The 72,089-nt window shown below is 34.4% G+C and overlaps 2 protein-coding genes and 1 pseudogene across 2 annotated transcripts in view; 1 reads left to right on the plus strand and 2 right to left on the minus strand.

Annotated features, from left to right (window-relative positions):
* Positions 1 to 1,327: 1,327 nt before the first annotated feature.
* Positions 1,328 to 30,823, minus strand: LOC136040055 (uncharacterized). The gene is given in 5 exon segments (XM_065724120.1): positions 1,328 to 1,746; positions 1,749 to 1,805; positions 1,808 to 2,564; positions 8,347 to 9,176; positions 29,409 to 30,823. Coding segments are annotated over 5 exon segments (3,183 nt in total). The 5' UTR covers positions 30,694 to 30,823; the 3' UTR covers positions 1,328 to 1,492.
* Positions 30,824 to 34,742: 3,919 nt separating this feature from the next.
* On the minus strand, positions 34,743 to 36,928 carry LOC136040056 (protein disulfide-isomerase A6 homolog; annotated as a pseudogene).
* Positions 36,929 to 71,470: 34,542 nt separating this feature from the next.
* The window catches only part of LOC136040057 (craniofacial development protein 2-like), a 726-nt gene continuing 107 nt past the window's right edge, over positions 71,471 to 72,089 (plus strand). The window contains exon 1 of the mRNA XM_065724122.1: positions 71,471 to 72,089. This exon is cut by the window's right edge and continues 107 nt beyond it. Within this exon, the coding sequence (XP_065580194.1) occupies positions 71,471 to 72,089 (619 nt within the window).

Consider the following 72,089-nt stretch of genomic DNA (forward strand, 5'->3'; position numbering starts at 1 on the left):
CTAGATGTTTTCCAGAGAAATTGCCTACGGATTGTTCTGGGTACCCGGCTGACTGACCGTATTTCAAACAGTAGGTTGTACGAAAAGTGTGGTTCAATCCCGCTTTCTGGGGCTATAATGAAAGAAAGGTTGAGATGGCTAGGCCACGTTCTACGGATGAAGGATGACAGATTACCGAAGATTTTCCTTTTTGGCCAACCGTCTGGGGCTACACGGAAAGCAGGTCGTCCTTGTCTGGGTTGGGAGGATGTCATAAATAAGGATTTAAAGGAAATGGGAACTTCCTGGGAGGGTGTAAAGAGGGAGGCTTTAAATAGATTAGGTTGGAGGAGGAGCGTGCGTAGCTGTGTTGGCCTCAGGCGGCTTGGTGCTGCAGTGAGTTAGTAGTAGTAGTAGTATATATATATATATATATATATATATATATATATATATATATATATATATATATATATATATATATATATATATATATATATACATATATATACATATATATATATATATCTATATTCACAGGTGGGACATAGGGACACAACTACAATGGCGCGTAACTAATATGGCGCGTAACGACTTACGCGCGCGGGGGGGCTTTGGGGGGGGGCGCGAACTTCCTGGGAGGGTGTAAAGAGGGAGGCTTTAAATAGATTAGGTTGGAGGAGGAGCGTGCGTAGCTGTGTTGGCCTCAGGCGGCTTGGTGCTGCAGTGAGTTAGTAGTAGTAGTAGTAGTAGTAGTATATATATATATATATATATATATATATATATATATATATATATATATATGTATATATATATATATATATATATATATATATATCTATATATATATATATATATATATATATATATATATATATATATATATATATATATATATATATATATCACAGGTGGGACGTAGGGACACAACTACAATGGCGCGTAACTAATATGGCGCGTAACGACTTACGCGCGCGGGGGGGCTTGGGGGGGGGCGCGAAGCGCCCCCACCAACTAGGTGTTGGGGTGGCGCGAAGCGCCACTCCAACAGCTAGTATATATATATATATATATATATATATATATATATATATATATATATATATATATATATATATATATATATACGACAATAATTCCAAATAGAAAAAGGAATTTTTCCCATGACAAAATTTTTTTTTCAAATTTGTAAATTAAGATATTTCCAATACTTGTTGTTTTTGCATTTTTTTGTTTTTTTTTCTGCATTTACGAGAGAGAGTGTACAGCTACCTATTATATGCCAAAATAAATGATCATTTGTTTTAAATGTGGCTAGGCTTTTATCCTAAAACATTGTATACGAAATTTATTTCTTAGCAAGAGTTACAAAAACTGACTAAACACAAGCAAACAACTTGTAAAATATTTCTAATTGGAAAAATAAATTTCCAAGAAAAAAAGGAATATCAGATATTTAAACAGTGAATTAACACAACTATAAAAAGACTATTTGATTTAAAGCGGCGAATTATAATTCATCTTTCGGCAGTTCATCCAATTCGACATCGGAGAGATCTATGTCTTCTTCGACTTCTAAAATAGCATCTTTTCCATCCCAAGGTTCAACGTCCCGAATTTTGGGCAATTCGGCACCTCGAATGGGAGCTGTCGATCCTTTGCCATACGAGAGATCCCTTAAAAATGCATTGATTCCATCACTAGAGAAGGGGTCCCGCCACGTCAAATACTTCATCTTCTTATGACTTATAACAGCCATAGCTGATATCCAAAACCACAAAATTCTAGAGCTTCTTCTAATTCTGGCTGACTGCTTGCTTCAGCCAAAGCCATCCCCACATTTTCTTTTTGTATTTTTCTCCCATGGTTCTGAGAATTTCCAAGTAGTTATTGCGGCATTCAGAATGACAGTCCTATATGTTTGGCAGAATTGAAATAACGCAAAGTGGATGATCGACAAAGGCAGACTTGAAGATTGACTCAGATGTTATCTGTTCTATTTCCGGAGCCGGTACACTTTCTGCTGCTTTCTCAAGAGCCCAGGAGACAATATCTTGTGAAACTCTGCCACCATCATAATCTTGTGCTGAATGTTTATCCTTCTTACCAGATGGAAAATACTTGATTGTTGGGTAGCCTTGAACACCATACTCTTGCGCCTTGATTGAGTGAACTGTCGCACCAAGAGCTCCCAGTTTGACTTTGCCTTTAAGTTCAGTGGCTGCTTGAGCCCAATGAGGTGCCAGGTTCTTACAGTGGCCACACCATGGTGCATAAAATTCGACAAGCCACAAATCCTCGGATCCAAGAACAAGTTTGTCAAAGTTGTCGTCAGTCAGTTCAATAACATCGCTACTGCCCGAAGAACTACTCTTCTTTCCACCCATTTGATTATTGACTTTGGCTTTTAAAGCTTTGAAAGCAGCATCAATGAGCCCATCAGCAGTTCTTGCTCCATTGTAATCTTCTGGCTTCTTTTTATTTGCTCCAAAAATTGTAATAGTTGGGAAACCACGCACACTGAACTCACCACCAAGTAAATTATGCTCGTCAGCACTTACTGCACCAACTTTCACAACACCCTTCAAACCCGGTCGTCATTTATATCTCCCAGTCGTTATTTGTGTCCCAGTGTCCCAGTCTGTAATTTCTCTTTGAGTGTCCCGGTCGTCATTTATATTCCCTGTGTCCCGGCTTTCAGTTTTCTTTTTCTCCTTTATTTTTCAGTTTTTTTCCTTTTTTTAGTTTTTAGTTTTTTTAGTTTTTTTTATTAGTTTTTAGTTTTTTTCTTTTTAGTTTTTTTGTAGTTTTTACCTTTTTTTTAGTTTTTTTAGTTTTTTTTCTTTTTTAGTTTTTTACCTGTTTTTGTTTTTTTTTTTTTATTTTTTAGCTTTTTTAGTTTTTTTAGTATTTTCTTTTTAGTTTTTTTGTAGTTTTTACCTTTTTGATTTTTTTTCTTCTTTTGTATTAATGCTAAAGCCAAGGTTACAACCTGGAGCCTCTTGGACCTAGAACCTGAAACATAACGCTTAACCAACTCAGTTACTTATTACAGTTCGAAATTTCTCTTTCAACGATCTTCTTACAATTAAAAATTTTTCTTTGAACGATATTCTTAAATACCTGTGTCCTGGTCGTCATTTATATTCCCTGTGTCCCGGTCGTCATTTGTGTCCAGGTATCCCAGTCTGTAATTTCTCTTTGAGTGTCCCGGTCGTCATTTATACTCCCTCTGTCCCGGTCGTCATTTGTGTCCCGGTCTGTAATTTCTCTTTGAGTGTTTTTTCTGTTTAGTTTTTTTTAGTTTTTTCCCTTTTTCTTTTTTCAGTTTTCTTTTTCTTCTTTATTTTTCAGCGTCACTATGAAATACATATCGCCGAACCTTTGTTTTTTTAACTAAAATCTGGTAGGCATTGATGATTTTATCCAAGTCAAAATCCCAAACCCAATCATCATCGCTATCATTTTCAGTTTTGATATGTTTTGACTCTCGCTGTCCAGGTGGATTTTCATCTAACTGCGCAGTTTTGAGTTCTTTAGCTGCAAGCCTGTTTTCTTGCTGTTCTTGTGATTCCTCGGCACGCGATCTTTTCTTACTTTCTCTATCATCCGCAAGTTTTTTGGCATAGACTCTTTGAGCAGCTTCCTCGGCTGTTGCAATTGTAGGTTCTTCAGTCATTTACAATTAAACATTTTTCCGTCCACGATCTTCTTACAATTAAAAATTTGTCTTTTAACGATTTTCTTAAATACTTTTAATGACGTCAATGTCATAACAAACATGACGACAACTAACTTCATGACGACATGATGACATGACGTCACTCGACAGACCCACAGACAAACAGCTTATTTTTATATATATAGAAGATAGATATCTACATATATATATATATATATATATATATATATATATATATATATATATATATATATATATATATATATATATATATATATATATATATATATATATATATATACTAGCTGTTGGGGTGGCGCTTCGCGCCACCCCAACACCTAGTTGGTGGGGGCGCTTCGCGCCCCCCCAAGCCCCCCCGCGCGCGTAAGTCGTTACGCGCCATATTAGTTACGCGCCATTGTAGTTGTGTCCCTATGTCCCACCTGTGAATATAGATAGATATATATATATATATATATATATATATATATATATATATATATATATATATATATATATATATATATATATATATACTAGCTGTTGGGGTGGCGCTTCGCGCCACCCCAACACCTAGTTGGTGGGGGCGCTTCGCGCCCCCCCCAAGCCCCCCCGCGCGCGTAAGTCGTTACGCGCCATAATAGTTACGCGCCATTGTAGTTGTGTCCCTATGTCCCACCTGTGAATATAGATATATATATATATATATATATATATATATATATATATATATATATATATATATATATATATATATATATATATATATATATATATATATATATATATATATATATATATATATATATATATATATATATATATATATATATATGGTTTTAACTACGTAAAACTTGCGAATATACAACATTCTTTGCTGTCCCATTGTCTTTGCATATAAATAGATTGTCAGGTTTACCGACTCTTGAACATGCAACATATAATGGTCCATGGGAAAACAATCTGTATTCAGATCTATACCTCATGATTCTAATGATTGCCCTTGAGCTTTGTTGATGGTGATTGCTAATCGACCATTCCCTGTCCCGGTGTCCCGGTCGTCATTTACATCCCCCTGTTTCCCCCGGTGTCCCCGTTGTAGTTGTGTCCCTGTGTCCCGGTCGTCATTTATATTCCCTGTGTCCCGGTCGTCATTTGTATCCCGGTGTCCCGGTCTGTATATACATTCGTTTTTTAGTTTTGTTTTTCTCCTTTATTTTTTTCCTTTTTTTTTCTTTTTTAGCTTATTTAGATTTTTAGATTTTTTAGTTTTTTTATTAGTTTTTAGTTTTGTTTTCTTTTTAGTTTTTTTGTCCCGGTCGTCATTTATATCCCCCTGTTTCCCCCGGTGTCCCCGTTGTAGTTGTGTCCCTGTGTCCCGGTCGTCATTTATATTCCCTGTGTCCCGGTCGTCATTTGTATCCCGGTGTACCGGCCTGTATATACATTCGTTTTTTAGTTTTGTTTTTCTCCTTTATTTTTTTCCTTTTTTTTTCTTTTTTAGTTTATTTAGATTTTTAGATTTTTTAGTTTTTTTAGTTTTTTTAGTTTTTTTAGTTTTTTAGCTTTTTTACTTTTTTTATTAGTTTTTAGTTTTTTTGTAGTTTTTGCCTTTTTTTAGTTTTTTCAGTTTTTTTTTAGTTTTTTATTGGTTTTTACCTTTATTTTAGCTTATTTTTCAGTTTTTTCCTTTTTTTTAGTTTTTTTTAGTTTTTAGTTTTTTTAGTTTTTTACTTTTTTTAGTTTTTTTAGTTTTTTTAGTTTTTTAGCTTTTTTATTTTTTTTATTAGTTTTTAGTTTTTTTGTAGTTTTTGCCTTTTTTTTAGTTTTTTTAGTTTTTTAGCTTTTTTATTAGTTTTTAGTTTTTTTTGTAGTTTTTGCCTTTTTTTAGTTCTTTTAGTTTTTTAGCTTTTTTATTTTTTTTATTAGTTTTTAGTTTTTTTTGTAGTTTTTGCCTTTTTTTAGTTTTTTCAGTTTTGACGTCACCTGATCCAGTTTTTTCAGGTGACGTCACCTGATCCACGATCCACAGATCCACAGACAACTTATTTTTATATATATAGATAGTTTTTTTTTTTACTTATGTCCTGGTCTTCTTTTAGTTTTTACCTTTTTTAGTTTTTTTTAGTTTTTTAGATGAAAATTTTTTTTGGTTTTTTCCTTTTTTTCTTTTTAGTTTTTTATTGGTTTTTACCTTTATTTTAGCTTATTTTTCAGTTTTTTCCTTTTTTTTATTTTTTTTTTATTTTTTATTTTTTTTAGTTTTTTACCTTTTTTTAGTTTTTTTAGTTTTTTTAGTTTTTTAGCTTTTTTACTTTTTTTATTAGTTTTTAGTTTTTTTTTGTAGTTTTTGCCTTTTTTTAGTTTTTTCAGTTTTTTTTTTAGTTTTTTATTGGTTTTTACCTTTATTTTAGCTTATTTTTCAGTTTTTTCCTTTTTTTTTAGTTTTTTTTAGTTTTTAGTTTTTTTAGTTTTTTATCTTTTTTTAGTTTTTTTAGTTTTTTTAGTTTTTTAGCTTTTTTATTTTTTTTATTAGTTTTTAGTTTTTTTTGTAGTTTTTGCCTTTTTTTAGTTTTTTTAGTTTTTTAGCTTTTTTATTAGTTTTTAGTTTTTTTTGTAGTTTTTGCCTTTTTTTAGTTTTTTTAGTTTTTTAGCTTTTTTATTTTTTTTATTAGTTTTTAGTTTTTTTTGTAGTTTTTGCCTTTTTTTAGTTTTTTCAGTTTTGACGTCACCTGATCCAGTTTTTTCAGGTGACGTCACCTGATCCATCCACAGACAGACAACTTATTTTTATATATATAGATATATATGTTTTTAACTACGTAAAACTTGCGAATATACAACATTCTTTGCTGTCCCATTGTCTGTGCATATAAATAGATTTTCAGGTTTACCGACTCTTGAACATGCAACATATAATGGTCCATGGGAAAACAATCCGTATTCAGATCTATACCTCATGATTCTAATGATTGCCCTTGAGCTTTGTTGATGGTGATTGCTAATCGACCATTCCCTGAGTCGCCATCGTCATTTATATATCCCCCTGTGCACCCCGGCGTCCCCTTTGTAGTTATGTCCCTGTGTCCCGGTCGTCATTTATATTCAACTAACCCACATAACAAAATATATATATTTTATATATATATATATATATATATATATATATATATATATATATATATATATATATATATATATATATATATATATATATATATATATATATATATATATATATATATATATATATATATATATATATATATATATATATATATATATATATATATACGCCGGGGAACGGCGGCAAAGCCCAGAGGCTTTGCCGCAATTCGAGCCTTTCTTGATGTCATGACGTCACCAGAGGCGACGGCCACCCTGTGAAAAATACAGTGGCCCCTTGTGAAAAATATGAATTAAATCTTAAAATCCTGACCTATTTAGACTGTTTTTGTGGTCAGTCATCCCGTACCTTGTTTTCCAACTGTAGATCCCACTATTCATTGTTACTGTTTGTTCGTCGTTACCTCAAAAAGTTTTTTCCCTGTCTTTTGCTTTAGCTTTTTCGATTCATACATCATCTCTTTTAAATTTTTAATGGTGTTACAGATAACAAATACATCCTTTTCCAGTTTCTAACCAAGGATCACTATTCAAAATTTCGTTTACAACTCAATGTGATTATCTCGGTCGTTTGTTCCATGCCATTTTCTTTATCTATTGTGATTCTACCTTTTACTAGTTTTCCAATTGCATTTAACTTTGCTTCATTTCAATAAGTCAAACCCTTAAACATTTTAAATTACCTTAAATTATAATAGCGCCTTTATAAAATTACGTTTTTTTTTATTGGACCTTTGATTTTTACCCTGGCTTGTCTTTTGTGATTATGAAAAAAACAAACAAAAAAAACACCGAACCTTTGTTTTTTAACCGAGGCTGATACAGTATCAGGTGCTTGACTAGCAACCTAATAAACCCCAATGTCGTTATTTATAACTATTTCAGTGCTTGGAGAGCTTTTATATGAATGTCAACTTTTGCCTCAATTTGTTTTTTTTTTGTCATTGCAGAAGCTTAATTTTCTTTGAAAAAGGCATAGTAATCATTGATGATTCCATATAAGAATCCCCAACCCAATTATCATAACTATAATTTTCAATTTTGGCATGCGTTGACTCCACTGTCGCTTATCTTCTAACCCTATTTTTCTTTCTTCATCATTATGGATTTCTGTTACTTCAGACAATCTGCCAATACCCTTCACTTTAACGGCCCTTATTGGTCAAGTTTTAAATGACGTTCTAGGTTGTAGATTTGTTATTTTTTCAGATGGTGGAACAAAAATTTCTTTTTCTTCCACCGACGTATCATTTATGACTATAGTAAATTCTCGTTTTTTTTGGTCTTGTTTCATTTGATAGTCCAGGCTGTTAATTCTCACTCGTTTAAATTTAATTTGTTCGGGCGTTTTCTTCGTCTTGTCACATTTGATAGTTCAAGTGGTTCCACAGAATCATCATTTCAATTCTTTATTAGATTTAATTCTCATTTATTCTAAACAAATTTTCCTTTTGAAATTTATTTTTCAATAAATTTTCAATTTAATTCTCAATTCGTTTTCCAACATCACTAATGCACACCCAGACACCTTCCACATTCCATTTCCAAAGACTAACCTTGTTATCACCACAAGAGACAGCAAGAATGTCGCCAGTGATCGACCAGCTTACATGCCAAACTACATCATTGAATCGGTTTAAGACCTGTGAGTTCCAATTTGCAGAGGAGCCATCATTGGTCCAAATCATAACACTTTGGTCTTGCGAACAGCTAGCAATCAAAGATTTTTCAATGCCAAAAGATGGTGCCCAAGCAACGTCCCTGACCCAATCAAGATGGCCCTCTAACTTTGTCTCAGGAATCCATTGATCATTTTCTTCTCTCCAAATAATAATGACATTATCACAACCTCCAGTGACAAAGCGCTTTGGGGCGACGACAACGTCTTTAGCTGACATTAAGCCACTGATATTGCTCGTTGGGACAGACGGGGCCCAACTAATCGCATTGCATCCAATATCATGAGCATTATCAATTTTCTTCGCCAACCACTCTCCAGTGTTAGTTGCAGTAAGGATTGAGACACAGCCATCGGAACTGGCACATGCCAGAATCAGACCATAATCAACAGGTGCCCAACATACAGAATTAACAGAGCCACTATGATTTCTATATTCATATGTTTTATTCCACTGATTTCCAGACTCATTCCAAATGATGACACGTCTATCATAAGAACAGCTAGCTATCTGACTGTTGTACATAGGATGAGCCCAAGCGACTTGCCACACAGGACCCTCATGACCCTTCAGGTCAGCTATGAATGTTTGGTTACCATCCTTCACATCAAAAATTTTTACACTGCCATCTGAAGAGCAAGTAGCTAATCTTGAATCATAAAAGTCCAATTGAGCATCATGAATCATGTCTTCATGGCCTGTGTCAACTGTTGAAAGGATTGAGACCATTTTATCCTGATTTTTAGATTGTTTAAAGACTAGCCCAGTAGATTTGTAGCATACAAATGGATTTGTTTTTTTTTTATATTTTCTATTTTTTTTTATAAGGTTTTTGAATTGTCGAAATCTCTTGTCAAAATACATAAAAATACTTTTGCAATTACTAGCTTTTTGCTATTTAAGCAACTTAATGTTAACTTTTTCATGCATGAAAATCCTCAGTTTTTTCGCTAAGAGTGATAACGTCATTGCAGTACTGCAATGATGTATGGAAAAATGACGTCAATGACATGAATCTTATTCCAAAGTTAAGGCTGTTAACGAATTTTCTCGAACTTCTGACCCCTCAAAATCGTCTTTTAAGCGAGAATATCCCAGGAAACCAGTTTTTCCGAAAAAAAATATTGAGCCATTTTTGAGAAAAATATACAATATACAATATGGAATTATTGACCGTTTATAAAGATAGTATATGTTCGTTTTTTTCCAACTATTTTTTTTGCTTGCTTGGATATATTCAATTAATAAATAGTTTAACCTTACTATGTCTTTTAGAAAATTTTGGTAAACAGCCTCTTTGTGGAAAGTATCTATTTCAATATCAAAATGTAATACAACAAACTTCCTAGGCTGACTAATGTTTTACAAAATGGTCAGAAAAAAGAAATGTCTGCATGGGTCTGTATTTCCACAGATACAAGAAAAATGGCAATAGCAAGATAGAAACAAAAAATGTATTAACGCCTCTTAGAAACAATGTAGAGGTGCACCATGTGGCGTGTAACTTCCCTGAAAATGCAATAAGAAAAATCCTTATAAGAGCACCGTGCAGAGAGAGAGCCCCTGTGAAAAGAGGCCTCTGATGCAATATTGTTCATATTTCTCTTATCTTTTTGCTATAGCTAAGACGGCTCATATATTCCTAGCCAAAACAGGCCATGATGTAATCTTGCTCATATTTTCCATATTTATCTTCCAATAGTCAAAATGAATCACTTGTCCCTAATCAAAGCAGTCCGGAAAAACAACGAGAGTACCTATTATAGGTGTCAGTGCCTTCACTAAGGTATAAACAGGGTCATCTTAGAAATACTCCAAGATGTATCCATGTGTATCAGCAATTTTCAACTTTTTTAAGAGATGATCAACACATCCTGTGTGATCAAATAGTAAACACAAGGAATCAAGTTATAGCAAATAGCACTACTAGCAATAGCACTACTAGCTTTCTGTGATTATTTGTGATTTCCATAGCATTAATAAATCCTCATATGATAAGCTGAATTCTTTTGACCCCCTGGACTGAATGCAGGCTCCCACTAAGAATTGAAACAACTTATTTTAACATGAAAGTTGAAGTGAACTAAAAGCAAAGTAACGATATTATTATAAGACTGGCAGTACATCCAGGAAAGCCATAAGAAAATGGAGCAAACACTCTTTTGGAAGATCATAAGCCTAAAGAATCTGAATATATAATAAAAAATAGGCTACTCCCATCAGGTTCCTATTGTAAAATGCCACAATTGTTCTCAGAGCAGAAGATAAATGTTTGGCAGCTACCAACATAACCAATTATGTTGGAAAAATTAGTATTTTGGCCAAAATATTTTTTCCTTTCCTATTTTTAGAAACACTATTCATTTATCCTCAGAAAAGAAAAACTTAGAGTACAACAAGTTAGGGCTCAAGCACTAGTGGCAAAAATGTAAGCAAGGAGGGCCTTGCATCCTCTCAAATTATGCATTTTAATGAAATTTCAGATAATTCTTATTGAAAACCTTAGATTCATTTTATATTTCCCCTGGAAAAAATAGCTACGTATGTGGCTGACCACTGGGTGTTACATTTAAAGATATCTCCATAGAAAAGACCATGGAAACTAATCAACGGAATTTTTTGGCGTCAACGTGGTTTCCTAATAGATAAAAGATTATTAGAATCACTGAAAGTGTAATGTTGCTCAACAGAGCCATACAAATAAAAAAAGTCAAATTTTATCGTTAACGTTTACAATCAATTAAGGGTCTGACACCCCTGGCACCCCTCAGATCTCGTCTGCAATTTTCTGAGAGCAGCTATATTCTTTGGGTTTAAACTATTTTTGAAGATTTCAAAATATTCTGGGCTAGAAGAGTATATAATTCAGAATGTAGGTTATTTAAAAAAAGAAAAAACAATCTGGCCTATTGCACCCCTTTAGCAAAGTGGTTGGCCCAATCTGAAGTAGAGGCGGTACAAACATGTAACAATAAACACAACTAATATTTGTAGCTAAATTGTTATAGCCAAATTTATGATTTCCTGTACACCGCAAGATGATGTTGTCTGTGTTTTTTCCCAGAAACGTACAGGAGTTCCCCTAAGTTTCCCTGCTCTTAGATACCATGGCAAAACTGACCAATATAATGAATTATTACTGATGTTCTGCGACGTAATGACACTTCACATGCTATTGATCTCCTGTTCTTATGCAGTTTTCTGTTTCAAACAGATCGTGGTAAGGAACTGTAAGAAAGGAGGGATCCGGCTCATAGTAACCGAAACACTAAGAAACGGAATTTTGACACACATAGATATGTCAACAGAATCGGCTTGTTATGCTGACTTCAAATACAAGAATTTCATTAAGTTTAGTCTTACCAATTAAAGGCTACAAGCCTAAGGAAATTTGCTTGCTTTTTGAAAAAAGGGAAAAAGGCCTCCTAAAAGTCCTCGAATCTTAATGAAAATCCCCAGATTCGACGTATCAGAAAACCCTACTGTAGAATTTTGAAGCTCCTATCTGAAAAAATGTGGAATTTTATATTTTTTTGCCAGAAAAAAAAATCACGGATGCTTTTTTAATTGTTAGTTAGTTTTTTTCCAGGGATGATCGTGTCAACCCACTGGTCTTAGAATACCATGAGGGGGCTCATTCAAACGGAAATTATAAATTGTAGCATCCTTTTTAAGTGAACAAAAATATTTGAGGGGCATCTAGGCCGTCTCTCTTGCCCCCTTTTCCCAAAACCGTCCGATCCAAATTTTGATATAATAATTTTGTTCATCATACTTGAAAGGCTAAATAACCAAGCCTGTGGGTATAACATAAAACCGCCCCCCACAGCCCCAGGGGAAAAGTCTTTAAGTTATAAAATCTGCCCATTGTACACGCATAGTATTTGTTATTGGGAAGTATGTGTACATTTTTGGGTTTGGGAGACGAATTTTCTGCCGGTGTTTTTTCAGGACAAAATTTTCCATGGGGAGGGAAGTTTTCAGGGGGTAAACTTGTCAGTAAAAATTACACATTGGAGTAATTTACTAGAATTCCTATACAAATTTATTTTTATGCGTCTTGCTGTCTCTTTTCCGTCTCAATTTTACGCGTGGAGTTGTTCGGAATAGTTTTCCGGGGTAAATTTTCACTCAGATTGAATTGCCTAGAGTATATACCCATGGGGATGGGGATTTATCTGGGGAGGTGGGACCGTTTTAAATAAAAAAAGGTTTTTCAACTTAAAGTAAGAAGCAACATTTAAACTTAAAACGAACGGAAATTATGACATATACAAAGGGGATTGCCCACTCCTCAACACCTCGTTCTTTACGCTATACTTTGTATTTTGCCTCAATTCTTGAAGAACAACTCCTGAAACACAAAGGACGTTTAATAAGAAGAATAAGAAGCTTTTCTAAAATTACTTTTAAAAGTTTGACGTAAAGAGCAAGGTGTTGAGGAAGGGGCAATCACCTTCATATACTTAATAATTTATGCTCGTTTTAAGTTTTAATGTTGCTCCTAACTTTCAGCTGAAAAAAACTTGTTTCTTATTTAATTTATCAAAGAGACAGAGCTTAATCTTTTACAACAGCTAAATTATTGTACTTGACCATAAACTGTGTCACCTGACAGTCGTTTGCTTCCATGTGCATGAGAAAATAAATCATTACCCTCATCCCTTATGCTAGCAAACTCAACTCAAAATGCAGTAAATCAAAGAATACTTGAGTGGTTTCCTTTGAATTATTAAGCTTTGTGGTACCAATATTGTTCCATTGGATGGTATATTGCTACGTTTCAGTAATTTGAAAAGTATGAGGATTCAAACGCCTGAAAGATACACTTCATGAATTAAATTTTTCACGTTCCGGATATAATTCTATGAACAGCCGAAGATTTACACATTTTGTATTAATTAAGGGGGATGAGTGGGTAAATTCCCTATGGATTCCCCTCCCCCTAATTTTGAAAAATACCATGTATTGACGTCACTGAATTTATGGAAAAAGTGCATCATAGCCAAAAAAAAGTTTTTTCCACCTAGGAAATGAAAATACAGTTCAGAGGTGCTTACGAAAAACTGAACAAAACTGAACATTCACTCGTATTATCACAAGCTATTGTTCGTTGCATTAGCTTATTTATATTTTATACAACCCGGCTGGGAAAAGTGATTCCCTCATTATCCTTCCAGTAGATTTGTTACATTTTCTATGGAAATATTTACTCCAATAAGTATTTGTGTAGAACTTTTATTCTGAATCCATCGGTTAAACTATTCAATCAACGGTTTATTATCAATTTATTATGTTGTCGTTGAGTAAAAAGACACTGATATATGAGATTTAATTAATAAATGAATTGAAACGCTCGTGTATGGTGATTAATTTCGTTGCGATTCATTGCAAGCCGTGTTAGTTGTCTTAGAGTGGACTCATTATATTTTGGAGTGTAGCAGTTTTTTCGTTTAGTAAGTAAAGCTTTTTTTGCAAATGGTATATACCGTTCTACTACTACAAGCCTAGGGCTGTTCTTAGGTAAAATTAAAATTCAGAAAAATACGTTGAATTTAGTCCTTGTCGTCCAAGAAAATAAGGTTGTTTCTGAACAATTTACGTCTTGACTCCCTCGGCCCTTACATCCATAGCAACTTATATAGAATATCTTTAATGAGTAGCCTAATCAATTGTCAAATGAAACGGACAATTTATATTGGTTCATTGTACGCCTTAAAATGGCGATTAAAACTCTTCACAGAAAAATTTTACATTCTGTTAACCAAGAATGTAAGGCCTAATTCAGAACTAGGCCTTTTATTGTTTTCCCATGGTCTCTGCCCAGGACCTGATTGGGTTTTGCAACAATATTCAGGATGTGTAGACCTACACGACATATAAAAAGAAGTTACTTTAATCCTGAGAACGGTTAGCTGCCATTTTTAGCATCAAGCAAGCTTTAGGTGATTTGTTATGGAATGTAGCACTTTTTTTCGGAGGGGGGGGGGGTATGAGAATTTAAAGAAAAATCAAATTTTACAAACAAGAATGGGCAAAATAATAAATTTTGAGTTCATTAGGGAAATTGAAGGGCTCAAAAGCCAACCCTTTTTATGTTTATACCTGAAAAGTAAATCGTTATTGGAGTAGAAAATAAACAATATTTGGCAAATACTAATTTAGGCAACAGAAGACCACTCTCTCTAGTAAGACAGGCCATCTCTTTGCCAATAGTGTAAAAGATCAGTTTTCTCACGCTTTCCGGGGTAAAATAACAAAGTCTACAGATCATTACTAAACGTTCGGAAATGAGCCCATGTTAGTTTAGCTTGCATGAGACTAGGCCAGGAAATGTTTGATGACCCAAAACAGCTGATAAAATAAGAGGGTGAAAGAAGGAGGTTAACAAGCTAATATAATTTTTTTTTTCTTTCAGGAAATGCCTAATCATAGCGAGCCTAATCAGTTGGAGCGTAATAGGACTGCCTAAGTAAAGTGTGAATTGGGCAATACTATTTTTTTGAATACCCGACCACTGGGTATAGAAGGAGTAGTCGTAGAAAATTTGGAGGACACCTATTCAATAAGAAATTGAAAGTTCTAACACTTTTTCTAAGAATCAAAAGGGAATGAAGGACAACAAGCCAATTTTGAGATAACAGTTTTATTCAAATGTCGAAAGGCCCAATAACTGTGCCTCGGGGAATGACAGGACCCTCTAGAGCCCGGGTGCAAGGTTCGTAAACTATAGAATTTGATCATTATTTAAATATCATATTTACTGTTGGAAAAAGGGAGGATGTTTAATCCAGCGTGTCTCTAAAAAGCCTAAGGGTATTAAAGTGAAATATAAGGGATGTTAAGGAGATTGTCAAGTTACATCAAGAGATACTATGTACATTCAGGTTATCAAAAGGGCATATCTGAAAGATCATAAGGAACCGTAAGGATATTAAGTTAACATTTTCATTGCTACTAGTACTAATACTGCTACTACCAAAGGCGTAATTTAAGCCCCTCAAATAGGGGGGAGGGGGTATGAAAGGGTCCATATCTTGGAGGTCTGGAGTACATGCCATATCCTTCAGGAGAAAGAGGGGCTTCCAGGGACACCTCTACCGAAAAATCTGTGAAAAACTTAGCGTATTTTTAAGCTGTCTGAAAACTTATTTTGAGAAATTACTTTATAATGGATGCTGAAAACCAAATGCTAAAAATGTGAAGTCTGCACATAGTCTTCATTAGTACATTTTTCTTCAAGCAGTAACAAAGAAAAGTTACTATTTAGCAAAGATGCTACACAGTTAATTAAAAACGAGGAAGGCATTACACAATGCATAACAAATAACTAAGACACATCAAACAAACATAAGGTTAGGATAGCAGTCCGGCTTCAGCACGCGTTCCCTGGTGGAAACTTACTGTTAGTAGTGATCTCTCAATACTTTTAAAGGGACCCATAGCCACTACTCTTTTCTTCCTCAATGGTTAAGATTACGAAGAGGTTTAACGGCGATTCACTCAAGACAGGTGTTATTAATTTTCTTCAAGATACAGGTGTTTGTAACATAATAGGGAATGTTTTCTAAAAGATATAAGTATTTGTGACATAACAGAAAATTATTTTTTTCAAGTTGTGGGTGTATGTTATGTTTGAAGAAACTACTAGGGCCAGGAAAAAACCCTCGGGGTCTGGAAAATCATATTTTCTTTGGTTGTTACTTAATAAGGCATGTTTTCGTCAAGATTTCTTTGGTTCATATTTTTTAAAAACCTACGAGGGCCAAGAAAAACCTTCAAGACAAGCCAAACCATGTTTTCTTTGGTTGTTACCTAATAGAGCTTGTTAAAGTTTGTTAGTCAAGATTCAAACGTACGTGTTAAATAAAAGTTTCTTTGATTGTTTAAAAACCCAAAAGGACCCAAAAAACTTCAGGGCCTTGCCACATCATGATTTCTTTGGTTGTTACATCACAGGGAGTGTTTTCTTCAAGACATTCTTGAAGCCAATTTTTAAGGATTTCAAGACATTTTTTAAGACAAGTTTTTCAAAACTTTTTCAAGACGTTTCGAGAATTTCATGCCGTTTTAAGACAATTTTCTTCGAGACGTTTTCTTCAAGATTTCTGTGGTTCTTACGTAATAGAGAATGATTATCTGCGTTAAGGATAACGCATTTTCACTTGATTCGATTCATGCCCCACGAGAACCCCCACCTGTAAATAAGGAGGCCATACACGTGGGGTGTTACGTAATGACGGTGCACACGTGGGTATTACGTAATGCCTCAATAGATTTTTTTCTTCAAGATTTCATTTTCTTCAAGATTTTTTCCTCAGGGAACTTTTATAATCCAAAGATTTGTCTCTACTTGAGGAATTGAAAGAGATTGCTCCTCAGTGGAATGGAGCATAAGGCAGCTGGACCACGAAGGTCTTCCTAACATTTTGAATAAGAAAAAAATTTCTCGTTGAAAATTTCCAAATAAAACTTATGGATCGCACGTTTCCTATGTCTAGAATAATTGACATGCGAGGGAGAAAATCGATTACTGAAATTTGGATAAACTTGACATCCATCTACCTTTTACAAAGTTATTAATTTTCTAAAGTGACCTAGACAGGTTAAGTTAGGTATTGCATCAGTGAGGTGTTACATGGCATTGGCTTTAGATATTTCATTGCGTAAATGATTTCGTATTGGAGATTAATCCTGGAACAAGAAATGTAAAAGACACGGATTTATATTGTACACATAAGTTTTATTGATAAATTTTTTGATAAAATTGCAAAATCATAGAAAAGGCAGTAAAAACTCAACGAAAGGAAAAACAAAACTTTAAAAAGCTTATAAAGGATAAAATATAAGCAAAAACCCATGAATTAAAGAAAGGCGGGAATCCTAGAAGAAAATCTAGGGAGGAAGGGGGCAGTTGTTATTAGAGGTAAATTTAAGCCATATTAAGAGATATTTCTGAGAGGTTTTAATGAAAATAACTCGTTTCTATTGCTCTATTAGACGCACCTGCATGCTATATTGTATTAATTTAAATCTTGGTATTAGCAAAATCACATTTTGAATGAGCCTTAAGTATTAAGCTTTACACAGCAGAACTATCATTACCTACAATAGTAATAACAAGAAAAATGTCTACTTCACTATATATTTTTTACTAGTAAATGAAACACAAATACGAAGGAAAAAGAGACACTTTTTTGCAGTCGGTTATTTAAGAAGTTTTAATGAAAATTCCAAGTTTCTCGAAGCCAAGACTATACATGTTCACGCCACCGTGAGGTGGCGTGAACATATTTGACAGGTCGGTAACGTCCCTGTGATACATATTATCATTCGTGAGGCATTTTTCAGATAATTTCATGATAAAATCGTTCTTTAAAACCCTTGGTCCCCGTTTTCTGAAGCCTCCCCTTGTAATAAACCATGTCAATTTATACCATAGTGGAAATATGTGGCTGGCCCATGACATCCTTATGATAGATATGATCATTCCTAGGATATTTTCAGAAATTTTCTTGATAAAAATTATGATTTAAATCCATTGATTTGTGTTTTAGCAACCCTCCCCAACTTGTTACCCTCAATAGCAATTCAAGACATCGTGGCAAACTCTGGATGATCCACAGCACCCTCTGGCACCCTCATCATTCCTCTGAAAGTATGTTGCTGGTCCGTGAAATCCCTGTGATGCATGTTATTATTCCGAAGGCATTTTTCAGATGTTTTTTATGTTAAAAATATGCTTTAAATTTATCAGTTCATTTCACGGCACCGTGTCACAATATGACTAACCCTCTGGCAGCCCTCATAATTTTAATGGCATTTTCAGATATTTTTAATAAAGTGATATCCAATTCTGTTGCCCCGCTTCTGAATCCCGGTTACACTGCTTTAACCTCCAATTCTGCTGGCTTCCACGTCGGTTAAACCGATTCCAGTTCCCACTATGCCCGCTCCGATTCCAGTTTCACATCTAGCTCTGGTTTTGTCTGTTACAAATCCTCCGCTTCAGCCCCTCTTTGCGATTCCACAGCTCCTATTCCATCAACTCTGCTCTCGGTGCCGTTGTATTGTAGATTTCGTATGTGGCTGCCTCGGAAGTAATCTTTGACTGGCCTATGGTATCCAAATGGTGCAAAATATCCCACATAAAACATTTTCAGCCTTTTTTTTCCGGTAAAAAATATCCAGTTACACTAGAATTGTTCTTCAAATTAAAAGGAAATTCCCAATAGTGTTTCTTCTGATGTGATGTGGCAGGTGATACCAGAATGACCCAATATAACTACCCGGTGGAACCCTCTGGCCCGCAATATCACACTGAAGGCATCTTCAACCTTTGTCCCAAAAAGTAAGCTTATAAAATAAAATTGACCATTGTTTTGTTAGAAATGTGGAAACTTGCCACTTCATTGTTAGATTGTGATGTTCCATTTCACTCCTTCTCCTTATTTCAGTGACGAAAAATTGGTTTATTTTTAAAAAGAGCATGGAATTTGAAATATTTTCTTGAATAAGCCCTTTGCTTATTCCTACAGCATGGATAAATCCAGAAAGTCCTTGAAATCAAGATCAAAACATATAATCCAGTAGTGAGGGGCTTATGGACATGACAACGCCCATTGGGGGTATTTTATTGGAGCTACTAGTTCTCAAGATCGTACTATGGTCACCTGGGTCTTATGGAATACTATGCTGCAAAAAAATTTCAAACATAATCTAAAATAATCCTTACAAAACAGAAATAATTCTTATGAAATACAAAAATACTCCGCACAATTCTAATATAGAACAATAATTTATTACAATAAATAAGCTAAAATAAAGGTAAAAACCAATAAAAAACTAAAAAAAAAACTGAAAAAACTAAAAAAAGGCAAAAACTACAAAAAAAAACTAAAAACTAATAAAAAAAGTAAAAAAGCTAAAAAACTAAAAAAACTAAAAAAACTAAAAAAAGGTAAAAAATTAAAAAAAATAAAAAAAAAAAAAACTAAAAAAAAGGAAAAAACAGAAAAATAAGCTAAAATAAAGGTAAAAACCAATAAAAAACTAAAAAGAAAAAAAGGAAAAAACTAAAAAAAATTTTCATCTAAAAAACTAAAAAAAACTAAAAAAGGTAAAAACTAAAAGAAGACCAGGACATAAGTAAAAAAAAAAAACTATCTATATATATAAAAATAAGTTGTCTGTGGATCTGTGGATCGTGGATCAGGTGACGTCACCTGAAAAAACTGGATCAGGTGACGTCAAAACTGAAAAAACTAAAAAAAGGCAAAAACTACAAAAAAAACTAAAAACTAATAAAAAAAATAAAAAAGCTAAAAAACTAAAAAAACTATAAAGGTAAAAACCAATAAAAAACTAAAAAAAAAACTGAAAAAACTAAAAAAAGGCAAAAACTACAAAAAAAAACTAAAAACTAATAAAAAAAGTAAAAAAGCTAAAAAACTAAAAAAACTAAAAAAACTAAAAAAAGGTAAAAAACTAAAAAAATAAAAAATAAAAAAAAACTAAAAAAAAGGAAAAAACTGAAAAATAAGCTAAAATAAAGGTAAAAACCAATAAAAAACTAAAAAAAAAAGGAAAAAACTAATAAATGACGACACTCAAAGAGAAAGCGACCAGGACAAAAGGAATGTTCGATTAGCAATCAACAAAGCACCGGGACACAGGGAGTATAAATGACGACCAGGACATAAGTAAAAAAAAAAACTATCTATATATATAAAAATAAGTTGTCTGTGGATCTGTGGATCGTGGATCAGGTGACGTCACCTGAAAAAACTGGATCAGGTGACGTCAAAACTGAAAAAACTAAAAAAAGGCAAAAACTACAAAAAAAACTAAAAACTAATAAAAAAAATAAAAAAGCTAAAAAACTAAAAAAACTAAAAAAAGGCAAAAACTACAAAAAAAAACTAAAAACTAATAAAAAAGCTAAAAAACTAAAAAAACTAAAAAAAAGGCAAAAACTACAAAAAAACTAAAAACTAATAAAAAAAATAAAAAAGCTAAAAAACTAAAAAAACTAAAAAAACAAAACTAAAAAACTATAAAGGTAAAAACCAATAAAAAACTAAAAAAAAAACTGAAAAAACTAAAAAAAGGCAAAAACTACAAAAAAAAACTAAAAACTAATAAAAAAAGTAAAAAAGCTAAAAAACTAAAAAAACTAAAAAAACTAAAAAAAGGTAAAAAACTAAAAAAAATAAAAAATAAAAAAAAACTAAAAAAAAGGAAAAAACTGAAAAATAAGCTAAAATAAAGGTAAAAACCAATAAAAAACTAAAAAAAAAAGGAAAAAACTAATAAATGACGACACTCAAAGAGAAAGCGACCAGGACAAAAGGAATGTTCGATTAGCAATCAACAAAGCACCGGGACACAGGGAGTATAAATGACGACCAGGACATAAGTAAAAAAAAAAAACTATCTATATATATAAAAATAAGTTGTCTGTGGATCTGTGGATCGTGGATCAGGTGACGTCACCTGAAAAAACTGGATCAGGTGACGTCAAAACTGAAAAAACTAAAAAAAGGCAAAAACTACAAAAAAAACTAAAAACTAATAAAAAAAATAAAAAAGCTAAAAAACTAAAAAAACTAAAAAAAGGCAAAAACTACAAAAAAAAACTAAAAACTAATAAAAAAGCTAAAAAACTAAAAAAACTAAAAAAAAGGCAAAAACTACAAAAAAACTAAAAACTAATAAAAAAAATAAAAAAGCTAAAAAACTAAAAAAACTAAAAAAACAAAACTAAAAAACGAATGTATATACAGACCGGTACACCGGGATACAAATGACGACCGGGACACAGGGAATATAAATGACGACCGGGACACAGGGACACAACTACAACGGGGACACCGGGGGAAACAGGGGGATATAAATGACGACCGGGACAAAAAAACTAAAAAGAAAAAAAAACTAAAAACTAATAAAAAAAACTAAAAAATCTAAAAATCTAAATAAGCTAAAAAAGAAAAAAAAAGGAAAAAAATAAAGGAGAAAAAATAAACTAAAAAACGAATGTATATACAGACCGGGACACCGGGATACAAATGACGACCGGGACCCGGGACACAGGGAATATAAATGACGACCGGGACACAGGGACACAACTACAACGGGGACACCGGGGGAAACAGGGGGATGTAAATGACGACCGGGACACCGGGACAGGGAATGGTCGATTAGCAATCACCATCAACAAAGCTCAAGGGCAATCATTAGAATCATGAGGTATAGATCTGAATACAGATTGTTTTCCCATGGACCATTATATGTTGCATGTTCAAGAGTCGGTAAACCTGACAATCTATTTATATGCAAAGACAATGGGACAGCAAAGAATGTTGTATATTCGCAAGTTTTACGTAGTTAAAACCATATATATATATCTATCTATATTCACAGGTGGGACATAGGGACACAACTACAATGGCGCGTAACTATTATGGCGCGTAACGACTTACGCGCGCGGGGGGGCTTGGGGGGGGCGCGAAGCGCCCCCACCAACTAGGTGTTGGGGTGGCGCGAAGCGCCACCCCAACAGCTAGTATATATATATATATAAGTTGTCTGTGGATGTGTCTGTCTGTCTGTCTGTCGAGTGACGTCATGTTTGTTATGACGATGACGTCATTAAAAGTATTTAAGAAAATCGTTCAAAGACAAATTTTTAATTGTAAGAAGATCGTGGACAGATCAATTTATGTCTTCTTTCAAAGTAAAAGGGCAAATTTATCATAGATCAGGGTCCCTTCTACCATTCTCAGGCGAGAATCACAAATTTTTACAATTGTAATTCATCAGTGATAGAAATTCTTTATTGAATGCACCTTGCGAAATTTCTCCCAAAGTTGAAAGGACAATCGTTTCCCAATTGCAACATCTTTTCCACAAAAATAATAATTTAGTGCGTCTGTTCAAAACAGCCATCGATTTGATGCCTACTGATACGCATAAAATTGTTATTTCCGCTGACAAAACGCCTCCTGGCCAACATGTGCGTAGATACAATGCTCCAACTATCGACGAAGTGGCAATCGTTATGGTCGGTGATCAGTTTTTACCTCGAGATATTATTCTTCATAAGCGAAACGCTCAGTTTTTAAGAATTGCTGAAACTCATCGATGCTACGATGCCCTACAATATCCTATCATTTTTTGGGATGGAGCCGACGGCTATCACTTTAATATTAAATTGATGAATCCAGCCACTAAAAAAGAAATGAATAAGAAATGCAGTGCAATGCATTATTATTCCTATAGACTAATGATTCGGCAGGATGAAGAAAATTATATTTAAAATTCCATGAATTGTTTCACCAATACGTCGTTGATATGTATGCTAAAATTGAATCAGAACGTTTGGTATATATCCGCCTGAATCAGACCAAGCTCCGCTCTGAACAATACATTCATTTGCGAGATGCAGTTGTAAATGACGGTAATACCACAAACATGGGAAGATTAACAATTTTACCTTCGTCATATGCTGGCAGTACCCGTCATATGCATGAATATGCTCAAGATGCTATTGCGTATGTTCGTCTCTATGGTCGTCCAGATTTATTTATTACATTTACATGTAATCAATCTTGGGACGAGATACAGCAGCTTTTACTTCAAGGAAAATCGGCGGTTCATAGACATGACATTACGGCCCGTGTCTTCCGGCAAAAGTTGAAATCACTGATAAACTACATAGTAAAACTTGAAGTGTTTGGGTCAGTGCGATGCTGGATGTACTCAGTGAAATGGCAAAAACGAGGTTTGCCACACGCACATATACTAATCTGGCTACATAAAAAAATTACTTCGAACGAAATTGATGATTTGATTTCCGCTGAAATACCTGATGAAAATGTCGATAAGGGGTTACATGATATTATTGTAAAAAATATGATACATGGACCTTGCGGTGCACTGAACGAAAATTCACCATGCATGGCCAAAGGAAGGTGCACAAAGCAATATCCTCGACTTTTAGTATCAAACACAATTACTGGCAATGATGGTTACCCACAATATAGAAGAAGATCTACTGAAGATGGCGGTAAAACAGCAATAATAAAGAAGCGTAACGGTACCACCATCGAGGTATATAACCAGTGGGTTGTTCCATATTCCCCGTTATTATCAAAAACATTTAATGCACACATAAACGTTGAATACTGTAACTCCGTAAAGACAATCAAATACATATGTAAATACGTCAACAAAGGCAGTGACATGGCAGTTTTTGGCTTGCAGCCCGAAATCAAAGATATCGACGAAATCGTACAATATCAGGCTGGAAGATACATAAGCAGTAATGAAGCTGTTTGGCGAATTCTTTCATTTCCGATACATGAACGTAGTCCAGCTGTTGTTCACTTAGCGGTACATTTACAGAATGGTCAACGTGTTTATTTCTCCGAAACCAACGTGCAACAAAGAGCCCTGAATCCACCGGATACAAAGTTAACCGCTTTCTTTTCGCTTTGCAAAAATGATTCTTTTGCAAAAAAACTGCTGTATACTGAAGTGCCTTCATATTACACGTGGAATACTAAAAATAAAGTATTTGAACGTCGAAAACAGGGTAAGTCAGTCGACGGCCAACCTACCATCTTCAAAGATACCACGATAGGAAGACTCTACACCGTTCACCCCAATCAACATGAATGCTTCTTTCTACGCCAGCTTTTGGTGAATGTACCCGGTCCGACATCCTTTGAGTATTTGAGAACTGTAAACGGTACTATACATGACACTTACCGTAGTGCATGCCAAGCTCTGAATTTTTTGGAGAATGACCAACACTGGGATAACTGCATCAATGACGCATGCGAAACTTCAACTCCAAGTCAAATTCGCGCATTGTTTGGCATCATTTTAACAACTTGCTCTCATTCAGCTCCTACAGAGTTATGGGAAAAATATAAGTCAAAAATGTCCGAAGATATAGTCCATCGAAAACAGTTAGAGACGTCAGATATGACTTTTGATTTTACATCAGAAATTTATAACTAAATTTTATTTATTATAGAAGATTTGTGCGTACGTATGGCAAACAAACCTCTTTAGGATTTGGGAATGCCTTCACCTAACCGTATCGCTGCTGTTTCGACATGTGTAGAATTGGATCGTGAACAAAGTTACAGTACGAGTGATCTATTGTCGTATGTACAAAATAACATTTCCAAGTTAACGTCGGAACAAAAAGACATTTATGATACGATAATGCATTGTGTTGATAACAACGTTGGAGAAATTTTCTTTTTGGATGCGCCAGGAGGTACTGGTAAAACGTTTGTGAAAAAACTGATTCTGGCATCAATTCGATCAAAAAATGATATAGCGTTGGCAATTGCGTCGTCCGAAATAGCCGTATTATTGCTGCCTGGTGGAAGAACTGCTCATTCCGCTTTGAAATTGCCTCTGAATTTGCATTCTACAGAAACTCCCACGTGCAATATTTCCAAATCATCTGGGATGGGTAAAGTATTGCAACAATGCAAACTTATTATTTGGGATGAGTTTACAATGGCACACAAAAAATCACTCGAGGCTCTGGATCAATGCTTGAAAGATTTGCGAGGGAAGTCGAAACCCTTTGGCAGCACATTAATATTGCTTGCGGGAGATTTCAGGCAAACATTACCTATAATACCGAGATCAACCCCTGCAGACGAAATGAATGCTTGCCTGAAAAATTCTAATTTATGGGCACACGTAAAAACATTAAAATTAACTACAAATATGCGTATCCGATTGCAAAACGATGACTCTGGTCAAACATTTTCAGATCAATTGCTGGCAATTGGAAACGGAAAGCTCCCAGTAGACTCAATTTCAGGACGTATACAACTACCTGCTGATTTCTGTAATTCAGTGACGTCCAAAAATAAATTGATTGAAAAAGTATTTCCGAACATTCTAAACAATTATAAAAATAATAAATGGCTAAGTGAAAGAGCGATTCTTGCACCAAAAAATATAGACGTCCACGAAATCAACAATATTGTTTTGACCAAGATTCGAGACCAGGCAGTCCTTTACAAGTCAGTCGACACAGTTTTGGAACCAAATGAAGCGGTTAATTATCCATCTGAATTTTTAAATTCCGTGGATCTTTCAGGGTTTCCACCACACGTGCTACAACTAAAAATAGGCGTACCAATAATACTTTTAAGAAATATCAACCCACCAAAGCTTTGCAATGGCGCGCGACTTGCCGTAAAAAAAACAATGGAAAACCTAATAGAGGCCACAATCTTGACAGGGCCTTTTGAGGGTGAGGCTGTTCTTATTCCTCGCATTCCCATGATTCCAACAGATCTGCCTTTTCAATTTAAAAGATTGCAATTCCCAATTCGATTAGCATTTGCAATCACCATTAACAAAGCTCAAGGTCAATCATTAGAAAAATGTGGTATAGATCTTAATACTGATTGTTTTTCCCATGGACAATTGTACGTTGCATGTTCGAGGGTCGGTAAACCTGACAATCTATTTATATGCAGCGACAATTTGACAGCGAAGAATGTTGTATATTCGCAAGTTTTACGCAGTTAATTTGTATTGTATCTATCTATCTATCTATCTATATAAAAACAAGTTGTGTGTATGCATGGTTGTTTGTTTGTAAAAAGAGCGTTTGTATATGACGTCATTATTAGTACATAAGGCTTCGTATATGCACAGACAATGGGAAAGCCAAGAATGTTGTATATTCGCAAGTTTTACGTAGTTTGAAACACATATATAAATCTATCTATATTCACAGGTGGGACACAGGGACACAACTACAATGGCGCGTAACTAATATGGCGCGTAACGACTTACGTGCGTGGGGGGGCTCGGGGGGCGCGAAGCACTCCACAAACTAGGTGTTGGGGTGGCGCTTCGCGCCATCCCAACAGCTAGTAATTATATATATATATATATATATATATATATATATATATATATATATATATATATATATATATATATATATATATATATATATATATATATATACTAGCTGTTGGGGTGGCGCTTCGCGCCCCCCAAGCCCCCTCGCGCGCGTAAGTCGTTACGCGCTATATTAGTTATGCGCCATTGTAGTTTTGTCCCTGTGTCCCACCTGTGAATATAGATATATATATATATATATATATATATATATATATATATATATATATATATATATATATATATATATATATATATATACTAGCTGTTGGGGTGGCGCTTCGCGCCACCCCAACACCTAGTTGGTGGGGGCGCTTCGCGCCCCCCCCCCCCAAGCCCCCCCGCGCGCGTAAGTCGTTACGCGCCATAATAGTTACGCGCCATTGTAGTTGTGTCCCTATGTCCCACCTGTGAATATAGATAGATATATATATATATATATATGGTTTTAACTACGTAAAACTTGCGAATATACAACATTCTTTGCTGTCCCATTGTCTTTGCATATAAATAGATTGTCAGGTTTACCGACTCTTGAACATGCAACATATAATGGTCCATGGGAAAACAATCTGTATTCAGATCTATACCTCATGATTCTAATGATTGCCCTTGAGCTTTGTTGATGGTGATTGCTAATCGACCATTCCCTGTCCCGGTGTCCCGGTCGTCATTTACATCCCCCTGTTTCCTCCGGTGTCCCCGTTGTAGTTGTGTCCCTGTGTCCCGGTCGTCATTTATATTCCCTGTGTCCCGGTCGTCATTTGTATCCCGGTGTCCCGGTCTGTATATACATTCGTTTTTTAGTTTTGTTTTTCTCCTTTATTTTTTTCCTTTTTTTTTCTTTTTTAGCTTATTTAGATTTTTAGATTTTTTAGTTTTTTTATTAGTTTTTAGTTTTTTTTTCTTTTTAGTTTTTTTGTCCCGGTCGTCATTTATATCCCCCTGTTTCCCCCGGTGTCCCCGTTGTAGTTGTGTCCCTGTGTCCCGGTCGTCATTTGTATCCCGGTGTACCGGTCTGTATATACATTCGTTTTTTAGTTTTGTTTTTCTCCTTTATTTTTTTCCTTTTTTTTTCTTTTTTAGTTTATTTAGATTTTTAGATTTTTTAGTTTTTTTATTAGTTTTTAGTTTTTTTTTCTTTTTAGTTTTTTGTAGTTTTTACCTTCTTTTTAGTTTTGTTAATTTTTTTTTTACTTATGTCCTGGTCGTCATTTATACTCCCTATGTCCCGGTGCTTTGTTGATTGCTAATCGAACATTCCTTTTGTCCTGGTCGCTTTCTCTTTGAGTGTCGTCATTTATTTTTTTCTTTTTTAGTTCTTTTAGTTTTTACCTTTTTAGTTTTTTTTAGTTTTTTAGATGAAAATTTTTTTTAGTTTTTTCCTTTTTTTCTTTTTAGTTTTTATTGGTTTTTACCTTTATGTTAGCTTATTTTTCAGTTTTTTTCCTTTTTTTTAGTTTTTTTTTATTTTTTATTTTTTTTAGTTTTTTACCTTTTTTAGTTTTTTTAGTTTTTTTAGTTTTTTTAGTTTTTTAGCTTTTTTACTTTTTTTATTAGTTTTTAGTTTTTTTGTAGTTTTTGCCTTTTTTTAGTTTTTTCAGTTTTTTTTTAGTTTTTTTATTGGTTTTTACCTTTATTTTAGCTTATTTTTCAGTTTTTTCCTTTTTTTTAGTTTTTTTTAGTTTTTAGCTTTTTTAGTTTTTTACCTTTTTTTAGTTTTTTTAGTTTTTTTAGTTTTTTAGCTTTTTTATTTTTTTTTATTAGTTTTTAGTTTTTTTTGTAGTTTTTGCCTTTTTTTTAGTTTTTTTAGTTTTTTAGCTTTTTTATTAGTTTTTAGTTTTTTTTGTAGTTTTTGCCTTTTTTTAGTTTGACAACTTATTTTTATATATATAGATAGTTTTTTTTTTATACTTATGTCCTGGTCGTCATTTATACTCCCTGTGTCCCGGTGCTTTGTTGATTGCTAATCGAACATTCCTTTTGTCCTGGTCGCTTTCTCTTTGAGTGTCGTCATTTATTAGTTTTTTCCTTTTTTTCTTTTTAGTTTTTTATTGGTTTTTACCTTTATTTTAGCTTATTTTTCAGTTTTTTCCTTTTTTTTAGTTTTTTTTTATTTTTTATTTTTTTTAGTTTTTTACCTTTTTTTAGTTTTTTTAGTTTTTTTAGTTTTTTAGCTTTTTTACTTTTTTTATTAGTTTTTAGTTTTTTTTTGTAGTTTTTGCCTTTTTTTAGTTTTTTCAGTTTTTTTTTTAGTTTTTTATTGGTTTTTACCTTTATAGTTTTTTTAGTTTTTTAGCTTTTTTATTTTTTTATTAGTTTTTAGTTTTTTTTGTAGTTTTTGCCTTTTTTTAGTTTTTTCAGTTTTGACGTCACCTGATCCAGTTTTTTCAGGTGACGTCACCTGACCCATCCACACATCCACAGACAGACAACTTATTTTTATATAGATAGATATATATATATATATATATATATATATATATATATATATATATATATATATATATATATATATATATATATATATATATATATATATATATATATATATATATATATATATATATTAACTACGTAAAACTTGCGAATATACAACATTTTTGGCTGTTCCATTGTCTGTGCATATAAATAGATTGTCAGGTTTACCGACTCTTGAACATGCAGCATATAATTGTCCATGGGAAAAACAATCTGTAGTCAGATCTATACCACTTTATTCTAATTATTGCCCTTGAAGTTTGTTGATGGTGATTGCTAATCGAACATTCATCCCCCTGTGCCCCCCGGCGCCCCCGTTGTTGTTATTTCCCTGTGTCCCGGTCGATTTCTTAGCAAGAGTTACAAAAACTGACTAAACACAAGCAAAAAACTTGTAAAATATTTCTAATTGGAAAAATAAATTTCCAAGAAAAAAGGAATATCAGATATTTAAACAGTGAATTAAGACAACTATAAAAAAAATATTTGATTTAATGCGGCGAATTATAATTCATCTTTCGGCAGTTCATCCAATTCGACATCGGAGAGATCTATGTCTTCTTCGACTTCTAAAATAACATCTTTTCCATCCCAAGGTTCAACATCCCGAATTTTGGACAATTCGGCACCTCGAATGGGAGCTGTCGATCCTTTGCCATACGAGGGATCCCTTAAAAATGCATTGATTCCATCACTAGAGAAGGGGCCACGCAACGTCAAATACTTCATCTTCTTATGACTTATAACAGCCATAGCTGGATATCCAAAACCACCAAGTTCTAGAGCTTCTTCTAATTCTGGCTGACTGCTTGCTTCAGCCCAAAGCCACCCCCACATTTTCTTTCTGTATTTTTCTCCCATGGTTCTGAGAATTTCCAAGTAGTTATTGCGACATTCAGATTGACAGTCGTATATGTTTGGCAGAATTGAAATTACGCAAAGTGGATGATCGACACAGGCAGACTTGAAGACTGACTCAGATGTTATCTGTTCTATTTTTGGAGCCGGTACACTTTCCACTGCTTTCTCAAGAGCCCAGGAGACAATATCTTGTGAAACTCTACCACCATCATAAACTTGTGCTGAATGTTTTTCCTTCTTACCAGATGGGAAATACTTGATTGTTGGGTAGCCTTGAATACCATACTCTTTCGCCTTGATTGAGTGAACTGTCGCATCAAGAGCTCCCAGTTTGACTTTTCCTTTAAGTTCAGTGGCTGCTTGAGCCCAATTAGGTGCCAGGTTCTTACAGTGGCCACACCATGGTGCATAAAATTCGACAAGCCACAAATCCTCGGATCCAAGAACAAGTTTGTCAAAGTTGTCATCAGTCAGTTCAATAACATCGCTACTACCCGAAGAACTACTCTTCTTTCCACCCATTTGATTATTGACTTTGGCTTTTAAAGCTTTGAAAGCAGCATCAATGAGCCCATCAGCAGTTCTTGCTCCATTGTAATCTTCTGGCTTCTTTTTATTTGCTCCAAAAATTGTAATAGTTGGGAAACCACGCACACCAAACTCACCACCAAGTGAATTATGCTCGTCAGCATTTACTGCACCAACTTTCACAACACCCTTCAAACCTTTTGCAGCTTTAGCATATTCTGGAGCTAAACTTTTACAGTTTCCACACCAAGGAGCAAAAAATTCTACAATCCAAATGTCATCACTTTTTCTCACTAGAGAATCAAAATTTGAAGGGGTCAATTCAACCACATCACCATTGGAAGGATACAAACATGATCCATAGTGGAGCACAAACAAAATACCTAAGAATTTTAAGTTCATTCTTCGACAGCCTTTTGATGAAGATTCAGAAAATGTTCTTTAAATTATAAATATATTCAAGTCAACTTGTTCATATGTTATCTTGTTAAGAAGTCAAACAGATTTCAAAACAAGGAAGATCAAGTTTTAAATTTTACCAATTTTACTGAAATGCTTAGTAAATAATTCTGCGATATTCTTTTTTTCAGTTGATTCATTAGCGTCATTTCAGTTATTAAGAAAAGACGGTATAGCTCTTTGTTTATTTTTATTTAATTTATGACGCAAGATTTCCCACATTTTCTGCTGGGACGCAGCTGAAGATATTTCCTTCTCATAATAATTTCTTTCAGTTTCTCTCAAAGTTCTAGTCAGAGCATTTTTGTACAATTTGAATTTCTGGATGTTTTCATCAGACGGATAGTTGCATTTAATTTTGTATAGTCTATTTTCTTCATTAATACATTTTAACAGTCTCGGGGATATCCATGTTTTTGTGGCATTGACTTGAGTGTTTTCCTTTTAACTTTCGGACATATATCATTAAAACCATCATTAAATGATTTAAAAAAACATTTCCAATGCCTTGTTTGTATCCTCAGTACTGACAACTTCCTTCCAATCTATATCTCCTAGCTTAATAATTAAACGCGCAATTGATTCGCATTTATTATACGACCTGTTTTTTCATTACGTTTATTTTTTTTTAGATCTGTCCAAATTAAATTCAGAAATTTATCACACCGTGATGTGAAATATCGTTTAATATGACAAAAGTTGAAAAACAAATACTATTAGAAAAAATATTATCAATTAATGTTGCTCCATTATCATCTATTCGAGTTGGAATCGGACATGATGGGAGCAGTCCTTGACAAAGCATTAGTTCTAAAAATTATCTTATCTTCGAATCATTTTGCTTTGCTTGAATTTTTATTAGGTCTAGGTTGAAATCATCAAAATAAACATTTGCTTATTCATTTGTGATATTTTATTGAATAAAATTTCAAATTGCATCAAAAATTGATCTATGCTTCCGGAAGGTGGACGATATAAAGATATCATAATTGTTGATATTTTATTAACTTCACATTCCAGAATACACGTTTCAAAAATCATTTCTACATTCCAAATCATTAGGTCTCGTCTTATTTTCGATTTTAACTCTTTTCTTGTGATAAATCCTAATCCACCATGCTGATGGTGTTTTCTACCCTCATGAACAAAATCATAATCAAGAAACATTACATCATTAATATTCCTATCATTTAAGAAAGATTCGCTTAAAGCTAAAGCTTCAATTTTATTTTTATTAATTATGTCATCTTTGAACTCAATGCTACTAAGTAAACCTCTGCAGTTAAAACTAGAAAAACCTACATTACTGCATGTGAAGATAGAATAATCCATAAATGAATATTGTTATTCGGGCTATCTTCCAAAATTACTGCTTCATCATCCTTAACATCCCTAATGCATTCCAGTATATCAAAAGGATTTTCCTCTAACAGTTTAGTTCTGCTTGCAAGATCAGGTAAATTATGTAAACTCAATATAATAAATCAACAAAAAAGCCTCGATTCAGTTAATCAACAATTTAACAAAAGACCACTCAAAAAAGAGAAAAAAGAAAACATAAAAACCGCAGACGTCGGAGAATTCCATTGCATTCCGGTGGAAGTATGTTCATTCTATTCAACAGAGAACACGCACATTTTGACTACAATGTGCGCACACCAACACATTTGCGCATTTATGTAGTGACTATTATGAACAAATCCCTTATAATGACAAAAAAAATAACACAATTTATTCGACTGGTCGGACATTATACCACTTCTTTTTTTGTTTCCTTCGTCCTGGTCTATGTAGCATAATCTGGGTGGTACCGTGGGTGGGATCCATGCAACAAAACCTTTATCTTTCATTTCTTTCTTTTTTTGATTCAGCGTAGTGCGAATCTCCCTGCTGGTTTGACTAACATCATCACTGAAGAAAACTCCATTGTAATCAAATTTTGTCGCTTTATCAAGTTTTTTTTTCCAGGGGTGGGCACGTAATTGTTTATTCGCTTGAAGTACCGAGAATTTGTCATCCGAGTTCATGAGTCGTATTGTAACAAATTTGTCATGTACTTCTTTAACTTCAAAATTAATTTTTAGTTGTAAGAAGTTTTCCAGCAAATGTTCCATTTTCGTCGAGGCCTCCGGCACTGAGGCAGCCTTTAAATTCCAAGCAATAATGTTATCTTTCTTTTCCAAATTCTCCAATATGAGGACCCTATCAGTGAGAGGGCCTAATCCATGGGCTTCTTTCTTTCGTATATCTTTTAATTCTGCCTGAATCTTTGTTATTGTATCCGAGTGGGTCGCAGTTATGATTTCAATATCATCTACTTTGGAAGTTAGACCACTAATGTCAGAACAGATTTTGGATAATTCAAATCTCAAACCTTGTTTCTCTTCCCGCGTTGCTTTAACTGTTTCTAAAATCTGATGGACCAAACTGGTCAGCGCGTCAATCGAATCACGTATTGTCACTTGGGCTGTTGAATCTTCCACAGATAATCGTTTGGATTCCATATCATTACGTCTCTTTTTACTGGACATAATAACTATTCACAGTTGTTCACAAGATTAGCATAAAATAAGTCAAAATGCGCGCTCTCCGATACTGAGATGTTAACTCGAGGAGAGCATTGAATGAACATTGAGCATTGAAATGTTTAGTTTATACATTTCTGCCACTCCCCCAGTAAACTCCTCTATGGCTTCAGAGGTGGTGCCGCTTTTAAGGGCTTCATAGCTACCATATAATTTTGCATAAGCCCTCTCTAACAATGCAATCGAAAATTCATTTTTCTCTTTGGATTGAAGGTGGACTAATCTATCACATCATCCACCCATTGGCCATACTGCCAAAACCTGAAGTGAAAAATTCCAGCATACTTGCCATCGTCTAAGGACTGATCATCAGGTAAAATTCGTTTAAAAAGAACTGTATTGATTGTAAGATTTGTCATAGCAGCCAATTACCAACAATCACCAAGCTCTCCTTGTTGATTATCAAATCTTGATGCATCGTTCACCATAAACTGTGGATCTGAACATATTTTATGGGGTCTTAGCCAACGAACTCTTCTAAATGGTCGTTTGCTGTAGAATAAAGAGCAGTCTTCAGCTGGGAAGGACGAATCTTCGAAAGGCTTCAGCCAAGCAGTATTCTTTGGTTTTTTCGTAGTCTTGGGGACTGGATCTGCTTTTTCCAGGTATGGGTCTTTTATGTTCATCAATCAACATAACCGGACAAGCTTTATGGTTGTGTCCAAGGTAGCAAACATCCACTTTACCACGGTTGTAGTTGAACGACGGGGTAGCACTGGTGGACCGGCTTTTTCAACAACGAGTTTTGTGAGGCTATCAAGCAGTCCACTTTCACTTCCCTCTCCTCCTCCAGCCCTTATAGATTCAGGGACAACGGTAAATGTGATAAATGCATCCGTGTTTAACAAATTTGCCAATTATATTTAACGACTAATGAGTAATATATGCCCCAATGTAACCGGACGTGATCTAGACGTTATAGGATCTGTGTATCTAACTATACACAAGGATAATAGGAACTTTCCTAGTAAATTTATAATTTGCAAAAACCATATGAGGCAATAATAGGAGCAAATTTTAAAAAAGGAAATAAAGTATTATTTGATGTAGCAAATACAAAATTGGTCTACCCGACGGATAAAAAACAATCATAAATAACATCCAAACTAATTTGGTAAAAGCGAACATATATATATACGACAATAATTCCAAATAGAAAAAGGAATTTTTTCCATGACAAAATTTTTGTTTCAAATTTATAAATTAAGATATTTCTAATACTTGGATATTGTTCTTTTGCATTTTTTTGTTTTTTTTTCTGAATTTACGAGAGAGAGTGCACATCTACCTATTATATGCCGAAGTAAATGATCATTTGTTTTAAATGTGGCTAGGCTTTTATCCTAAAACATTGTATACGAAATTTATTTCTTAGCAAGAGTTACAAAAACTGACTAAACAAAGCAAACAACTTGTAAAATATTTCTAATTGGAAAAATAAATTTCCAAGAAAAAAAGGAATATCAGATATTTAAACAGTGAATTAATACAACTATAAAAAAAAGTATTTGATTTAAAGTGGCGAATTATAATTCATCTTTCGGTAGTTCATCCAATTCGACATCGGAGAGATCTATGTCTTCTTCGACTTCTAAAATAGCTTCTTTTCCATCCCAAGGCTCAACATCCCGAATTTTGGGCAATTCAGTACCTCGAATGGGAGCTGTCGATCCTTTGCCATACGAGAGATCCCTTAAAAATGCATTGATTCCATCACTAGAGAAGGGGCCACGCAACGTCAAATACTTCATCTTCTTATGACTTATAACAGCCATAGCTGGATATCCAAAACCGGCAAATTCTAGAGCTTCTTCTAATTCTGGCTGACTGCTTGCTTCAGCCCAAAGCCATCTCCACATTTTCTTTTTGTATTTTTCTCCCATGGTTCTGAGAATTTCCAAGTAGTTATTGCGACATTCAGATTGACAGTCGTATATGTTTGGCAGAATTGAAATAACGCAAAGTGGATGATCGACACAGGCTGACTTGAAGACCGACTCAGATGTTATCTGTTAAATGTTTGGAGCCGGTACACTTTCTGCTGCTTTCTCAAGAGCCCAGGAGACAATATCTTGTGAAACTCTGCCACCATCATAATCTTGTGCTGAATGTTTATCCTTCTTACCAGATGGGAAATACTTGATTGTTGGGTAGCCTTGAAAACCATACTCTTGCGCCTTGATTGAGTGAACTGTCGCATCAAGAGCTCCCAGTTTGACTTTGCCTTTAAGTTCAGTGGCTGCTTGAGCCCAATGAGGTGCCAGGTTCTTACAGTGGCCACACCATAGTGCATAAAGTTCGACAAGCCACAAATCATCGGATCCAAGAATAAGTTTGTCAAAGTTGTCATCAGTCAGTTCAATAACATCGCTAATACCCGAAGAACTACTCTTGATTCCACCCATTTGATTATTGACTTTCGCTTTTAAAGCCTTTAAAGCAGCAACAATGAGCCCATCAGCAGTTCTTGCTCCATTGTAAGCTTCTGGCTTCTTTTTGTTTTGCTCCTTTTATTTGCTTCGCTTATATATATATATATATATATATATATATATATATATATATATATATATATATATATATATATATATATATATATATATATATGTATATATATATATATATATATATATATATATATATATATATATATATATATATATATATATATATATACATATATATATATATATATATACATATATATATATATATTTATATATATTTATATATAAATATATATATATATATATATATATATATATATATATATATATATATATATATATATATATATATATATATATATATATATATATATATATATATATATATATATATATATATATATATATTTATATACACACGAAACCCCAATTGGGCCATTTGGCCCAAACAAATGAAAAAAATACAGTAACAAACTTAGACTGAAAATTCATTAAATAAATTATTTAAGAAAACATCACGATACTTCATACCTACCCGGACGAACTTTAAAATATTACTTATTCTTAAGTAACACCTCATTCTCAAGATTTCCGAAATCCAATTCCTCCCCCCAACCTCCCTACCAAATATTTCCAAGCACGACTCCCTCAACTCCCTACAATCCCCTAAAAATGGTGCATTGTCTCATCCATCTCTCCACACAAAGGGCAACTGTAAAGACCATACCTCAATCTATTTCTCCCTAAATATTTCCTTCGTTCTCCAAGAGGTATAAAAATCCCCCTTACATATATTACCCCTTTCAAATCATCTGGAGCCAATCCCATTTTTAGGTAAATTTCTTCGCCCAAATTCTCCTTGACATCCGCATATATCCCAAGGGACGGCGAGGTGGCCTTCTCAGCTTGCCAAACCTGAACTTCCTGAGATTCTAGCCTAGTAGCAACTAACCTAGATACTGTCCCTACCATCTCTCCTATCCCCTTTCCCTCATTCCAGCAATTCCCTAGCCCTGCACGGTCTAATATATTCTTCACCTGATATGGCCCCGAATCATTCCTCCTATCTTGAAGCATAATTAAAAATGCTTGTTTAACTAGCCTATTATCTTCTATCGATGACACCCTTTCCCAATATTTAATCATTCTAATTAACCTACTCTGTCTCATGTACTTTATTCCTTTATCCCCTCTCATTAACAGCCCATTAAACTTATTATCAAGGCCTAACATACGCTTAAAAAAAACCTCAACTGCATTCTTTCTAAATTTAATTCCTTATTAAACCCCCAAAGCTCCGCCCCGTAATGCAAAGCCGATCTAACCCTAGCATTAAAAACATACTTTAGCAGTCCTACATCCCTAATTTCCTTAATACTACTTTTACTTAACAATCCTAGTAGTCTATTTCCCTTACTTTCTACCATCTTGAGATGTTTCTTCCATTTCCCATCTGACGAAAGCCTACACCCTAAGTACTGAAATTCATCTACATAGTCTAGTGTCCTACCTTCATGCTTAAACTGACACTGTGGATCTATCTAATCTCCACTTTTCTTAAAAAACATTACCAATGAATTCTTTATGTTTAAAACTAGTTTCTTATTCCTAAAATAAGAAGAAGCTAGATCTAGCAGTTGTTGCAAATGTTATTTACTTTCCGATACGAATGCTATGTCATCCGCAATAAGTAATGCCATAACGCTTGCACTTGAAAGCTTAATATTTCGGGCGCCCCTGCCTATCAAATACTCTTTTAAATCATTAATATACAATGAAAATAGCCTTGAGGAAATTGTACATCCCTGCTTAACACCAATTCTACTCCTAATAACCCTAGAGAAATCCTTGCTTACTCGTACTACAATCTTAACTATATTGTACATAGAGGCTATAATCTTAACAAATGCGCTAACAAGGGCTAACAAAGACTCGACTCTATCATTAATGTTAAGGTGCCTGAAACCACCAAAATAGATGCATCACCTTTGGAGCCTCTTATTTCTACAGCTCCAAATAAACTCAAATTTTAGGACCATTTTTGTGTGTTCTCATCAAAACAAAATTTGGGGCGCCAAGCTATTCTCCTTTCCCATTGTGAAATATTTAGTAAATCTATTGAAAGCATTTGGTCTTTATAGATCTAATAAATATCTTCAAGCCATCTTAAATATTTTATATATATATAAATGCTGGGGTATATTTTGGGAGGGGGGGGGGGGGAACAAGTTTGAACCAACGCCCCCCAAATTTTTGTCTGACTCGTAATAAAGCAACAAATGGATATAAAGACATTTTTCGTGTTTTGTACCCATTCCCCCTGCAAAAATTAAAACCTTTCTCCAGCCAAAAATACACCTTCCTCCCCCCCCCCAAATCCAAAAAATACGTGATACGGCCTTGCATGTGCTTAGTTTTTACATGTGTAGCATAATTTTTTACAGTGTCAATTACGACCATCAGTTAGTATATTGTGATGTTCAATAGGCTACTAGGCGTGTTTTAAATTGTTTCCTTGTTCTCATTTTTGGGAATTCTTAAAAACAAGATTTGGTAATAGAAAAAAAAATAGTCAGAACCTTGATCTTGGTTTTTGAATTTATACAATTCTTTTCATTGAACTAGTTCTTAAAAAAAGTGAGAAGTCCGTTTTAAAAACAGTAAAATAGTACCTACCAAATAAGGAATGATTATTTTTTTAGACTCTTCACTGCTCATCCAGAATACCAGCAGATGTTCCGCTTCTTCCAAGGTATGCCATTGGCTAATCTAGTAGAGTGTCCTAAGTTTGTTGCCCACCCAGCGTGTCGTGTCAGTTCTTGACCAAACTCTCTTGGCTTTGAACAGACCATCAGACTTCGTATACATGATCAAAGGTAAACAATCATTTCTTTTGCTGAAAATCCTTAGTATTTTCCTTAGTGAAAAATGAAAACTACCTATAATCAATGTATTTGGTGCATGTTATGTTTCAGGGCAAGATATGTTTGGGTACATATATTCGGTGCAAGATATTTTCTATCCATTTATCAATAATCTAATTTAAGAAACGACAATAATTCCAAATAGAAAAAGGAATTTTTCCCATGACAAAATTTTTGTTTCAAATTTATAAATTAAGATATTTTTAATACTTGGATATCGTTGTTTTGCATTTTTTTTTCTGAATTTATGAGAGTGTACAGCTACCTATTATATGCAAAAATAAATGTTCGTTTGTTTTAAATGTGGCTAGGCTTTTATCCTAAAATATTGTATATTCTTCTAACTTAAAAACATATGAGAAAAACAAAATAATATACAATGGTTAAACGGTATAACTGAAATTTTTCGTGACTTTTTTTTTGTCAATTTTAGCACACAAAACATTAAGGTAAGTAAATAAATGTAAAAATAAACTCATATTACTCTCAATACCTAAGGTTAAGGCCGGACGCTCCTCCAAAAATTATACTGTCTGTTAGTTCTTTTTCAATCGCGGCATATCACACAAATACTCAAGGTTATCAGATTTCACTGCCGTCATTAAACTCAAGGGGTTTCTCACTGAAAATTACGACTAATGTATATTCATTCTTCGTAATTCGACAAGTAAATAGGAATATTTATTTGGAAAAGAACTATTATTCGAGGAGAAAATTAGAGAAATTATTATTCGAGATTTTTTTTGGAGGAGGGGGGTTCAGCTCTTACGAAAGAAATACCAAGAGAACACAGGAAAATTAAACATTTCGCTGACAAATTAAGCATTATACAAATTTAAGGTGGGTGAATCCCTCGCCTGCGTGTGTGCCTGTGGTCTGGTCATCATTATTTGCCAGGAGACGCGGTATAAAATTGTGGAAATTACTAATAAAAAGTACATATTTTCGGGTTTTTACTTCATGCAGACCTATTTAGAAAAATATAATTTAAATGATTGCTCGCAGCGAAGTGACAAATTTATTTCATTTTATCAAAAAGTTCGTGGTAACGAACTGTACTAAGGAGCGACCCGGCTCAATAGTAACCAAAACTCTAAAAAACGGATTTTTGATACCAATAGCTACATGAACAAAATCGCATTTTAATGCTGACTTTAAATATATGAGATACCTATCTAAAATTACGAGTCTAAGAAAAATTGCCTTATTTTAGAAAATAGAGGGAAACACCCGATAAAAGTAATAAAACCAAAATTACACCCATCCGAATCAGCCTATCAGGGAACCCTACCGTGGAAGTGTTAAGCTTCTATCAGCAAAAATATGGATTTTTTTTCCAGGGGTGATTATATCGAACCAGTTGTCATAGAATGTTGCGAGCGGGCTCATTCCAACGGAAATGAAGTTATATACAAGTGAATTATATATAAAAAATGAAGTATATAGTACCCTTTTTAAGTGATCTAAAAAATTGGAGGGCACCTAGGCCTCCTCCCACGCTAATTATTTTCCCACAGTCACCCGATTAAAATTGTGAGATAGCCATTTTATTCAGCATAGTCGAAAAACCTTATAACTGTGTCTTTGGGGACGACTTATTCCACCAGAATCCCCGTGGAAGGGGCTACAAGTTACAAACTTTGATCAGTGTTTATATAGTAATGGTTATTGGGAAATGTACAGACGTTTTCAGGAGGATTTTTGGTTGGGGGGGGGGGGGTTGAGAACAGGGGGTTATGTTGGGGGAACTTTCCATGGAGGAATTTGTCATGGGGAAGAAAATTTTACATGAAGGGAGCGCAGTATTTTCTAGCCTTATTTCAAAATAGAACAATACAAAAATAAATATGAAACAGTTTTTTTCAACTGAAAGTAAGGAGCAGCATTAAAATTTAACACTAACAGAATACAGAAGTTCGTTACGTAAGCTAACTCGTAAGTTACGTAGATCTTTTACTAGCAAAAACGTTCGTAAAATATTAAAAGTTCTAGTTCTAGTTGCCTTTTTAAGTAACCAAAACATTGGAGGGCAACTAAGCCTCCTCCCCTGCTCCTTTTTTCTCAAAGTGATTCTATCAAAATTATGAGAAAGCCATATAAATATGAAATTTCGTTTTAATTATTCATCTGTGGAGAGCCAAAATCAAAACATGCATTAGTTCAAAAACGTTCAGATATTAAATAAAAAAAAGACATGTTTTTAACTGAAAGCAAGGAGCAACATTAAAACTTAAAACGAATATAAATTAATTCTTATGTGAAAGGGGCTACTCCCTCCTCAACGCCCCGCTCTTTACGCTAAAGTTTTACTCTTTCTCTCAATTCTACTTTTTAAAACAGTAAAAAACTTTAGCGTAAAAAGCGGGGCGTTGAGGAGGGAGCAGCCCCTTTCATATACGAAGTGATTTCTGATCGTTTAAGTTTTAATGTCGCTCCTTACTTTCAGTTAAAAAAAAACTTGTTTTTTTTTATTTAGCTTATCCATACGGGTTCATTAAAAAATATTCTAAAGTTCGATTGTTGCTTGAGTATTTGTATATCTGAATTTGTATTCGGATAAGACTGTAATGACACATGATAACTACCCATACCTAGCACAGTTGGATTTATATAAACGGTTCTCGTATCTCCATACTTCTTGGCAACCTTCCGTCGACAATTTCTGGTAACAGTGCCTCAAAATAAAATTTTTGTAGATTTGGCAGCATTTTGTTAGACCAGAATTCACGTTCACGACCAATCTTTTCATAATATAATTCCTCTTCCCCTTAAAATATTACAAAGTATACAAAATCAATGTCACAACATTCCAATTGCATTTGAACTTGGTAATAGTAGTCATGTGTTCTTTTCAGCTTTATTTCACTATTAACTTTCTTTTCTAGACATGTATTTTTTTTAAGCGCTCTCCACTCTTCCAATGTAAGCCCTTTTGCTGTCAAAGGGCACTTCACCTCCAAAAGAGCCTTCTCACCCGAAGGAAAAATTGCTATCCCGTCCGGACTGGCCCCTAGAAACCCGTATTCCTTGTGAATGAAAAGCCCAGCAGAGTTCACAATGCAACCCATTTTCTTTGCAAAAGCTGCAATAGCTACAGGCTCATACATCTGACCATGCTCCATTGCCTTTGTTTGGCGGTTTCTGGGATACAGCAGCTGCCGAACTAATGAGCCCACAGTCTTCAACCGCCTTTTACAAACAGCACCAGCTACGGAAGCTGTAATTCTGTTTTTTCTGTATTCTATCCAGCTATTATCGATAGAATTTCTCTGAAGCCTAGTGGCTTTTTCGATACTGAGGATATCTGTTGCAGTACATTGGAGACGAGTCAAAATATCTGTTTTTGCAATTTCGAGCGCACTGCAATCAAGATCCGGAGCAGTTGCGTTCGAGCCATATTTTTTGTGTGCTCCGGTTGGCTCCCTGATTTCTTTTGAAGGGAGTTTTGTGGAAGCATTAGTGAAAAGGCGCTTTTTAGCAGACAGTTTTTTACATCGAGCAGTAGTCATGGCCCGCTGTTGTGCAAGTTTTTTCAACTGCCTACTTGGTGTAGATCCTACAGTTCTTCGAAATATTTCAAGGCGAGCTGAGTGATCTTTCGTAAATCGGATTCCTGCTGCTTTAACACGGGTGGTATATTGCGCACTTTGGCTAACCATGATGTTTTTGCCACCTATAAGCCTTGCAACTATGCTCATAAAATATTCAGCCAGGCTGCTCGTGTGGTTTCCTATCAGTAGACGAGCCCTTCTGGTCAGCGTATCAAAGGCTGAATACACATGGCTGAGAAAGATGTTGCTAGGGGTGTCCAGGATTGACCTGTAGAACTTTCCCGGAGAACGAGCAGCGTGTAGGACAAAATCTATGGTCGCCACGGAAAAAATGTAGAGGAATTGCCTTCAGTGCATTGATGAGATCCTTCACGCTTTTCTTCTCTGTGGTGGCACATACAATTGCATTTCTGGCAAAATCACACATTTTCTTTATTATTGCGGCACTAAGAAATCTTCTGCATTCGGCATTTTCATGCTGCTTCTTATATAGTCCGTTTTCAAGCATTTGCACGCATGATTAGCACACTAAATTTTTTCTACATTTCTGCCATATGGTACCCTTGCTATAATTCCAGAATGGGTACTTGAATCGCCGTCGGCAACAAATCGAGTATATCTTAGATTGTGCATGGATGTTGCTATTCGGAATGCGTCAACTAGTATATCTGACTCCATACCTGTACTGGGCCCCTGCCAGTTCATAAAACATATTTGTTCAGGAACAGATCTATTTACTTGATGCCTGTATTTCACGCAAGTACAGCAATATTTGTTCCTAATTCCTAGATTTAAGAATTTCTTCGAATAGAAACCTATCACCACTCCACAGCCTGAGAGTGCAAGATATCTATTCCCATAACTTCGTGTACACCAGCTTCCATCAACTATAACACATGTCTCTACAGCTCCATTTGGGTGAATTTTCTCACCTGCTTCCAGTGCCATCCTTCGCTCGGTTTTCCCATTTTCGATAAGATAGTCATAGAGAACTTTTTCCAATTCTACGCAAATTTCTTTCTCAAATTTCGTAAAGACTTTCTGAGACGGGGTATTTATTCCAATGGTAGAGAAAAGTTCTTGAACCTGGGCGTGAGTCATTCCACCATTTATTGCACCAACCACTACCTCTTTGTTGACACTTACTGTTCCTGTTTCTGTCTTGTGTTTCTTTCTGATAGTATTCACACTATCAAAATCAGTCCTTTTCCGTTTTTTGACTACGGTTTTCGTTGAGTCTTTTTTTTTAAGCCTTCTAGGAGCAAGGGGTTTTTCTGTGTGAATTGTGGCTTCCTCATGACATGATTCGCATTTGAAGATGAGTCTTGAGCGCAATCCAGCTCTATGTTCTTTAGAAAACATCATATTTGAAACCAAATTGATGTCTTGGCACCTGTAAATAAAATGCTAATTGGTTGTGAGGAAGTAAAATAGTAAAGTAGCGATTTTATTGTTTTGGTAGAAAGGAAAGTGCTATAGCTTCAAAAAGGATAGGTAGTATGTAGAGTAGTGAGCGATGTAGGGTAATTAAAATATGAAATAAAATATAAAATATAGCTAGAAATGGGCGAGAAGTGGAAATTATACGATCTAACCGAAAGATTGTTGTATTTCATTGTCAGATTAAACCACCCAATTTTATTTATGTATGTAACCAAGCCAAAAACTGTCCTGGAACTACCAATCAGGAAAGCCAAGTATTTCAAAACTTTACAAAATCCTTTGGGGCATGACAGGAAATGCCCTCTAAACAGACCCGTGTCGATTTACCAAATTCCAACGGAAATTACTAACCATATTCCAAGAAAAATTAAGTCTCACTTGACTCCCTAAAATCAAATTCAAAGTAAAAATCCGTGCCCCAAATTCAGTTGCATCTCAACTATCATTTAAATTTTTATTCGAGTAATTCACAAAGTTCTTATTAGTACGATTAAAAATACCAATATGCTTTTATGAGTTAGGAGGATCAAATTAGCTAGTTTATTTCTCAAATCCTTTAAAGCAGACATTCTTCCAGAACCTTTTTCCGTACTTTTTAATGATTAGATAAAAAAGCAAGCATTTTAAATGAAAGTAAGGAGCAACATTAAAACTTAGAACGAACAGAAATTATCCCGTATATGAAAGAGGCTGTTTCCTCCTCAACGCCCCACTCTTTACGCTAAAGTTTGACTCTTTCTCTTAACTCTACTTTTTAAAACAGTAAAAAATTTAGCGTAAAGAGCGGGGCGTTGATGAGGAAGCAGCCTCTTTCATATACGAAGTAATTTCTGTTCGTTTTAAGTTTTAATGTCGCTCCTTACTTCTGTTAAAAAAACTGTTTCTTTTTATTTAATTTCTGAACGTTTTTGAATCAATGCATGTTTTGATTTTGGCTCTCCGCAGATGAATAATTAAACCGAAATTTTAATATTTATTTTTTTGCCTAAAGTGCTTTCTCATAGTTTTGATCGAATTATTTTGAGAAAAAATGGAGCGGGGGAGGATGCCTAGTTGCCGTCCGAGTTTTTGGTTACTTAAAAAGGCAACTAAAAATTTTAATTTTTTACGAATCTTTTTATTCGTAAAAGATATACGTAACTTACAAATTAGCTTACGTAACTAACTTCTGTATTCTCATGTTTTTATTACGTATACGAAGGGGCTCACCCCCTCGTTAGTACCTCGCTCTTTACATTAAAGCTTAAATTTTGTCCCAATTTCTTAAGAATGACCCCTGAATCACAAAAGCCGTAGAATAAATAGTTGAAATTACTAAAAATACTTTAGCGTAAAGAGCGAGGTATTAGGAGGAGATGAGCCTATCGTATGCTTAATAATTTTTGTTCGTTTTAAGTTTTAATGCTTCGCCTTACTTTCAGTTGAAAAAAGCTTTTTCATATTTATTTTTTCATTATTTTTTTTTTAAATAATACTAGAAAATCCTGGGCTCCCTTCATGAAAATTTTCTTCCCCCATGACAAATTCCTCCAAGGAAAGTTCCCCCAACATATCCCCCTCTTCTTCGAGTTACGAGTTTGGAAAATAAGGGGAAACACCCCTAAACGTCATAGTATATTTTTTTTATTTTTCAAATTGGCAAGTTTTTTTTTTTTTTTTAAATGGAGAGTTGTGAGACAGAGTCAAACTTTAGCGTAGAAAGCAAGGCGTTGAGAAGGGAACATCCCCTATCATATACGGAGTAATTTCTGTTCGTTTTAAGTTTTAATGTTGCTCCTTACTTTCAGTTAAGAAAAAACTTGTTTTTTATATTTATTTCAGAATAGCGCGACTCATTTTTTCCGCCGATTGATTAGCTTTCGTCATAAATTAATACAGAAGTAAAAAGTGGGGCTATTTCAAAATGTAATGGGGAAATATATAATGGGCTGTAAACTGTCGCTTAAAGAGGGGCGAGGGGTGGGGTATAGCGAAGCATTTGCTCTTAGGAATAGTATAAGTAGCTACTTATGGTTGTTTTAAGTTCTTTTCTGAATTTTTAGGCCTTCCTTCAAATGTGCCCCTCTCCTTATTTTTTACCAAAAATATAATTTAAAAGATCTACTGTTTAATACTATAAAAACTTTAGCCTAAAGAGCGGGGCGTTGAGGAGGAAACAGCCCCTTTCATATACTGGGTAATTTCTGTTCGTTTTAAGTTTTAATGTTACTCCTTCCTTTCATTTAAAAAAAATGGTTTTTTATTTAATTTCTGAATGTTTTTTTAGTTAATCCATGTTTTGATTTCGGCTCTGCGCAGATGAATAATTAAAACGAAATTTGATTTTTTTTTTTTTTGGCTAAACGGCTTTCTCATAATTTTGATCGAACGATTTTGAGAAAAATGAGCGGGGAAGGAGGCCCAGCTGCTCTCCAATTTTTTGCTACTTAAAAAGGCAACTAGAGCTTTTAGTTTTTTACGAATGTTTTCATTAGTAAAAATATACGTAACTTACGAATTAGCTTACCTAACGAACTTCTATATTCGCAGGTATCTATTACGTATATAAGGGGGGCTCGCCCACTTGTCAATGCCTCGCTCATTACACTAAAGCTTAAATTTTGTCCTAAATCCTTAAGAATGACCCCTGAATCACAAAGGCCGTAGAATAAATAATTGAAATACGTCTATACACTTCCCAATAATCATTACTATGTGCAAACACTGGTCAAAGTTTTTAACTTGCAGCTTCTCCTATGGGGACTTTGGGGAAGTAAGTCGTCCTGAAAGACATAGTTATAAGGTTTTTCAACTATGCTAAATAAAATGGCTATCTCAGGATTTTGATGGCGCTAGAACTTTTCATTTCCATTTGAATGAGCCCTCTCGCAAAATTTTAAGACCACTGGGTCGGTACAATGACCCTCGGAAAAAAGAATTAAATAAATAAACACGCATCTGGGATTTGTGTTTTGGCAAAATATACAAAATTCTACATTCTTGTAGATAGGAGCTTGAAACTTGTACAATAAGGTTCTGTGATACGCTGAATCTGATGGTGTTACTTTCTTAACTTTCTGTTTTGGGATGAAAATATCTTTAAAAGTTATCGAACATTCTTTCTCTATAGCAGAAAAGACAATTATCAAGAATTAATAAGGTACAAGTTGTATTAATTGCAACCCAGAATAATTCCCCATCCTAATAATTTTGATAGCAGTAAATCAATGACGTAAAATGAAAGACAAAGAAAAAACTTACATGTGGCGAATCACGAGCTTTTCATAATTCTCAAAAAGGTAAGGCAGATCCACAATGCAGCGTGAGCCTTTTAGAAGGTCTGACCCCAAATTTCTTCCAGAAGTGATAACTTTCAACACAAAAGGGGAATTTGTTCCAATTCCTTCGGAACTTGATTCGTCGTGAACCGAAGCATCCGTTAAGTCTTCTAACATATATTTTGGTAAACGCGGTCTGCCTCTAGCCCGATAATTTAATTTCAACTTTTTACGATGGGCCTGCACATTTGGCAAATGGATCCCTCGTATATTTCTTTTTTTCCCATGTTACTGTGGTCAATAACAAGAACTATATAAGAACTTTATTAGGGTTTTGACCATTTTTATCGGGGTTCACTTACTAAAGGGTTGAATTGTTTCTTGGAAAGGCCTTGGACTTGAGACTCGTCATTTGACTGCTTTAGTATGGGTAATTTTTATTGGGGTTTATTTACCAAGGGGTGGGATTGTTTCTTGGAAAGGCCTTGGACTTGAGACTGGTCATTGACTGCTTTTATAGTTTGCTTTGGTAGTTCTACAGCAAGACTCGGGTTTTGCTATAACAAATTTAAATATTCTGGGGACATTTTGTTTCGTTCATTAGTTATTTTGTTTCATTCATTAGTTATTAATTAGCTTGTTTTATATATTTTTAATTCTTATTTAAGTACGAAGACTATGCAAAATTGTACTTATACTACAATACATAAATTTGTCCTGAATTTATTTCAATTAAACCAAAACGATAGATCAATCTTTTTAAAATAAAACCATTGCTTCTTATTCGGCCCTTGTGCTGAGTTCAATTTATCTCTAGGATTAGACGCAGCTTATCCTTAATTATTTATACAATACAATTTTCTTATATATTCATTAACCGGCAGTTTGGTGTCTGCACCTTACTTCTTCTCTATACTCTGTTTAAACAGGTTAGAACTAAATAATGCTTGACTGAATCGCTCCTGAACAATCCGAGTGGTTAGCCCCTTGGTGTAATTTTTGCATTCTTAGATGCTCCGATTACAGCTCAATCTAACCTTTTGAGGGGAAATTTTGTTTTCGGAACACAAATATGTAAAATATTTGAAGGGACTGCAGCCAGGAGGTATATATGATAGAAATAAGTTTCTTAAGCATAGCAATTTAGAATGCAAACCCGAAACAGGTTTTATAATTATTTTGGAATTATAAAAAAATAATTGTCGGCTTTAAGATTTGATTATGCCAAAATATTCACCAGATTTTTTTACTTCTATTGACATAAAAACCGCCAAAATCACTAATTCAGGAACGTCAGGCAAACTCCAAATGTTTAACATGGGAGGTATTGGAAGATTCTTTGCGAGTCCGTCCTGTCTTAATTTCTTACGAATATTTTTATTAGTAAAAGATATACGTAACTTACAAATTAGCTTACGTAAGGAACTTCTGTATTCTCATGTTTTTATTACATATATGAAGGGGTTCGCCCTCTCGTCAGTACCTCGCTCTTTACACTAAAGTTTAAATTTTGTCCCAATTTCATGCGAATGATCCCTGAATCACAAAAGCCGTAGAATAAATAGTTGAAATCACTAAGAATACTTTAGTGTAAAGAGTGAGGTATTAGGAGGAGGTGAGCCCATCATTTGCGTAATAATTTCTGTTCGTTTTGTTTTAATGCTTCTCCTTACTTTCAGTTGAAAAAACTTTTTCATATTCATTTTTTCATTTTTTTAAATAATGCAAGAAAATCTTGCGCTCCCTTCATTAAAATTTTCTTCCTCCATGACAGATTCCTCAAGGAAACTTCCCCCAAAATATCCCCCTCTTCTCAACCCTCCCTCCAACCTAAAAATCCCCCTGAAAACTTCTGTGCACTTCCAAATAACCATTACTATATGTAAGCACTGGTCAAAGTTTATAACTTGTGGCCCCTCCCCGGGGACTCTGGGGGAGTATGACGTCCCCGAAGACATACTTAGAAGGTTTTTGACTACGTTGAATAAAATGGCTATCTCAAGAATTTTGATCCGGTGACTTTGGGAAAATAATTTGCGTGGGAGGGGGCCTAGGTGCCTTCCAATTTTTGGTCACTTAAAAAGGGCACTAGAACTTTTCATTTCCGTCAGAATAAGCCCTCTCGCAAGATTCTTGGACCACTGGGTCGATACGATCACCCCTGGGAAAAAAAACAACAAAAAAACAAACAAATAAACACGCATCCGTGATATGTATTCTGGCAAAAAATGCGAAATTCCACATTTTTATAGATAGGAGTTTGAAACTTCTACAATAAGATTCTCTAATACGCTGAATCAGATGGTGTGATTTTCGTTATGATTGTATGAACTTTAGGGGGTGTTTCCCCTTATTATCGAAAATGAGGCAAATTTTCTCAGGCTCGTAACTTTTGATAGGTGAAACTAATCTTGATGAAACTTATATATTTGAATCAGCATTAAAATGCAATTCTTTTGAGGTAACTATTGGTATCAAAATTCCATTTTTTTAGTTTTGTTTACTATTGAGCCGGGTCACTCCTTACTACAGCTTGTTACCACTAACTGTTTGATAAACCAATTGCTTATTATTCCATTCCAATACAAAATTTAAGTGATATCAATTGTGGACATAAATGTGTAGAGAATATTAAAAAAAGACTTAAGGGAGTGGATCCACAAAATTTTATTTAGATTTTATATCTTAATATAAACGGAAAAAGTGTTAGAGAAACGATTGTTTGTTTATCGTAGAAGTTGTAAGTATTAGGGAAATGTTAGTAATCTAAATTTATATTTAGTGCTTCAGGTTTGTCTGCTTTTGCCATGTTAACCCTTGCTTCTTTAAGTCTTGGCAGTTCTTGTTGAAATACTTGAAAAATATTCAAGAATGGTAGAAAGAAAGGCTGAGTAAAAATTGCTTATTCATTCCATTTTGAATTGCCTGTCATATGTAAATGGGGTGAATTAACTAATGAAGAAATAATTGAACGAGAAAACGAATTACCCAAAACATTACAATTTTTTCCTTGTGAAAAATATTTGAAATAGGTAAAATTAAAGTGTTATAAATATTGCACAAATTCTGTAAAGTCAAAAAAATAATTTTAAAATAATTTAAGAAATAAAAAAAAATTTCAAAGTCCCTCTCCCAGGCTTTTATCCATTTTTATTCTTATTTTATTTTTTCGTGTTGATGATCCCACATCAGCATTTTGATGAAATCCCGCCGGTGATTTTGTTTGGAGGTAGGCTGCTTCTTACTTCTTGATCTGGGGCCAGATCGTATTGATATCATCAACTGCTATACGAGGCATACTATTTTGAATGGATCCGAACAGCTAAAACAAGTGTTTTCGATGATCACAATGCGAAAAGCAAAGACATATAAAAATGTGTGAGGCAATGATGCATGGAAAGGAAGCAAAAATGAGATCTGCAGCTACAGGATATGCTTTTTTTATTTGATAAATTAACAAAAAGAACTAGCATAAAAGTAGCAGAACAAAAAAAAAGCTAACAGCGTAAAAGTTGACAACATCCTGCAAGTCCCATTAAATCAAAAACTAAAGTTAATTAAAAAAATATTGGATTTAAATCTAAATTTTTACATTTGATTATAAAGAGTGTGTTTATTTGCCTATCTTTTAGTATCAAAATTCCGTGTTTTAGAGTTTCGTTTACTATTGAGCCGGGTCACTCCTTACTACAGTTCGTTACCACGAACTGTCTGATATAGGTGCAGTAGTGTCGTTACTTACGGCCTCTTCAAGTATCTGTGCAGTTTTCCAAAACTGCACAGTTTTCCAAAAGTACATATGGTGCAGTTACATTCAACTCTTCCTACTTGTAATTGCCAGCTGTATCTGCAGCTATAGGATATGCTTTTATTATTTGATAAATTAACAAGAAGAAGAAATTGAATTCAAGCCAAAATTTCTTAGTCAAACAGTTCGTGGTAACGAACTGTAGTAAGGAGCGATCCGGCTCAATAGTAACCAAAACTCTAAAAAATTTTGATATCAATAGCTACATCAAAAGAATCGCATTTTAATGCTGATTTTAAATATATAAGTTTCATCAAGTTTAGTCTTAGCCATCAAAAGTTACGAGCCTGAGAAAATTTGCCTTATTTAGGAAACTAGGGGGAATCACCCCCTAAAAGTCGTAGGATCTTAACGATTCAGATTCACCATCAGATTCAGCATATCAGAGAACCCAACTGTAGAAGTTTCAAGCTCCTATCTACAAAAATATGGAATTTTGCATTTTTTGCCAGAAGACAAATCACGGGTGCGTGTTTATTTGTTTGTTTGTTTTGTTTTTTTCCCAGGGGTCATCGTATCGACCAAGTGGTCCTAGAATGTCGCAAGAGGGCTCATTCTAATGGAAATGAAAAGTTCTAGTGCCCTTTTTAAGTGACCAAAAAAATTGGAGGGCATGTAGGCCCCCTCCCACGCTCATTTTTTTCCCAAAGTCAACGGATCAAAATTTTGAGATAGCCATTTTATTTAGCATTGTCGAAAATCATAATAACTATGTTTTTGGGGATGACTTACTCCCCCACAGTCCCTGGGGGAGGGGTTGCAAGTTACAAACTTCAACCAGTGTTTACATATAATAATGGTAATTGGGAAGTGTACAGACGTTTTCAGGGGGATCTTTTTGGTTTTGGGGGTAGGGTTGAGGGAGGGGGCTATGTGGGAGGATCTTTCCTTGGAGAAATATGCCATGGGGGAAAAAATTCAATGAAAAGGGCGCAGGACGAATCTGGTCACATTAGAAAAAAACGTCAAATTAAGAGCTTAATATACAATGCTGGGTGTTCGGAGCCTCTCTATTATGGAGTATAATTTGAAAATAAGTAAATAACACAACTATACGAGCGATAAAACATATATACCACAACCATAACTCAACTATCGAAAGAACTGCTAAGAGATAACACAATTATAAAGCGAAAACAGGTGAAAACTGACGGGAAAATAAACGAACTAAGAGGTGGAAGGGGCCCAGAGAAAAATATGATCCTTTTTCAATTTTGAGCCTAACTTCCGCAAAGGAATAATAATGTCAGAAGCCCCGAAATGCCGAATTATTTTCTTTTCAAACAGTTCGTGGTAACGAACTGTAGTAAGGAGCGATCCGGCTCAATAGTAACCAAAACTCTAAAAAATGAAATTTTGATATCAATTCGCATTTTAATGCTGATTTTAAATATATAAGTTTCATCATGTTTAGTCTTAGCCATCAAAAGTTACGAGCCTGAGAAAATTTGCCTTATTTAGGAAACTAGGGGGAAACACCCCCTAAAAGTCGTAGGATCTTAACGATTCAGATTCACCATCAGATTCAGCATATCAGAGAACCCAACTGTAGAAGTTTCAAGCTCCTATCTACAAAAATGTGGAATTTTGTATTTTTTGCCAGAAGAAAAATCACGGGTGCGTGTTTATTTGTTTGTTTGTTTTGTTTTTTTCCCAGGGGTCATCGTATCGACCAAGTGGTCCTAGAATGTCGCAAGAGGGCTCATTCTAATGGAAATGAAAAGTTCTAGTGCCCTTTTTAAGTGACCAAAAAAATTGGAGGGCATGTAGGCCCCCTCCCACGCTCATTTTTTTCCCAAAGTCAACGGATCAAAATTTTGAGATAGCCATTTTATTTAGCATTGTCGAAAATCATAATAACTATGTTTTTGGGGATGACTTACTCCCCCACAGTCCCTGGGGGAGGGGTTGCAAGTTACAAACTTCAACCAGTGTTTACATATAATAATGGTAATTGGGAAGTGTACAGACGTTTTCAGGGGGATCTTTTTGGTTTTGGGGGTAGGGTTGAGGGAGGGGGCTATGTGGGAGGATCTTTCCTTGGAGAAATATGCCATGGGGGAAAAAAATTCAATGAAAAGGGCGCAGGACGAATCTGGTCACATTAGAAAAAAACGTCAAATTAAGAGCTTAATATACAATGCTGGGTGTTCGGAGCCTCTCTATTATGGAGTATAATCTGAAAATAACACAACTATACGAGCGATAAAACATATATACCACAACCATAACTCAACTAACGAAAGAACTGCTAAGAGATAACACAATTATAAAGCGAAAACAGGTGAAAACTGACGGGAAAATAAACGAACTAAGAGGTGGAAGGGGCCCAGAGAAAAATATGATCCTTTTTCAATTTTGAGCCTAACTTCCGCAAAGGAATAATAATGTCAGAAGCCCCGAAATGCCGAATTATTTTCTTTTCAAACAGTTCATGGTAAGGAACTGTAGTAAGGGGCGACTCGGCTCGATAGTAAACGAAACTCTAAAAAACGAAATTTTGATGCTAAAAGATACATCAAAAGAATCGAATTTTTACGCTGATTCTAAATATATAAGTTTCAATTAATTTAGTCTTTGTCATCAAAAGTTACGAGCCTGAGAAAATTTGCCCTATTTTGAAAAAAAGAGGGAAACATCCCCTAAAAGTCATAGAATCTTAACGAAAATCACACTATCACATTCGGTATATCAGAGAACTCTATAGCAAAAATTTCAAGCTCCTATCTAAAAAATGTGGAATTTTGTATTTTTTACCAGAAGACAAATCACGGGTGCGTGTTTATTTGTTTGTTTGTTTTTCTTTTTGTTTTTTTTTTCCCAGGGGTCATCTTATCGACCAAGTGGTCCTAGAATGTCGCGAGAGGGCTCATTCTAACGGAAATGAAAATTTCTAGTGCCCTTTTTAAGTGACCAAAAATATTTGGAGGGCAAATAGGCCCCCTCCCATGCTCATTTTTTCCAAAAGTCAACAGATTAAAATTTCAAGATAGCCATTTTGTTCAGCATAGTCGAAAACCATAATAACTATGTCTTTGGGAATGACTTAATCCCCCACAATCCCTGAGGGAGGGGCTGCAAGTTACAAACTTTGACCAGTGTGTACATATAGTAATGGTTATTGGGAAGTGTACAGACGTTTTCATGGGGATTTTTTGGTTTGGGGGGTGGGGTTGATGGGAGAGGGCTTTGTGGGAGGATCTTTCCTTTGAGGAATATGTCATGGGGGAAGAAAAATTCAATGAAAGGGCGCAGGATTTTCTAGCATTACTATAAAAAAAAAAACAATGAAAAAATAAACATGAAAACGTTTTGTCCCCCAAACATGATGGGTTGTCCCCTCCGCAGTCCCACGCTCTGTACGGTAAAGTTTTTAATTGTTTTAAAAAGTAGAATTGTGGCAAAGAGTCAAACTTTAGCGTAAAGAGCGAGGGACTGCGGAGGGGACAACCCATTTCATATACGGAGTAATTTCTGTTCGTTTTAAGTTTTAATGTCGCTCCTTACTTTCAGTTAAAAAAAAACTTTTTTTTTTTTTAATTCATTTGAAGTGTCGGATTTGTCGCTACATGACTTAAAAACTGAAAACTAACGCAATAATTATGCTAATAGGTAATTAGAGAACATGCCTGCCAATCAAAATGTACGAGTTTGCCATGCGCCAAGTACCAACACCCGGGCATAGTTTGGGCCTTGGCACTTGTCACGGCGGCAGTAAAATACTTTCCAGTACAAGTATAGTCGTTGTTCTTTTTAAATTTGTTTGTTCTGAATCCGTTTACTTCTCCTATCCATATTAAATTGTTTTTGTTTAGATTTTATTTTTAATTGTGCTTTACCTTTTGTTGAAAATTTGTTTTAATTTATTGTCATAGCATTTGCGAGATTTTTCTTAAAGTCAAGCACAGGATCAAGCAAGCAGTTCAGAAGCCTATTTCTACAAGGAATTACATAAATATCACAGCTAATTTCTTCATCCGTTCATCAAACAGTTCGTGGTAACGAACTGTAGTAAGGAGCGACCCGGCTCAATAGTAACCGAAACTCTAAAAAACGGATTTTCATAGCAATAGTTACACCAAAGAATTGCATTTTGGTGCTGATTTTAAATATATAAGGTTTGTTAAGTTTAGACTTACCCATCAAAAGTTACGAGCCTGAGAAAATTTGCCTTATTTTACAAAATAGGGGAAAACACCATCTAAAAGTCAATACATCCTAATGAAAATCACACCGTCAGATTCAGCGTATCAGAGAACCCTACAGTAGAAGTTTCAAGCATCTTTCTACGAAAATGTGGAATTTTGCTTTTTTGCCACAAGACAGATCTCGGATGCGTAGTTATTTGTTTGTTTTTTTGTTATTCTTTTCTCCAGGGGTGATCTTATCGACCCATTGTTCCTAGAATGTCGTGTGAGGCCTTATTCTAACGGAAGTGAAAAGTTCTAGTGCCCTTTTTAATTGACCAAAAAAATTGGAGGGCACCTAGGTCCTCTGCCGCCCTCATTTTTTCCCAGAGTCCCTGGATCAAAATTCTGAGATAGTTATTTTATTCAGCATAGTCAAAAATCTATTAATTATGTCTTTGGGGATGACTTACTCCTCCAGAGTCCCCGTGAGAGAGGCTGCAAGTTACAAACTTTGACCAGTGTTTACACGAAGTAATGGTTATTGGGAAGTGTACAGACGGTTTCAGGATTTTTTTTTGGTTTGGGGAGGGGTTGAGGGAAGGGGGTTATGTGGGGGGATCTTTCCAAGGAGGAATTTGTCATGGGGGAAGAAAATTTCCATGAAGGGGGCGCAGGATGCTTTAGCATTTATTTTAAAGAAAAATGTAAAAATAAATATGAAAAAGTTTTTTCAACTGAAAGTAAGGACCAGCATTAAAACTTAAATCCAACCGAAATTATTACGCATATGAGGGCTTCACTTCCTCCTAATACCTTGCTCTTTACGCTAAAATAATTTTATTAATTTCAACTATTTATTCTAAGGCCTTTGTGATTCAGGGGTCATTCTTAAGGAATTGGGACAAAATTAAAGCTTTAGTGTAAAGAGCGAAGTATTGAACAGGTTAGAACTAAATAATGCTTGACTGAATCGCTCCTGAACAATCCGAGTGGTTAGCCCCTTGGTGTAATTTTTGCATTCTTAGATGCTCCGATTACAGCTCAATCTAACCTTTTGAGGGGAAATTTTGATTTCGGAACACAAATATGTAAAGTATTTGAAGGGACTGCAGCCAGGAGGTATATATTATAGAAAAAAGCTTCTTATTGATGAATAGAAAATTTTTTGCTCTATTTTTTGATACCCCACAACAACAATGTCAAGCATAGCAATCTAGAATGCAAACCCGAAACAGGTTTTATAATTATTTTAGAATTATAAAAAAAATAATTGTCGGCTTTAAGATTTGATTATGCCAAAATATTCACCAGATTTTTTTACTTCTATTGACATAAAAACCGCCAAAATCACTAATTCAGGAACGTCAGGCAAACTCCAAATGTTTAACATGGGAGGTATAGGAAGATTCTTTGCGAGTCCGTCCGTATGCTACTGAACATCGAAAGGCTTTCTTGGAACGACTTAGCTAACAAAAATTACTTTCAGAAGTTTTAGAAAGTTTACAAGATATTTTTCGGGTCATGTATTCGGTTCAATATATGTTGTATTCATTTATCAACAATTTTAATAAAAACAACAATAATTTTAAATAGATAAAGGAAAGACTTTCCCAATTACATCAATTTTGGCTTCAAATTTAAAAATTAAAATATTTCTAATACTTGGATATTGTTTTTTGAAATCTGTATTTTTGTTCTGCACTTATGAGAGAGAGAGCAGGGAAAGTGTAAAACTACCTCATATATACCAATATAGCTGCTCGATCAGTTTAAATTTGGCTGTGCTTTTATTAGAGCATTGTATCTTCCTCTGACTTTAGAGCATAACAGACGATAAAAATAATATAAAATGGCTAAAGGGTATAATAAAAATTTTCATGACTTTTTGTTACGATTTTATTGCATAAAACATTAACTAAGTAAACAAAATGCAAAATAACACATATACTACTCTCGCTATCTAAATTTGTATATGTTACTGAACATACCCAAAGGGAGAGAATTAAAGTAGTAACCTTTTCAGAAGTTTATTATCCTCCTCCTTCATAAGAATTCTCAAAACTAAATTTCTTTTCGGAGATTAGATAGTATTTTTTTATGTCTTGCAAAGATTCCTGTGGCAGATATAGTTTCTCGTACTGCGATTTCCTCCTAGTTTTTATGGCTTGGATCTCATATTCGGGTTTTTTTCCATAGCTTTAAGAATGCAGAAATCCCTGCATTCGAATGACCACCGTTAGCCATGCTGTTATTTTTCGCAAAAGAAGAACTCCATATATTATAATATTTTACCAGGAATTTGCAAAGAATAACCCATATTGATTCTTAGCACATTCCAATTTATGGTCTCTGTAAGATTCCACACTGTATGATTACTGTAAATACTCATCAAATTTGATATATTCATCATTTTGGCTTTAAAATTTATTTCAGTATTAGTTCGTCACCTTTAAAAAATTAAATACAGGATTATCTTAAGTTTGGTTGAGTATTGGGGTGCTTGAAAAAACACTTTTGGAAGCAGTGCTTCCACTTTGTTCCTACCAAATTTTTGTTCGGTCTGTGTAAAATCCTTAAAATTCTAACACCCCACAACAGAAAATCTGACTATTTTCTCGACACCCTTCTTGTCCGAAATGCAACAAGTGTTCTGCTCAAACCAAAAAATTTACAAAATCTCGACTTTAACAATGAAGTTTCTCATTTTCTACAAATTTATTCACCCATTTTTTTTCTTTTTCTTTTCTGCGGGAAGAAGACTTGAGCCTTTGTTTTTGCAAACAGCCGCGCAAGAAGTTACTTGCGCCGACGTAGATTCTTACGGTTGATTCACTGCGGACCCTGGTCCGATTGACCTTATTGGCTAGTACTGTTCAGGTTCGTGGACCTTGGTAGAAGGAACTGATAATCTGTCTAAGGAACCGATACAAGGTGATGATTTCAACAATGCATAACTATTCATGATTGGCTTGTCCAGTTCAGGTTCTTGAACCTTGGTAGAAGGAATTGATAATCTGGCTAAGGAACCGATACAAGGTGATGATTTCAAAAATGTTTAACTACTCATGAGAATTCCTTTATTGGTATCAAAAAGCACATTAATAAGGTAAACAATTATGGCTGCCTTTGCCCATAGTTCAAAACAATGTCCAATTATTAAAAAAATAAGAAAAAAGCGTTGTAGCTCTGGCCTTGTAGATAGTACAAGTCCATAGGGCGATGCACAAATGAGTGACGTAAGGCTGATGTCAGAAGAATAAGAACAGTTTATTTATTTTCAGCTCTCGACTTAAGCTCAGTAATTTTTGCTGTATAAGAGACACCTGAAACAATGGAAAAGTAATACAAAGCAGGGTTTTCGAATTGATTTTAGTAGAGATATTTGCGGCTTATATTTTTTTATGCTCCTTACCTTCTTATATCGTTCATCCGCGCCTAGTTAAAATAAAAGCTGCAGTTGCGCTAGAATGAGCACAATCGTCTGCCCTCGTGTTTGTTTTCACAGATTTTAGTCGTTTTAAGAGAGGAGCATCGACCTCTAAGTAATGGGACATATGTTTCTTTCTTTTCATGCCAGACTTGGCCTGCTTGATAGAGGTAAGGGTCACACTTTTGAGCTACTTCCTGTGATCTGTTTTAACGTCTTTCAAGGTCAAAAAGATTTGCTCTCGAAAAGGGTTCGAAATAGGCAAGATCAGAAGATATTCTACAATGCTGACTGTGTTGGGGAACCTCTGCGTACCATTTGGCGTTTTTATAGAAGCCACTTGACGCCAAAAATCATAGACATCTGTCACGGCTGGAAGGTCAAAAAGCAGTAAACTCCAGCAGTAAATATATATATATATATATATATATATATATATATATATATATATATATATATATATATATATATATATATATATATATACCCAAACTGAACCCACAAGATATTCCCAGAAAATGATAAGACGACCCAGCGACTAAAGTGAAAGTGACAGTTGTATCTAACTTAGAAACTGCTTAACCCGGACAAAACCCTAGCGTACAACATCTCCCTACTTACATTGAACCGTCCCAGTCCAAATTAAAAAGAAGCAAAAATTAGCAACATCTAAAATTTAAAAGACATACAATGTACGTTTTAAATCACTTCTGTCCATTTTGCGCAGCTTGCGCTTAAAAATGTCAATTTTCACTATATCTTTAAGAAATCTTAGAAGTTGGATGGCAAACGAAATGTTTATTATCACACTTAACTGAAAGTTAATGACACACCGGCTTATCACCACACCCGTTCAAAAGTTCATGACCAAAACTGGAACAGTCAGTTTCTACCATATCACTATTTCACTTGTAAACAAGCTTCGATGACCTAACGCTATACTTCGATGACAGCAAGACGTTAGGAGAACCAGAAAGATCTAATATGTAAATTAGGATCAAATACATAAATCAGGATCAAATAGGTAAATCAGGATCAAATACGTAATTTAGGATCAAATGCGTAACTCAGGATCAATTAGGTAAATCAGGATCGAAAGCGTAAAGACAGCTCAATGTAAAACCTGGCTTGTGACAGCTACGTCTGGACACAGTTAGATGACTTATTTACAGATGTACAGCATACAAAGATGATAATCGTTTGAAGGATAGGAATAGTTTAACCATTTAAATACTGCAGGCAAGGCCCATGGAATATGGATGCAACTTTGTGGGTATGGATGGATGTAGGAAAGAGTCATGACTGACGATCGATGTTTTTATTTGTTGTTTTATTTTTATCATAGATACTGGATAATATCTTTTTTTGGCACAATCCCTTGAAGAAATTCTATATATTTGGAATTTCATTTAATAAAGCGTAATTTCCATCATGGAAATTTTTTCCCTTCTAGGAAGGGGCTTAGTTGTTTTCTTTGCGCTCGAATGCTTTATTTAAATTTCCATCATATAATTTTTTTTCCTTTGAGGAAGAGGCTTGGGTGTTTTCTTTGCGTTCGGATGCTTTATTTGATTTATTGAAGAGGTCGAGTTTTCATTTATTGATTTTTTTCGTCTGTCTTTGTTTATTCCTATGGCTTTGTCAATTTAATCCATTTTATTATCAAAATCTTTCATTAGTTCTTTGGATTTGCGTTTGGAATGGTAGGAAACGAGATATCCTTATTTTACTTCTGCGCATCCTTACTTGATTGCAGTCCTTTGTCTGATCCTAGGAATTGAAAAATGGATTTCTTTAGTTCATTTGTATTTTTACCAATCTTTTTTTGTTGGAATAATGTTTCAAACGGTTTAGGATCTAGTTTTACGAATATTTTCCACGTATTTTGACTGGCTAGAAGCAAATTTTCGGGCTTGAATATTACTCCATGTTTTATGATGTCCTGAGCACTTGGATGAAGAAAGATCTCTCATCAAAGTCATTATGATCTTCATTTTTTCTACACTTAACATTAACTTTACTTATTATTATTATAATTTTATTACCCATCATAATGTACAATTACACAAAATATGGAGTAGCAAAAATTAAGAAAAATCCTATGCACAGCACTACGTAATCTTCAACATATTATCATCTATTTCAGAAGTCTATATATATATATATATATATATATATATATATATATATATATATATATATATATATATATATATATATATATATATATATATATATATATATATATATATATATATATATATATATATATATATTGCTTCTGCACGGCAATTATGGGCTGCGTCACCCCATACTACCTTGGTGTTCTTTCAGCAACTGACGAGTACCACGAACTTACGGTCCAATAGGCAGTCCCAGATATATCAAAGAATACTTGCACTTTAGCAACTCGCCACCAATATCGATTTCAATAGGCTCTTTTGAACTAGGAATGAAATTCATTATTTCAGTTTTACTTTTTTTTAATTTAAACCTACTTCTCCATATCTGCATGAAGAATAAGTAAATTCGTTTCAATACCCCTTATGATACGGCTTATATTTAGAATATCGTCAGCATAATTAGCCATTGATACATTTATTCCATATAATATATGAGTCTTAACCGCTTTCTCTTTGGGTGTAAATACACTATTATTAAAAACTGGTGGGGAAGTCACTTTTCCCCGTTGGATACCTTTCTTAATAGGGATTGGGGGTTTGAAATTTTCAAGTCCCTGATCTAGTACCTTTACTCTTGCACTTAGATTTTTGTACCAGTTTCTTAGCACTGTGATCACAGACGGACTTACTGCCCTACAATAAGCACATTCTAGTGTATAGGCATGAATACCTGAATCGAAAATTGAAACTCTAGGGAAAGAAAATATTGTCTGAAAAACTTGTGGTCTCCAATCGTGTCTAAAACTTGTGGTCTTCAACCCTTCTCGGGGATTGACTCGGCTTCGTTCCTCTGCAGGGGTACTGTCCCCTGAATGGATCCCCTTGATAATATAACGGGGTATTGTCATAAACCTTGACTCCACGTTATTCTTGCCTTTGGCATTCTTCTCTGTTTTTGAGATCCAAAATGTCTGAAAGTAATTTTATGTTCTCTATGTTCAAAAGTGATTTTTTGAATTCTAATTTTTTGAAGGATAATCATTCTTCAGGCAAGGTCTTACAATATTACATACAACCCACAGTTCAATAAACGTCACAAGTGATCCAATTGAGTGCTTAATATATATCGATTAATAAGTTATAACATTGTTGCTTACGTCAGGCATTTCTCCTACTCGTGATTGCCGAAAATGTTGATGTTTTGGGCTTCTTTATAGCTTGGTTTCAAGGCGATCTGTTGGTTGTTCATTGTTCTTGTCGGAGCACTGCCATATGTGTGGTAGATGTCTTTCGAGTTTTTGATTTTTCCACTTTCACTTATATCACCTTTCTTGCTCTTCACTAAATTCGTCAGTTTAAAATCAGTCAGTTTATATTCGTCAAGTTTTCAATGTTCCATAATAAGTTTTTTTTTAATTTTTCAAAGTCTTCCATTTTTTATCGTTGGGTACGTCTCAAAAAGAAAAGGTAATTAAAACAGTTGACGACATAATTGCCTCTTTCGAAAACCCCCTTTTCAACACAGTATTCACAGGGAGAAGGAAAGCCAAGCCTTGTTTTTGCTGAAATTCTGAACGGCATCTCTTGGGTTACCATTCGTTGGAAATATTTATCGTCGTTGTTCCCTTGAATTGTCTCGTCTTTTTTTCTCCATTGCAAAATCTTAGCGCCACACCTTAAAGGAATATTTGAGGGAGCCACTTCATAGTAATTTTTCCGATCTATGAATATAAAACAAAACATTACTTACTTGCAATAATGTTGCCTTAAGACTACCATTCAACTGTAAATTTCGTTTTTATCATTACACCGGTAACTGAGCTGAGTAACTCTGGCTCTTTTATCACAGGGACTTTTTTATATACTAAACTTTCAACCTTAGATTGAGCATCAGAAAAATAATGTTGAAATTGAAGTTAGCTATGAATGCTTACAGTAAAAGTTCTCTTCAAATCGCGAACCCATAAACAATTAATATCAAAAGAATTATGAGCAAAACTCTTATTTCTTTCTATGTCAAATGATGTTATGGGGTTGCAATGAACGTTGGTTAAATTTGGCGATTTCATTAAATATCTATTGCACTATTAAATTTAATATATATAAATTAAATTAATTGTTTCTGGCTCTTGTCAAAGCACTACTGTATGTGTGGCGAATGTCTTGCTTCCTTGAGTTACTGCTTCAAGCGTTATCCGATATCAGTTCGTGTATATTTTTCTGCGGTATACATTTTCTTCTTAGGTCGACTTGGTCTTGCCGTTTTCGTTTTAAGAATGTAGATTGATGGTTTTTATTAAATAATAATAGTTGGAATTTTCTGCCTGATGACTGGGATTATCGAGGTATTCTTGTCTTCGTTGATCGTTGCGGGGGTGGAAGTCGTGTGGTTTATCGGGCATTCTTTGGTAGTTGATAAATAATGACAATAGATGTTACTCGTTATTTGATTTTTGACCTTAACGTGTGGTCAGTTGCTGCTACAGAATGCCTGTTTCTTAAATAAACAAATCTTGACAGAATCACATTCTCAACAAGTAAAATTTCACATAAAATAGATAAAATCACTACAACAAAATTGTAAATAATACATATTCAGGAATATTTCAAGGATTAATACTTTGCTTCCAATTATAGTGTTGTGGCGGAGAATACAAGAAAACGCATGTATAAAATATCCAACTACTCGTTAAATATTAGAGGTCTGATTTTACTTAAATTTTTCTGCCACCTCTTTTGTATTACTGATCAATGGCTTCGCCAAACTTAAATGAAGAAATTCAATTTATTGTCTCAGAGCCGCCCAACTATATCTTAGCAATATTTACTTATAATAGGGACTGGATTTTGTTATATATAAGAGTCAACCTCTTAATTTTCTTGTGCTGCGATTTCCTCCCAGTTTTTACGGCTTAGATGTCATTGCGAGCAGTGGGGTTTAATAAATACATCTTTTTTGCGTCAATCGTCTCATGTTCGAGTCTTTTTTCATGGCTTTAAAGAATGCAAAAATACTTGCATTCGAATTTTCAGTGTTAGCTATGCTCTTATTGTTTGCAAAAGAGGAAGTCAAGATATTATGATATTTTACCAGGAATTTGCAAAGAATAATCCATACTGATTCTTAGCACATTCCAGTTTCTGGTCTTCGCAAGTCAAGATTCCTGAGTAGCTGTATGAATACTGTAAATACTCATCAAATATGATATGGTCATCATTTTGGCTTTTAAAATTTATTTCAGTATTAGGAAGTCACCTTCAAAAAATAAAATACAGGATTATCTTAAGTTTGGTTGAGTATTGGGGTACTTGACAAAATACTTATTGAAGGTACTCTTTTTTATTGTTTACTTTGAAAGATATTCTATCCTTTAGTCTTAATTATTGACCATTCGTCACATTAGTTGTAGTGTTTAGCCAAACATTCGAATTTTGTTGACAGCCTCTACTTTGTTTGGTTTTAGGGTAAGAGACTAAAAGTATTATGATTTACATATTTGTTAGAGGCACAATTTCTAGAAGTGAGCAATCATTGGGAAATTATTTAATTGTGTACATAAAAATGATAAATCGTAGCAGCAAGGTCATTTGAATGTTTTTGGTATGGACTGCGGATGGGCAACATCCAATGCCATTAGGGCTGCACTACTCATTAATGTTGTTCTTAGTAAAAAATTATAAATTGCCAACAGTTTAAGCCGATTTTGTTGTTGTTTAGGACTGGGGCAGGGCAACTTCCAGTTCCATAAGGGCTACACTACTAATGAATGCTGTTATTGGTTGTTTTTAATCTGTAGCACTATAATAGGGAATGGTTTGTTCTTTTATTAAGTATCTTTTTGTACATAACAATTTTAGATTAACTTGTCATATTCTATTAAAGTAATTTGCTAGCAATATTATAATATTATCATGTACTATAGTCTTGTTGCTAATACAATACCTTTAGTTGGTTCTCAGTCCTACGCCTGAACGTTAGCGAGAGCTTGGCTACTAATATATTTAATTTAATATTACTAAACTAGACATATGCATACCCTAAATATACTCAACTAAGGTTTTACTTAGCTTTTCTTTAATAGTCTTGACATTTAACTGAACGGGTTAAATCTCTCTCCTAATCTATTAAAACCAAACTGACATATATTCAAACGGAAACTGCAAGCTATTCCCAAAAAAAATGATAAAACACCAGAGACTAAAGTGAAAGAGATAGTTGCATCTATTTAGAATCTACTTAACCTGGACTAAACCCTAGCGTACAACATCCCCCTCCTTAGATTGAACCGTCCCTTTCAAACTAAAAAGAAGCAAAAAAATTAGGAACTTATGAAAATTTAAAAGATGTACAATCTACAATTTAAATCACTTCGGTCCACTATGCGCAACTTACGCTTAAAAATGTAAATTTTTAGTCTTATCTTTGAGAAATCATGGAGGTTGGATTGCAAGCGACTGCCTTATTATGACACGCAACTGAAAATTTTTTACACCCTGGCTTATCACCGTTCCCGGTCGAAAGTTCATAACCCATACTGGAACAGTGAAAAAGAGTCATGATTGACGTTCTATGTGGTATTGGTGTGCTGTCGCATGTAGGTCGTTGTGTCTAGATTTATGGTGAGTATCAATTACTTATAAAAAATAAACAAAATAAAGCGAAGCTTTATTCCAAGTAACCTTATACTCCCGGGTTTTGTGAAATATATTTCTTGTTTTTTTTCAAAATGTATATAATAGAATATTGTTTCTACGAAATGTCCATATAAATCTGCAATGCTAAGTTGATTTGGTAGGGCTGATTCTTTACTCAGAATTTAAGTAGTATTTAAAAATTCTTTACACCCTTGCCATTTTTTTTTTTTTGCTTTCTCTCTATTTTCATAAAAAATATTTGCTACCATATAAGTATACAACGGAATGCTGGTAAATTCTGTTTCTTTACTGCTAGTGGACACAGAAAATTGTGCAATTAATTCATTGCTATAAATTTGTAACTGTTGGTCATCAACCTGAGCAAATTTTTGTTGCTTGAATTTTGTTTCATAAATTTGACTACAAAATCTACTTGATCTGAATCTTTACAAAATGGCCTTATATTATAGCCAAGAACATGAAAGGAACTCTGTAAATCCGTTTTCATATTTTGCCTTGTAGTTACCAGCAATCTTTCCAACTTAGTTTTTTTTTTTAACTCAGCAAGCAAATTAATTACTATATCTTTATAGTCTGGGGCAATTTCATCAAAACCGTCAAATAGGATTACTACCTGCACTCCATCTACAGAACCAATAAGAAGATTATTCTTTAATAATTTCTTCTCTAAACCATCATCAAGCTTTAATAGTCTGTTGAGCACTTTTTCTTACATGAATTTTTGTTTCCAAAATTCGACTAAAAAATCTATTTTGATCTGAATCTGTACAAAATGACTTTAGATCATAGCCAAGAACACGACAGGAACTCTCTAAATCCGTTTTCATATTTTGCCTAGTAGTTACCAGCAATCTTTCCAGCTTAGTTTTTCTTTAACTTAGCAAGAAAATTAATTATTATATCTTTATAGTCTGGGGTAATTTCATCAAAACCGTTAATTAGGATTACTTCCCGCACTCAATCTACAGAACCAATAAGAAGATTACTCTTTAATAATGTCTTCTCTAAACCATCATCAAGCTTTATTAGTATTTTGAGCAAAAAATCTATTCCTTGACCCATTAAACTGGCTACTATTAACCCGGGCATTTAGTGTATTCAACTGTTCAGTACGCTTGATTAAACTAATTTTTATCATCCCTCTACAGGGATTTTTATCTATTATTTTCCCTGATAGGCTAGTCAGAACTGTCGTTTTCCCTTTCCCTGCTCTATCAGAAATGATTATTACTTTTTTCTCTCTAACATGATCAAAAAAATTTTATTCTCTGGATATTTATCAATACAACTTTCTCCAGACTTGACATATTTAAGTAATAGAGATACAGAGTCTTGTGATTTTTGCCAAATTAATATCCCAGGCTTAATTTTTAGCCAATAGATGTGAGCATTAGGTTTTCTTTCACAAAACAGATCAAAACTTTCCTTTTTATTACCTTGCTTATCCTGAAATGATATGTCATTTTCTATTTCCGTATTTATTTCTACTTAATGGAATTTACTATTTATATACTAGTCCTTAGTTTCACCTAACTCTTTTAATTGAGAGCCCACATTTATCTCTTTACCTCGAGCAACAGTAGCAAATGTATGTATATCTATAATGTCTTGTATCTTGCAGATTAATTTACTACAGCTTCTTTATGTTTATTGCTTCGTAAAATTTCTTCTCGGGCTACAGAAATTTAATTACCTCTCTCAAAACTATAGTCGTTTCTAATGTTAAGATACTGCAATAGTTTTATACTACTGAATGGGGGTTCCCAAGCTTGTAGAAACAATACATGTCCATTATGATCATCTAGAGATCAATCTAGTCCAGTTAATATATGTGAGGTTTCAAATGAACAATACGAAACAGTTTGTTTGTTATACATTATAGTTATGCTAGCTACTATTACGGACGTTTGAATTTTGTATTCCATCGAAGAAACTTACGGCTTTTTCCTGTAAGTTTCTTCGATGGAATAATCGAAGAAACTTACGGGAGTAAGTTTTTAAATAGGCCTCCTTCTCGATTTTGTTGATACTGTTTAAATGAATTACCGAGTACTTCATTAAAAGGAGGACATTTAAATATTTTTTGCAGATTTCGGCCAGTAAGTTCCAAATCTAATAAATCTTCCTCAGGTTGATTAATTACAAAAACTAACCGATTTAAAAAGTTTTTTATTTTGTATTTATGTTCGAATTTTTTTAAACGTTGTTGGTCTTTATTTTGACTTTCAAAATCGGAAAGTGTTTGCAATGGCCTCGTTTTTAATTCATTACTTACTGCATCTAGCTGTTTATAGTTTGTATTGTTATATTTTTGATGTCCTTCTGGCGACAAGTCAAAATATCTAAAATACCTAAAGGTGTTTGCTTTTTAAATGTGAAGTTTGCTTTTTCTAACTGTTCATTTTCGAAAGTAGCGCTAGTAAACAAGACCAGGATCAAATACGTAAATGTAGACCAGGTAAATACGTAAATACGTAAATACGCTCAATGTAAAACCTGGCATCTGACTGCTACGCCTGGAGATAACTAGATGACTTATTTACAGATATACAGTATACAAAGATGATAGTTGTTTGAAGGACAACTTAAAATGTACTTCGATAGAAATAGTTCAACTATTTAGATACTGCAGGCAAAGCCTGTTGCTTCCTCTTCTGCCTACATGATGCTTCAAAGTAGGTTTTGGAAAATGAAGAAATGAAAATCAACAGAAGTCTCGTCTGTGAGAAGTATGGTTTTCATATCGCGTTGTTTAAGCTTCTCTGGGCTGACCAACGAAGATTCAGGATGCAGCTTCTCTTTGGAACTTTGTGGATATGGATGGATGTAGAAAAGAGTCATTACTGACGATCGATGTCCTTATTTGTTGTTTTTTTTTTATCAAAGCTGTTTTTTCACAATCCCTTGAAGAAATTCCATATATTTGGAATTTCATTTAATAATGCGTAATACGATTTACGATTTTACTTATCAAAGAATCCTTGGGCTTTAGCAACTCGCCACCAATATCAATTTCAATAGGCTCTTTTTAACTAGGATTAAATTTATTATTTCAGTTTTACTTTTGTTGAACGACAAACCTACTTCTCCCTACCCTGCATTTAGAATAAGTAAATTTGATTCAATACCCCTTATTATATGGCCTATATATAGAATATCGTCGGTATTTTTAGCCATTGATGTATTTATTCCACCTAGTATACGATTCGTGACCACTTTCTCCTGGGGCTTTAAAACCATATTATTGAAAATACCTTTCTTAATAGGGATTGGGGGTGTGAAATTTTCAAGTCCCTGATTCAGTACTCTTGCAATCTAGCACTCAGCTTACTTTACTAATTTCTTATTACTCTATTCACAGACGAACTAACTCCGCTACAATAAGCACATTCTAGTATATGAGCATGAATACCAGAATCGAAAATTGATACTCCAGGGAAAAATCAAATTGTTGATAAGACTCGTTGTCTTCAATCCTGTCTAAAACTTGTGGTCTCCAATCATGTCTAAAACTTGTAGTCTTCAACTCTTCTCGGGGTTGACCTTGGCCTCGTTCCTTTGCGGGATAGTATCCCCTGAATGGATCCCCTTGTTATTGTAAATGGGTATTGTTATACCCCTCGACTCCACGGTATTCATGTATTCGGCATTCTCTGTTTCTGAGATCCAAAATGTCTGAAAGTAATTTTATGTTCTCTATGTTCAAAAGTAATTTTTTGAATTATACTGTTTATTTTGTATTTTAGTTTTTATATAGAATATTTGGAAGATTGTCTTCTTTTTATGTTTTATTATTTACTTTGAGAAATGTACAACTCATGAAGCGAATTTTTACCATTTATATCATTAGTCATAGTGTTCGACCAATCATTTGATTGATAATTTTTTCTTGTTTGGTTTTACGGCAGCAGACTAAAATGAATAATTTAGTAATGTGTATTTGACACGATATTTAGAAGTGAGTAACTACTGTTAAAAAATATGGATATATTTTATTTTACTCACATAACTGATAAATCGTGCCAACAACGTAATTATAATTTATATTTAAGGCTGGGGTCGGGTGACCTTCAGTGTAATTAAAGCTGCACTACTTATTAATTAAAAAAATAAAATAAAATTCAAAAAGCGAGAAATTTTAAGGCAACACTACTCGCTAATGCTGTTTTCGGTAATTTTTATCCTTTAGTAATATAATAGGGAATAGTTAGTCTTCTTATGAAGTATCTTGTTGTGGTTAACTATTATAGATCAACATGACAGATTTTTACAAAATCAGTTTGCTATTAATATTAGAATATCAATGTTTGTTAAACTTGGAGAAAAGAACAAAAATATTTACATCAAGTTTTAAGTTAGGATAAACCATTTTTTATCAGTTATTATATGAGCCGATAAGATAGAAGGTAGATAATTTATTTTTATATATATAATATTAATTGTGATATAATTTATTAAGTTGGAAAGAATCTTCTTACTTAGGATTATTCCTTGCATTGGTATATCATCTTGTTTAAAAGTTTGTTTTGGAATAGAAATTTCTATCGTATCTTTCGTATCAGGTTTTAAAAGCTTGCATGTTGAATCATCAGGAATCTAAGTGAAAAAAGGATCTTAAGGGTTTTAATTGCTCTACTTATGTAGAATATTGATAAAATGGAATTTTCTCACTTGGGGTTAAGTGACAATTAAGACTGATTGCTGTCAATATATGCATTGACTTAAGGTCAAGAATTTAGTTAGCAGTCCACCTGAGAACAAAGCCTTCGACTGAATGGCCCATATTCTATGTCTGAAGGATTTGATCATCCTTCAGGCAAGGTCTTACAATAATAAATTCAAACCACAGTTTAATAAACGTCACAAGCGATCCAATTGAGTGCTTAATATATATCGATTAATAAGTTACAACATTGCAGCTTACGTCAGGCATTTCTTATATTCATGATTGCAGAACTGTGATGTTTTGGGTTTCTTTATAGCTTGGGGTCTAGGTGATCTGTTGTCTGTTCATTGTTCTTGTCAGAGCACCGCCGTATTTGTGGTAGATTTCTCTCGAGTATTTGATTTTTACACTTTCACTTATATCACCTTTTACGCTCTTCATTAAATTCTTCAAAATTTATAATGTTCCATAATTTTTTTTTAATTTTTCAAAGCCTTCCATTTTCTTATTGTTGGGTACATCTGAGGAGAGCCAAGCCTGCTTTTTGCTAAAATTCTGGTTATAACCTACTAAAGAATGTCATTTCTTGGGTTGCCATTCCCTGGAAATATTTCTCGTCGTTGATCCCTTAAATTGTCTCGTCTCTTTGCGTCTAGTGCAAAATCTTAGTGCCACACCTTTTATCATACTATTTTATAATACTCTATCATACACCTTTTATCATACACCTTTTTTATCATACTTAGTTTTGTATAACAAAATTTCAACCTTAGATTGAGCATCACAAGAATAATGTTGAAAGTGAAGTTAGCTATGAATACTTACAGTAAAAGTTCTCTACGAACCGCGAACACATACAAATTTTTTTTCGGAAGAATTATGAGCAAAACTCGTATATCTTTCTTTCTATGTCGAATGATTTTATTGGCGAACCATTATCACCCATTGATTCCCACTCAAGACTGGCATCTCTTGGGTTGCAATGAACGTCGGTTAAATTTGACGATTTCATTAAATATCCATTGCACTATTAAATCTAATATATGTAAATTAAATAATTGTTCTTGGTTCTTTTCAGAGTACTACCGTATGTGGAGCAGATATCTTACTTTTTGAGCTACTGCTTCAGGTGTTACCTGATATCACTTCGTGTACATTTTTCAGCTGTATACGTTTTCTTCTTAGGTCGACTTGGTCTTGCTGTCTTCGTAATAAGAACGTGGATTGAAGGTGATTATTAAATAATCATAGTTGGAATTTTTACTTTATGACTTGGATTATTGAGGCATTCTTGTCTTCGTTGATGGTTGCGGGGTGGGAAATATCAGTCGTGTGGTTTTTTGGGCATTCTTTGGTAGTTGATAAATCATGACAATAGATGTTACTTGTTGTTTGATTTTTGATAATAACCAGTGGTCAATTACTGCTAATTGACTGGAGGAGGAAGAAGGCCCCTCTGATGTAGACTGAGCTGGGCCCACCGGCGTGTGGATATGTCCCGTCAGCTTCAAACCTTCTCCCAACAATGGGTAAAATCTTATGGTATGGCAGATTATCATCGTGGGAGGATCCTCTTCAGAAGGACAATTACGAAAGGGTGAATGATTCAGCGACCAACAACGGCCTCTGCAAGTTGACGGAGAGGAATGGCTTACCGCCGTCTCCTAACCAGCCTTGAAACCTCTCCTTTTAACAAATGAATTATGGGCCCTATAAATCAAAGCAGAATTACCTCCGCGTCTGGGGAAACCGACGAACCTAGCAATTTGATGATGATGATGATGATGGCGAATGGATGTAATATTGAACATACTACCGCGTACGGGGAAGCCGACGAACATGCTACCGCGTACGGGGAAACCGACGAACATACTACCGCGTACGGGGACGCCGACGATCATAATACGCCTATGACGACCCCCGGACGGGATGAGGATATCCTGCGACTCATCTCCACTAAAACTGTACTCAACATAGGAACACTCAACACCCGGACTCTGGCCAAACCAGGAAAAATGGATCTACTACTGAGAGAACTAAACCGATACAAGTGGAACTTAGTCGGGCCATCTGAGACACACCTCCCCCGAACCGGTGAAGAAACTATCTCTGGAACCTCCCTCCTACTCTCGGGACGCACCGATGGCACTCACAGACAGGGTGTTGGATTCATCCTCTCACCAACTACAAAAAAGGCGCTGATCTCCTTCACGCCCGTATCAGAAAGGATAGCAACCATTAGACTAAAGGGATCCGTGTCAAACCTTACCATCATCCAGGTATATGTTCCTGACTCTGCCCGAAGCGATGAAGAATGCGAAC

This window comes from Artemia franciscana, chromosome 20 (assembly GCF_032884065.1).
Source record: "Artemia franciscana chromosome 20, ASM3288406v1, whole genome shotgun sequence".
NCBI lineage: Eukaryota > Metazoa > Arthropoda > Branchiopoda > Anostraca > Artemiidae > Artemia > Artemia franciscana.